The following is a 72,089-nucleotide window of genomic DNA, read 5'->3' on the forward strand; positions in this document are numbered from 1 at the left end:
ATTATGAGCATCCCGTAGCTATTCTTGAAGAAACCGAGCGCAAGACTCTCAACAAGTCAATCAAATTCCTGAAAGTGAAGTGGTCACACCATTCCGACCGAGAAGCCACCTCGGAACGTGAGGATCACCTCCGTTCCGAATATCCGGAGTTCTTTTAGTCCTAGATCTCGGGACGAGATCCTCTTGTAGTGGTGGAGTGTTGTAACACCCCGGATGTAACTTTCCATTATTGTAACTCTAACTCCTGCCATCTCAGGCTATGTGATATGATATTCCCTCCGTGGTTGGTTTTTTCCGTTTTGCATTTTGTTCATTTCATGCATTTCATATCATGTCATCATGTGCACCTCATTTGAATTCATGTTCGTCTCATGCATCTGGTCATTTTCCCCGTTGTCCATTTCGCGACCTGACACTCCCACATGCACCCATTGCACCCCTCAAATCTTGTTTCGTGAGCGAGAGAAAAACGTTCTCGGAATGTGTCGAGATTTGTCGACTGGCCTTGGTAAATCACCGGTAGGCCACCTGTCAAATTTTGTTCCATTTGGAGGTCGTTTGATGCCCCAATGGTTAACCGGGTAACCGCTAAAGCCCCTCTTTTGTTGCAGCCCAACACCCCTCCAAAACAGCCAACTAGCCCATCTAAACCCCCTTCATGCCCTCCGTCGTTGGATCACGGCCATGTGGGCGAAAACCGCACCTCATTTGGAGTCTCCTAGCTCCCCTACCTATATGAAGGCCTTCCCCGTCAAGAATCTTAGATGAAACCCTAGCCTAGCCTTCCTCGCCGCAACCAGACTCGTCCGCCGGTGCCGAACACGTCCACCGCCACCACCCGAACCAATCACAGGCTGCCACATCATCATTGCCACCGCCCGCGTCCAACTGCAAGCCGCCACCTGTCGCCTCCGCGTCACCGCCGCCACCGCACCTCCCGCCAGCCCGCGAGCCTAGGGCAGGCCCGCACGGGCCCGCGCGCGCTGCCCCGCACCACCGCTTTTCCTCGACGCCTCCTCCGCCACCGCACGCCACCTTGTCGGATGCGCCGCCCGATGCCCTCCTCTCCGATCATCGTCGCCCGCCACCTCGCGCCCAGTTTGTTGGTCGCCGCCGCCCCGATCTGCCGCTTTGCCGCCTCCCCCGCTTGCTGCCGGCCGGATCCGGCGAGATCCGGCCAGGAGGAGCCTCGTCGTCGCCGTCGTTTGACTTCTCCGGCGAGCTCGCGTCGTCGCCTCGGTTCTTGTGCATCCGGCGAACCCTAGATTCCGTAGGGTAAAATTCCTCTAGTCCTAAAATTCCTCACATCATGATGCCCGCTTTGACATGCCATATCTCCATGATCGTAACTCTGATTTGTGCATATGATATATCAAAATGATTGTATCGCGTTGCTCTTCGTGTTAGTGTCATTTTCATGCATGTTATTGTCCATATTGATGCCCTAATCCGCGTTGCAAAAGTGCTATATGATGTTGTCTGCTAGAATTTAACAAACTTGATGATTTGTCATTTTCGTTGCATTTTCTGTGTGCATCCTATGAGCATGATGTCTACATGTTTTATGAGTTACATCATGCCATCTTTACAAGGGTGCAAGTCTTGTATTTTTTAATCTATGTGGTGAATAGCACAAGCATGCAAAGTAGGCTTCATAATATTGCCAATTTCATGCACTTAGAATATTTTTGCCAAGTCTTTTCCTGTTACATTTTGATGCTATGTAAACTTGTTGCTACCATGAGATCCATGCACATTTTGAGGCAGTTATGTAAGAGTGTTTTGAAAATGTGATATTGCCCTATCCATTCATGCCTCTGGTTGTAACTATGGAGTACTCTATCTTGCCATTTCCATGCTTTACTTTTGCTAAATATTGTTGCTGGCAGATTGTTAACATGAGATTCAGTTTTGCCATGTGTTTTGCTAGTGATCCATGTATCCTATGAACTTTCTCTTGCCATGCTTAACTTCTCGAATATGTCTACTTCATGTTGGTTACATTGTTATGCCATGAGATGCTTTGTGGTGAGTGGCATGAGCTTGCAAAGTTGCTATCATGAATCTGTTTCTGTCATGTCATGTTTTTCTTCTAAGTCTGAAACTATTCATATAACTTGCCATGTTTGCATGGGTGCCACATCATTTTCCTTGCATCTTTGGGTAAAGTTCAGTAAGGGGGTTTTGTTCTATTCTTTCAGTACTAGAATTCCATGCCTTTGTTTGCCATGATATGTTCCTATAGCATGTTGTTTGCTAGCTCTAAACATTGCTCTATGATGCTGTTTTGACATGTTTAGTATTTTCACAAAGTCTATGAATCTGTTATCATTTGCATTTTTGTCATGCTATTTTGAGCTTGTTCTAATTAGTTCTAGCAGGATCTCAGTGTTCATGATTTGTAGAGCTTCATGTGTAATTCACTTCCATGTGCTTTGTTGCTATGTTGGAGTGATGTAGGATAGTTTCTTGTTTCATTCAAAGTGCTATCCTGTTGTTAATCGTAGATTTGCATTGTTCTTATTTTGCTTGCCATTTGCAAACCGTGCATCCATTTTGGTGATCCTTATATCGATATTGACCAAAATCACCCCATCTTTCCAGCGGCAAGATTGGTTTGCCAAGTTGATCCCTTGATCATTCTTTCCTTACGGAGTACCCATATGCATTGCACATCATACATTGCATTTCATGCCATGTCGTGCATCATGTTGCTTGTGCATTGCACCGTGATTGATTGTTGTTCCATTGCTTGTGTTCTTACTTTGGGTAGAGCCGGGAGACGAGATCGTGAACGAGGAACCAATTGAGTACGCTAATGAGGAGCAAGCTTTCGACAACTCTGAGAACTTTGCATGCAAGATGACCATTACCCTCGATATCACTACTATCTTTGCTTGCTAGTTGTTCATTCTATCGCTATGTCACGCTACCTACCACTTGTTTATCATGCCTCCCATATTTCCATGTCAAGCCTCTAACCCACCTTCCTAGCAAACCGTTGTTTGGCTAAGTTACCGCTTTTGCTCAGCCCTCTTACAGCGTTGCTAGTTGCAGGTGCCTTGCAGTTTGTTCCATGTTAGAACATGGATATGTTGGGATATCATAATATCTATTATTTAATTAATGCATATATATACTTAGCAAAGTGTGGAACGCTTGGCCTTTTGCTCGATGTTTTGTTCCACTCTTGCCGCCTTAGTTTCCGTCATACCGGTGTTATATTCCTTGATTTTGCATTCCTTACGTGGTTGGGGTTATGGGACCCCCCTGACAGTTTGTTTTGAATAAAACTCCTCTAGCAAGGCCCAACCTTGGTTTTACATTTTCCTGACATCCTAGAAATTTCCCTTGGGATTGCAAACCCGAGGGTCATATTTATTTTTAACCCGTCATATTTATTTTTACACCCCCCCCCCCCGGCCAGTGCTCCTCTGAGTGTTGGTCCGAACTGGGCGATGTCCAGCGCCCCATGGGGAACCAGGGTCTCAGCTAACCCGACGTCTTGCCCATCCGGTGTGCCCTGAGAACGAGATACACGCGACTCCTATCAGGATTTGTCGACACATCGGGTGGTCTTGCTGGTCTTGTTTTACCATTACCGAAATGTCTTGTTACCGGGATTCCGAGACTGATTGGGTCTTTCCGGGAGAAGGAGTATCCTTTGTTGACCATGAGAGCTTGTGATGGGATAAGTTGGGACACCCTTGCAAGGTATAAACTTTCGAGAGACGTGCCCACGATTATGTGGCAGATGGGAATTTGTTGATATCAGGTTGTAGAGAACTTAACACTTGACTTAATTAAAATGAATCAACCGCGTGTGTAGCCGTGATGGTCTCTTTTCAGTAGAGTCCGAGAAGTGAACACGGTTTGGGTTATGTTTGAACGTAAGCAGTTTCAGGATCACTTCTTGATCACTTCTAGCTTAACGACTATTGCGTAGCTTCTCATCTTACTCTTATTTGTGTATTTTAGCCACCATATTTGCTTAGCGCTTGCTGCAACTCCACCTCATTACCTTGTCCTACCCATAAGCTTAAATAGTATTGATCTCGCAGGTTTTGAGATTGTTGAGTCCGCGTGACTCACAGATACTACCAAAACAGTTGCAGGTGCTGATGATACCAGTGCAGGTGATGCTACCGAAATCAAGTGGGAGTTCGACGAGGACCTTGGTCGTTACTACGTGTCTTTTCCTGATGATTGGTAGTGGTGCCCAGTTGGGACGGTCGGGGATCTAGCAGTTAGGTTATATTCTTTTCATTTGGTTGTCCGTAGTTAGACAATAGTCGTTACTACGTGTCTTTTCCTGATGATCGGTAGTGGTGCCCAGTTGGGACGATCAGGGATCTAGCAGTTGGGTTATCTTCTTTTCATTTGGTTGTCCGTAGTCGGACTATGAGTGTATTATGATGATGTATGACTTATTTGAATATTGTGTGACGTGGCGAGTGTAAGCCAACTCTATTTATCCCTTTCTATGAGTGTATTATGACGATAACAGCGGAAGGCTTGGAAGAATAAGTGAGTCCATCAACTCCAACGGCATCACTGAGTATAGAACCACGACCTAAAACTCCTCAATCGTCGTCTGAAAAGTCTACAACATTAACGTTGCAGCCCGAAAACGGGTCAGCACATGGAATATGCTGGCAAGATAACACATAGAGAGTAATGGAATGCAACAGCTATACTATATGCATATTTGGCTGGTGGAAAGCTCTATGGTTACAGTTTTTGCGTAAAGCCATTTCTTCCCTACTTCAAAGGAATAAATTTAATTACTATCATGGTGGTTGTGAAACATTGAGAATGGTTGACAGCATCCTCAATCCCAATTAAGTAACATCATTAAAATCCCACAAAATTAATTTAGGGTAACATGTTGAGATTCACATGATAATCCAGGTACTAGATACTCAAGATGTCCATAACCGGGGACACGGCTAACCATGATTAGTTTATACACTCTGCAGAGGTTTGCGCACTTTTCCCCACAAGACTCGATTGCCTCCGTTTGGTTTCTCGCACTACAGGGTGTTTGAGAAACGGATGACCGAGACATAGTCTTTCAGAAGCGCTAGCACCTTACGACGGGTAGACTGTACCACCTACATCCCCTACATCTGCTAGTCTACCACTGTAAGAGTTCACACAACTTAGTCAGCTATGCCAGAGCCCATAATGGCTTGTGGCTGCACACGGAAGTTTCTAGTATGAATAATCTCATGATCCCCTTGGGTCTGGGTGGCGGTCCAAGAAAACAGGCAAGTCCTGGTAACCCCAGGTGCCTCAATCCACCCAGATGTGTGTTAGGTTGCCACCTTAGATAAACCCTTAATTATCAATCTCACATCTGTCATGGATTTCACTCACCCAATCCACGTCTACGAGCATAGCATGGCATAATAAGCAAACGTAGAAGTAACTCCCAAAGGTTTGATAATAAACAGGTAATAGGTACTACCTCATCTACATCCCATCCCACAATTTAATTAGATCCTAATCATGCAATGTGTGAGGATTGATCTAATGCAATAAAACTGGGTTGTAGAAAAGGTATGATCAAAGTGTTACTTGCCTTGCTGATGATCCGCGTAACCTAGAGATTCAAAGTAACAGGCAGCGCACTCCGGGTATTCTATCGCAGACAAACAACAAGCATACAATAAGTACTCATCTAATGCACAGGTAAAACTCAAATAGAAGATCTAACCAGAAGGTTCAACTTAAGAACTCCGGTTGGCAAAAAGAATCAAATCGAACGAAGCAAAAGAAATCAAACGGCGAAAGAAAACAACTTTGTTCTAGTAATCTGGATCTAGGGCAAATTTTACAGTAGCAAAAACTTGTTTAAGTTGATTATTCGGAAAGAGGGTTTCGAGACGAAACTCCAGGCGCTTGAATCGCCTGATTACGATAAACGAGCGAAAAGTTATACTAAAACGAAAATCGGATTAGAAATCGCGATCAGAAAATAATCGTGGAAAATCCGACGAAAAAGAAAAATGACGAACAGAATTTTTTTTTCAAAAAGAACTACACGGAAAACGAGGCGGCGGCGAACCTCGAAAGGCGCGCGCTCCGGCGACGGCGGCGGCGGCGGCGGCGGGGGCGGGGCTGGGGCTAGGGTTAGGGTTTGCTGGCGGCGGCTGTTGGGCTCTTCGGGCCCCGGGGCGGCGGCTTATATAGCCTAGGCCGGCAGAGTCCAGGCCGAATACGGCCCGTAGTCGGTTCGCGTTTTTTTTAAATAATTCCGCTCAGAAGAAAAAAAAATACTAAACGAACTCCAAAAATCACGAAATAAATTTTTCCTGGTTCCTAAAATCAAGCCCGATAAAGTGAACATTTATCTGGGCCCAAACTACAATTTTGAAAAAAACGCGCATTTTCCTAAATTCAAATAAAAAAATACCGAAAAACTCCAAAATAAATCTTATTTGATTTTGTAATAGAAATAATTGATGATAAAATAAATGAAATCAAATGATCCTGTTTACATAATTTGAGAAAACTCAAATATGTAAATAACGAAATCCCCAACTCTCTCCGTGGGTCCTTGAGTTGCTTAGGATTTTCTAGGATCAAAATCAAAAGCAAAATAAAATATGATATGCATGATGACCTAATGTATAACATTCCAAATTGAAAATTTGGGATGTTACATTTCTTTTTACTCCTCTGTCCCTTTGTCGCTCTGGTGAGGCCTCCTAACGTAGATGTTTTGACTTTCCTCTCCTCAAATTTCATGAAAAAAAATTAGGATCACGCGGGTATCTTGGAATTGTTCCGATATTCTTGTGATGAGAACATTTTTCTTGGTGCCTCCTGACATTTAGGGGTTGTGGCAGTGTCCCGGGGAATTGAGCTCCGAGGTGTTGTCGTCACAATTTTATAGTTACAGTTCTGGAATACATGAGTTCGCCGACATTGAAAATCTCTTATGCAGTTGTTAGTGTGATAACCTCGACGCCACCCAGTACTGGGGCGGGAGTTCGGGAGTATTGCCATAACTCGTATAACGGATGCTTTTTGAAGGTTGAGGTACACGATTTCCGGAGTTTTCTTGGTTATGTGTTGACGGATGGATACAGTTAGAGCATAGGGCTTGTTAGTTGTGTGATATATATTGTGCCTCCCTGTATCCCCAACACCAGATTGCATAACCAGAAAGTTTCGGGAGTTTATAGGTGGGACTTCAAGTAGCTCTAGTATTTCTTCCCGCAGATATTTGGTTTGTGATTGGGTAATCCTTACCACTTATTTGTTCTAGTCATGCCTTGTTGTTTCATTCATTAACCTTATCTAAGTGGCTTCTCAACTTAATGGACGTGTGATGTTAACTTTGGAATTCATTCGTTCAATCCTTGTTCGAATGTTCATTGTGAAGACTATATGTTGTAATTTCTATCCATTGATTCAGCTTGTCTGTCTGTCTATCAAGATTCTAACGCATGTCATCCTCTTCAGGATGGCTCCTCCAACGCGTCTGAATCCAGACCGCAATGATGGGGAACAGGCGAACCCTCCACCTCCACCTCTGCCTCCAGAGGCATGGCAAGCTGTCATGACATGCACCAACGCCAACACCCATATGCTTTTGCAACTCTTGCAAGAGCGCAACCAAGGCAAAGACAACCAAGGAAATCAAGGTCATGGGAAATTCAACAATCATCCTTAGTTTGCTACCCTCAACCAGTTCCTTGCAAATCGGCCTAAGTCTTTCAGCAACTGTGTCGAGGCCATAGACGTTGATGATTGGCTCATGGACATCTACAAGCATTTTGAATGTAGCAATGTCAAGCCTGAGTACTTTGTCAAGTTCGCTTCGTTTCAACTCAAGGACCAAGCTACTGATTGGTATCAACAATACAAAGATTATAGAGGAGGTCGAGTGATTACCTGGGATGATTTCTGCCGAGACTTCAAAGCTCATCATATTCCAACAAGTGTTGCTGAGAGCAAGCGTGAGGAGTTCCACAATCTCAAGCAAGGAAGCATGTCCGTGTACCAATACAACATCCAGTTTCAGAAACTTGCTCGCTTCGCAAGGCAGGATGTTCCTGATGAAAAGAGCATGATCTATCACTTCAGAGGTGGCCTCAGAGAGGATCTGCAGTTAGAGCTCGTGCTTCTTGAGCCTACTAAGTTTGATCAATTCTATAACATGGCCCTCAAGCAAGAAGGTGCCCAGCTCAAGTGTGAGGCTTCTAAAAAGAAAATCAGGGATGTAGTTCAGTCTTCTTCTTCCTCATAAGTGGCAGCTAAGCAACGGAAGTTCTGGCTTCCTCCTTCTCTATTTCGTCAGCCCTACCAGCAGAGGAACAAAGGTGGCCATGGATCTTCCCAACCACCCAACCCAGGCTATTAGTACAAGTCTGAGACTCAAGCTCCAAGGTCAAGTGCTCCTTATCATCGTCCGCTCTCAGAGGTCACTTGCAACAAGTTTCAGCAGAAAGGTCACTATGCAAACAAGTGCTTCAACCAAAGGTGCCTTCCGCCTCCTCCTCCTCCTGTGAGATCTTCTAGCAGTGAAGTGGTCAAGCATAATCCCAAGTCTGCAAGGGTGAACATGATGAATGCAGCTCAAGCAGAGGATTCTTCAGAAGTGATCATGGGTAATCTTCCAGTTAATGATATTCCTGCAAAAGTTCTATTTGATACGGGTGCATTTATTTCATTCATATCAAGACATTTTGCATCCATGCACAATTTGCATATTGTTGATCTACCTAAGCCGATAGCAGTTTCCTCTCCGAGTTTGTTCATGAATACCAAAATGATGGCTCTAGATGTTTCTATCAAGATGGGCAACTATAAATTTCTATCGTCGCCAATGGTGCTTGGCGACTCTGATATTGATCTAATTCTCGGGATGGACTGGCTTTCTAAGCACAAGGCTCAATTTGATTGTGCTGCCAGGGAGATTCAATTGACACACTCTTCTGACGATGTGATCATCTATGCCGCTTGGGACGAGACCATTCGATTGTTTTCTCTCAATGAGAAGGGCGAGCTAAACACAATCTCTTAGATTCTAGTCGTTTGTGAGTACCAAGACGTCTTCCCAGAAGAGCTGATAACCCACAAGTATAGGGGATCGCAACAGTTTTCGAGGGTAGAGTATTCAACCCAAATTTATTGATTCGACACAAGGGGAGCCAAAGAATATTCTCAAGTATTTGTAGCTGAGTTGTCAATTCAACCACACCTGGATAACTTAATATCTGCAGCAAAGTGTTTAGTAGCAAAGTAATATGATAGTAGTGGTAACGGTAGCAAAAAGAAATGGTAGCAAAAGTAATATTTTTGGGTTTTATAGTGATGGTAACAGTAGCAATGGAAACGCAGATAAGCGAAGAACAATATATGGAAAGCTCGTAGGCATTGCATCGGTGATGGAGAATTGTGTCGGATGCGATCGATCATGTAATAGTCATAACATAGTGTGATACAGAACTAGCTCCAGTTCATCAATGTAATGTAGGCATGTATTCTGAATATAGTCATACGTGCTTATGGAAAAGAACTTGCATGACATCTTTTGTCCTACCCTCCCGTGGCAGCGGGGTCCTATTGGAAACTAAGGGATAATAAGGCGTTCTTTTAATAGAGTACCGGACCAAAGCATTAACACACAGTGAATACATGAACTCCTCAAACTACGGTCATCACCGGTAATGATCCCGATTATTGTCACTTCAGGGTTAACGGATCATAACACATAATAGGTGACTATAGACTTGCAAGATAGGATCAAGAACTCTCATATATTGATGAAAACATAATAGGTTCAGATCTGAAATCATGGCACTCGGGCCCTAGTGACAAGCATTAAGCATGACAAAGTCATAGCAACATCAATCTCATAACATAGTGGATACTACGGATCAAACCCTAACAAAACTAACTCGATTACATGATAAATCTCATCCAACCCATCACCATCCAGCAAGCCTACGATGGAATTACTCAAGCACGGCGGTGAGCATCATGAAATTGGTGATGGAGGAAGGTTGATGATGACGATGGCGACGGATTCCCCTCTTTGGAGCCCCGAACAGACTCCAGATCAGCCCTCCCGAGAGAGTTTAGGGCTTGGCGGCGGCTTTGTATCGTAAAACGTGATGAATCCTTCTCTCTGATTTTTTTTCTCCATGAACACGAATATATGGAGTTGGAGCTGAGGTCGGTGGAGCGTCAAGGTGCCCACGAGGCAGGGGGCGCGCCCCCACCCTCGTGGACATGGTGTGGACCCCCTGGCGTGGATTCTTCTTCCAGTATTTTTTATATATTCCAAAAATAATCTCCGTTGATTTTCAGGTCATTCCGAGAACTTTTATTTCTGCACAAAAATAACACCATGGCAATTCTGCTGAAAACAGCGCCAGTCCGGGTTAGTTCCATTCAAATCATGCAAGTTAGAGTCCAAAAGAATGGCAAAAGTGTTTGGAAAAGTAGATACGACGGAGACGTATCAACTCCCCCAAGCTTAAACCTTTGCTTGTCCTCAAGCAATTCAATTGATAAACTGAAAGTGATAAAGAAAAACTTTTACAAACTCCGTTTTCTCTTGTTGTTGTCAATATGTAAAGCCAGCAATCAAGTTTTCAGAAAAGATTATGAACTAACCATATTCACAATAACATTTAGGTCTCATGTTTACTCGTATCAATGACATAATCAACTAGCGAGCAATAATAACAAATCTTGGATGACAACACTTTCTCAAAACATTCATGATATGATATAACAAGATGGTATCTCGCTAGCCATTTCTGAGACCGCAAAACATAAATGGAGAGCACCTTTAAAGATCAAGGACTAACTAGACATTGTAATTCATGGTCAAAGAGATCCAGTCAAGTTATACTCAATGTAAACTAACAGTAATGGATGCAAATGATAGCGATGCTCTCCAACTGGTGCTTATTAATAAGAGGATGATGACTCAATATAAAAGTAAATAGATAGGCCCTTCGCTGAGGGAAGCAGAGATTTGTAAAGGTGCCAGAGCTAGGTTCTGAAATAGATATGAATAATATTTTGAGCGGTATACTTTCATTGTCAACATAACAACCGAGAGATCTCGATATCTTCCATGCTACACACATTATAGGCGGTTCCCAAGCAGAATGGTAAAGTTTATTCTCCCCCACCACCACCAAGAATCAATCCATGGCTTGCCGAAACAACAGGTGCCTCCAACTAACAACAATCCTGGGGGAGTTTTGTTTGCAATTATTTTGATTTGATTTGCTTAAAGCATGGGACTGGGCATCCCGGTGACTAGCCATTTTCTCGTGAGTGAGGAGCGGAGTCCACTCCTCTTGAGAATAACCTGCCTTGCATGGAGGAAACAGACAACCCTATTTGATACATGAGCTATTCAAGCATACAAAAAAGAATGTTTATTTGAAGGTTTAGAGTTTGGCACATAAAAATTTACTTCGAACGGCAGGTAGATACCGTATATAGGTAGGTATGGTCGACTCATATGGAATAACGTTGGGGTTTATGGAATTGGATGCACAAGCAGTATTCCCGCTTAGTACAAGTGAAGGCTAGAAAAAGACTTGGAAGCGACCAGCTAGAGAGCAACAACAGTCATGAACATACATTAAAATTAATCAACACTGAATGCAAGCATGAGTAGGATATAATGCACCATGAACATAAATATCGTAGAGGCTATGTTGATTTTGTTTCAACTACATGCATGAACATGCGCCAAGTCAAGCCACTCAAATCCTTCAAAGGAGGATACCACCCCATCATACCACATCACAACCATTTTAATAGCATGTTGGCACGCAAGGTAAACCATTATAAGCTCCTAGCTAATTAAGCATGGCATAAGCAACTACAATCTCTAATTGTCATTGCAAACATGTTTCTTTCATAATAGGCTGAATCAGGAAGGATGGACTAATCATATTTACAAAAACAAGAGAGGTCGAGTTCAAACCAGCTTTTCTCATCTCAACCAGTTCATCATATATCATCATTATTGCCTTTGACTTGCACGACCGAACGGTGTGGATAATAATAATAATAGTGCACATGCATTGGACTAAGCTGGAATCTGCAAATATTCAATTCAAGAGAGAAGACAAGGTAATATGGGCTCTTCGTTAGATCAACAATAATGCATATGAGAGCCACTCAACATTTTCATTATGATCTTCTCCTCTCGACCCCCAAAGAAAAGAAACAAAACTATTTACATGGGAAAGCTCCCAACAAGCAAAAGAAGAACGAGAAATCTTTTGGGGTTTTCTTTTTAATTACTACTACTACAGGCATGGAAAGTAAACTAACTAAAAGCTACAACTAATTTCTTTTGGCTTTTCTTAAGGTTTTTCAAACACACAAGAAGAAAGCTTAAAAAGAAAATAAACTAGCATGGATGATACAATGAAAAAGTATGATCACCGATAACTAGCATGAGTGTGTGAACATGAATGTAATGTCGGTGAGAAATATGTACTCCCCCAAGCCTAGGATTTTGGCCTAAGTTGGTCTATGCCCAAGGATCAAAGTGGCCCTCTCCAGTGTAAGGGGGAGTGTCCTCTGGGTGCCACTGGTTGGCAATCTCCTTCGGATTCCACTGATAAACTGACTGTCGATAAGGGTCTTGGGTTGGTTCCGGCTCAGGCTCTAGAGCTGGTGTCACACTCCAGTATGCATGAACGTCCTCCGGTAAAACAAGGTACTTGCCTGAAAATATGTTAAACAAAGAGGGACCAGGCAAGGTAATAGTCTCAAAGTTATTCTTACCAAAAATCAATCTATAGTTAAGCAACTTCTTCTTATTCTTAACAATAAAATCATGTGCTACCATGCGCTTATAATCTAGAAAAATATTAGGCAGCAACTTTTCCTCTTTCTCATAATGCCTGATGGGTATGTTAAAGTGTGCAGCTAGGCACGAGGCAAAGATGCCTCCAAGGACAGGGCCCTCAGTACGGTTCAGGTTTAACCCTTTAGCAACAATAGCGCTTAAACTAAAATTAGTATCTTGAAACAAAGCATGGCGCAAAATAACAATACCAGGAGCACTAAGGTTCCCACAGTTCCCGCGACCAATTAAGCATCTACTAGCAAATATTGTAAAGTAACATAGAACAGGAAAATGTTTGCTAGTGATTCTTGCATCGGAAAGTTTCCTCGTTTCCCCTACAGCGATCATATCAATAAATCCCTCCACATTATCACGATGTGGTTCCTCTATGCTGCCCTCAAAAGGTATCAAACAAACCCGACAAAAATCACGAAGTGACATCTCCTTATGCTCATCATATAAATAAAATTCCACCGAATGTGGTGAGCTCCTAGCATGGAAATGAAAGTTTTGCACAAAGATATTGGTAGTAAGATAAACTGTTCGCGTTGGTCATAGAGGAAGGCGGTGAGGCATGTATTATCAGCCAAATAATAAAAATCTTCATGAATCCCGGCTTCTCTCAATAAATCATCACAAGGCCATTCACATGGCCGGACCTCCGCAGTACGAGGGAGATTATACTTGGGCTTCTTGTTCTCTTCACTTTGTTTATCCTTCGAGCTTCGGCTCGATGAGCCCCTCAAAAATCTCTTCATCTTTTTCTGAAAATATCTGAAATTTTTAGCAACTTAAAATAAAAGTGAACCAAGCTCAACAAAATCGATAGCAACTACTCCTACAAGTGTCTAGAGGCTATATCATGCATTAAAACTACTTTTGACCACATAAATTTGACATGCAAGCTCAAGAACAGGGTCACCTAAGCAACAAAAATTTGCAATAAATAAAGCACTAGAACAACAACTAATTGGACCATTGGAGGAGTCACATACCAAAGAACAATCCCCCAAAGTAGTTTTGTGAATGGAGGTTTGAGCTAGGAGATCGAAAATGGCGGCAAGATGAGCTAGAACTCGTGCTTGAGCTGGTTTGTGACTTTTTGGGAGGAAGGAGTGTGTGGTGGCTGGGATAAGTGGAGGGAGGCCACCAGGGGCCCATGAGGCATGGGGCGCGCCCAGGGGGGTAGGGCGTGCCCTAGACCCTCGTGGCCAGGTGCTGGCTCCCCCTGATGTGTTCTCAATGCCAGATATTCCCAAATATTCCAGAAAAAATCATATTGAATTTTTAGGGCATTTGGAGAACTTTTATTTTCAAGGTATTTTTTTATTGCACGGATAATTCAGAAAACTGACAGAAATTATAAATTTTGCTTTATTCAATATAAATAACAGGAAGTAAAAAGAGGGTACAGAGAGTTGTGTTTTCTAAATTCACCCATCTCATGTTCTTCAAAAGGAATCCACTAACAAGGTTGATCAAGTCTTGTTAATAAACTCATTCCGAATTACATGAAACCGGAGAATTTTCGAATAACACTAGGTTACCTCAACGGGGATACGCACGCCCCCAACAATAAGAATATTATATTTCTTCTTGGCAGTAGGAAGAGGAAATCCAAAACCTCCAATAGTAATTGTTGCATTTTCCAATAGAATTGATACTGTGGACTTGAGGTTGTTTCCTCGGGAAGTGTACCGTATGCTCATTACCATTAACATGGAAAGTGACATTGCCTTTGGTGCAATCAATAACAGCTCCTGCAGTATTCAAAAAGGGTCTTCCAAGAATAATAGACATACTATCGTCCTCGATAATATCGAGAATAACAAAGTCCATTAAAATAGTAACGTTTGCAACCACAACATGCACATCCTCACAAATACCGACAGGTATAGCAGTTGATTTGTCAGCCATTTGCAAAGATATTTCAGTAGGTGTCAACTTATTCAAATCAAGTCTACGATATAAAGAGAGAGGCATAACACTAACACCGGCTCCAAGATCACAAAAAGCAGTTTTAACATAGTTTCTTTTAATGGAGCATGGTATAGTTGGTACTCTGGGGTCTCCAAGTTTCTTAGGTATTCCACCCTTAAAGGTATAATTCGCAAGCATGGTGGAAATTTCAGCTTCTAGTATCTAGGATTTGTTTTAAGCATGTAAGTTAAACGCATACGCAAAAAGATAGGTCTAATAATTTCAGCAAAGTGCTCAAAATCCTCATCATCCTTTTTCTTGGATGATTTAGGAGGAAAGGGAATGGGTTTCTGAACCCATGTTTCTCTTTCTTTACCGTGCTTCCTAGCAACAAAGTCTCTCTTATCATAACGTTGATTATTTGATTGTGGTCTATCAAGATCAACATCAGGTTCAATCTCTACATCATTATCATTACTAGGTTGATCATCAACATGAACATCATCATTAACATTATCACTAGGTTCATGTTCATTACCAGATTGTGTTTCAGCATCAGAAATAGAAATATCATTGGGATTCTCAGGTGTGTCAATAACAGGTTCACTAGAAGCATGCAAAGTCCTATCATTTTTCTTTTTCTTCCTTTTAGAAGGACTAGGTGCATCTATAGTAGTTCTTTGAGAATCTTGCTCAATTCTCTTAGGGTGGCCCTCAGGATACAAAGGCTCCTGAGTCATTTTACCACCTCTAGTGATAACTCTAAAAACATTATCATTCTTATTGTTTAATTCATTAAGAAAATCATTCTGAGCTTTAAGTACTTGTTCTACTTGAGTGGTAACCATAGAAGCATGTTTACTAAGAAGTTTAAGTTCACCTTTAACACTAGCCATATAATGACTCAAGTGTTCAATCATATAAGCATTATGTCTCAATTGTCTACCAACATAAGCATTGAAGTTTTCTTGTTTAACAATAGAATTATCAAACTCATCTAAGCATTGGCTAGCAAACTTAATAGGCGGGATTTCAGCTTTACCATATCTATAGAGAGAATTTACCTTTACCACCTATGTTGGCTTATCAAGACCATGTATTTCTTCAATAGGTGGTAAATTAAGACCATGTATTTTTTCAATAGGTGGTAAATTCTTAACATACTCAGTTTTAATACCTTTTTCTTTCATAGATTTCTTTGCCTCTTGCATATCTTCAGGACTGAGAAATAGAATACCCCTTTTCTTCGGAGTTGGCTTAGGAGTTGGTTCAGGAAGTCTCCAATTATTTTCATTAGTCAACATATTACTCAATAACAATTCAGCTTGAGCAATAGTTCTTTCCCTGAAAACACAACCAGCACAACTATCCAGGTAATCTCTGGAAGCATCGGTTAGTCCATTATAGAAGATATCAAGTATTTCATTTTTCTTGAGAGGATGATCAAGCAAAGAATTAAGTAATCGGAGAAGCCTCCCCCAAGCTTGTGGGAGACTCTCCTCTTCAATTTGCACAAAATTATATATTTCCCTTAAAGTAGCTTGTTTCTTATGAGCGAGGAAATATTTAACAGAGAAGTAATAAATCATATCCTGGGGACTACACACACAACTATGAGCGAGGAAATATTTAACAGAGAATTAAACTATGTTTTAGCATCACCCTTTTATGAGGATGGAAACAACTTAAGGACAAAGTAATAGCGAGTTTTCTCATCATGAGTAAACAAGGTGGCTATATCATTTAATTTAGTAAGATGTGCCACAACAGTTTTGGATTCATAGCCATAAAAAGGATCAGATTCAACCAAAGTAATTATCTCGGGATCAACAAAGAAAGCATAATCCTTATCAGTAATAAAGATAGGTGAAGTAGCAAAAGCAGGGTCATATTTCATTCTAGCATTCAAAGACTTTTCTTTAAGCTTAGCTAATAATTTCTTAAGATCATATCTATCATTGCAAGCTAAAAAATCTCTAGCAGTTTCTTCATCCATAACATAACCCTCAGGAACAACATGCAATTCATATCTAGGGGGAGAATCTTCATCATCACTTTCATCAATATTATCAGTTTCAATAATTTCATTCTCTCTAGACCTAGCAAGTTGTTCATCAAGAAATTCACCTAGTGGCACAGTAGTATCCAGCATTGAAGTAGTTTCATCATAAATATCATGCAAAGTAGAAGTGGCATCATCAATAACATTTGAGCTATCAGAATCAATAGCATGTGTAGGTGTCACAAGTTTAGTTATAACAGAAGGTGAATCAAGTGCAAAGCTAGATGGCACTTCCTTACCTCCCCTCGTAGTTGAGGGATAGATCTTGGTTCTTTGATTTTTCAGGTTCTTCATAGAGACCAGCAGATATAAATCCCAAGTGACTTAAAGAATAGAGCTCTGCTCCCCGGCAACGACGCCAGCAAATAGTCTAGATAACCCACAAGTATAGGGGATCGCAACAGTTTTCGAGGGTAGAGTATTCAACCCAAATTTATTGATTCGACACAAGGGGAGCCAAAGAATATTCTCAAGTATTTGCAGCTGATTTGTCAATTCAACCACACCTAGATAACTTAATATCTGCAGCAAAATGTTTAGTAGCAAAGTAATATGATAGTAGTGGTAACGGTAGCAAAAGTAATATTTTGGGGTTTTATAGTGATGGTAACAGTAGCAACGGAAAAGTAAATAAGCGAAGAACAATATATGGAAAGCTTGTAGGCATTGGATCGGTGATGGAGAATTATGTCGGATCTGATCGATCATGTAACAGTCATAACATAGGGTGATATAGAACTAGCTCCAGTTCATCAATGTAGGCATGTATTCCGAATATAGTCATACGTGCTTATGGAAAAGTACATGCATGACATCTTTTGTCCTACCCTCCCGTGGTAGCGGGGTCCTATTAGAAACTAAGGGATATTAAGGCCTCCTTTTAATAGAGTACCGGACCAAAGCATTAACACACAATGAATACATGAACTCCTCAAACTACGGTCATCACCGGTAATGATCCCGATTATTGTCACTTCGGGGTTAATGGATCATAACACAATATAGGTGACTATAGACTTTCAAGATAGGATCAAGAACTCTCATATATTGATGAAAACATAATAGGTTCATATCTGAAATCATGGCACTTGGGCCCTAGTGACAAGCATTAAGCATGGCAAAGTCATAGCAACATCAATCTCAGAACATAGTGGATACTAGGGATCAAACCCTAACAAAACTAACTCGATTACATGATAAATCTCATCCAACCATCACCGTCAAACAAGCCTACGATGGAATTACTCACGCACGGTGGTGAGCATCATGAGATTGGTGATGGAGGAAGGTTGATGATGACGATGGTGACGGATTCCCCTCTCCGGAGCCCTGAACGGACTCCAGATCAGCCCTCCCGAGAGAGTTTAGGGCTTGGCGGCGGCTTTGTATCATAAAACGTGATGAATCCTTCTCTCTGATTTTTTTCTCCCCGAACACAAATATATGGAGTTGGAGTTGATGTCGGTGGAGTGTTAGGGGGCCCACGAGGCAGGGGGGCGCGCCCAGGGGGTAGGCGTGCCCCCACCCTCGTGGATAGGGTGTGGGCCCCCTGACACGGATTCTTCTTCCAGTATTTTTTTATATATTCCAAAAATAATCTTTGTTGATTTTCAGGTCATTACAAGAACTTTTATTTCTGCACAACAATAACACCATGGAAATTCTGCTGAAAACAACGTCATTCTGGGTTAGTTCCATTCAAATCATGCAAGTTAGAGTCCAAAACAAGGGCAAAAGTGTTTGGAAAAGTAGATACGACGGAGACGTATCAAGAGCTTCCAGGAATGCCTCCTCACCGGCCAGATGAATTCATTATCGATCTTGAGCGTGGTACTGAACTTGTTTGCAAGTGTCCATACAAGCTTGGACCAAAGGAGCTGAAGGAATGGAAGAAACAGCTCGATGGACAAGAGCATCTGGGTTTGATCAGATCGATTTCATCTTCGTGGGGTTGTGGTGTTCTCTTTGTCCAGAAAAAGGATGGCATGGACCGACTTTGCGTCAATTACCGTCCATTGAACAAGAAGACTATTAAGAACAAGTATCCACTTCCCAACACGAATGAGCTATTCGAGCAACTTACAGGTGCAAAAGTATTCCCCAAGCTTGAGCTCCGTATGGGTTATCATCAGATTCGCATTCGTGAACAAGATATTCCATGACAACATTCAGAACAAGCTTTGGTTCTTATGAATATATTGTCATGTCTTTCGGTCTTATCAATGCTCCTCCAATGTTCTCTTGCATGACGAACTTCATATTCAACCCCTACACAAATGAATTCGTCCTCGTGTATCTCGATGATATCTTGGTCTTCTCCAAGAATAAGAAGGATCATGCCAAGCATTTGTGATTGGTGCTCGAGAAGCTCAGAGAGTGTCAATTCTATGCGAAGTTTTCCAAATGTGAGTTTTGGATTGATGAAGTTCTTCACCTTGGCCATATCATCTCTGCAATTGTGAATTGGGAACCTCCTCAGAATATCAAGCAGCTCCGCAGTTTTCTTGGACTTGCAAGCTATTGCCGAAGATTCGTTTAGAATTTCTCTGCAAAGCCTCTTTCCAACCTCCTCTAGAAGCATGTCAAGTATGTATGGACTCCTGAGTGTGACGTTGCCTTCAACACCCTCAAAGAGAAGCTAGTCTCGGCTCCTGTCTTAACTCCTCCTGATGAATCCAATCCATTCAAAATTTTCTGTGATGCCTCTATGCAAGGTCTCGGTGATGTGTTAATGCAAGAGAAGAAAGTTTTGGCTTATATCTCTCGTCAGTTGAAGCCCAACGAAAGGAACTACCCCACTCACGATATTGAGTTGGCGACAGTTGTCCATGCATTAATAACATGGAGACATCTCTTGTTGGGAAGGCAAGTGGACATTTTCACCGATCACAAGAGCCTCAAGTATATATTCACTCAACCCAACCTTAACCTTAGGCAAACTCGTTGGGTCGAAATGATTCAAGAGTACAACCCAAGTATCGAATATACTCGAGGTAAGGCCAATGTGATTGCAGATGCTTTGAGCAGGAAGGCTTATTGTAACAGCTTAATTCTCAAGCCGTTCCTACCAGATCTTTGTGAAGCTTTCCACAAGCTCAGTATCCATGTTGTTCCTCAAGGTTTTCTTGCCAACCTTCTAGTCACTCAAACTTTGGAAGATCAAATTCGTGAGGCACAACACCTTGATACCATGGTGAAGAAGGTGAAACGCGGTATTGCCAAGGGCTTTCCCAAATACAAGTGCTATCACATTGATGACAAAGACACTTTATACTTTGAGGACCGGATTGTGGTTCCTAAAGGTGATCTAAGGAAGGTCATAATGAACGAAGCGCACAATTCTCTTCTTTCCATTCATCCTGGCAGTTCGAAGATGTACCATGACCTCAAGCAGTCGTATTGGTGGACTATAATGAAGCAAGAGATTGCTCAATTCGTGAATGAGTGTGATGTCTGCCGAAGGGTGAAAGCAGAACACCAATGACCAGCTGGTCTCCTCCAACCTCTTTCTATTCCATAATGGAAGTTTGATCATATGGAAATGGACTTCGTTACTGGATTTCCCAAGTCCAAGTGTGGGAATGATGCTATTTTCGTTGTCATTGACAAGCTTACAAAAGCGGCTCATTTCCTTCCAATCAAAGAATCTATCACGACAGCTTAGTTGGCAGAGCTATACACCTCCAGAATTGTCTCCTTGCACGGTATTCCGTAATTGATATCTTCAGACCGTGGAAGCATTTTCACTTCTAAGCTTTGGGACTCCTTCCAGAAGGCCATGGGCACCAACATTTGCTTCAGCACAACTTTCCATCCTCAAACAAATGGCCAAGTCGAGCGAGTCAATCAAATTCTCGAAGATATGCTCAGGGCTTGTGTCATCTCTTTCGGTATGAAGTGGGAAGATTGTCTTCCATATGCCGAGTTCTCCTACAACAACAGCTTCCAAGCAAGTTCGGGAAAGGCCCCATTCAAAATTCTTTATGGCAGAAAGTGTCGTACTCCTCTCAATTGGTAAGAGACTAGTGAAAGCCAACTTCTTGCCAACGACTTGATTACAGAAGCTGAAGAAATGTGTAAAGTCATCCGTGAAAATCTCAAAGCCGCACAATCGCGCCAGAAGAGTTACTATGATAGCAAGCACCGTGACTTGGCTTTCAAGATCAGAGACCATGTCTACCTCCGCGTCTCTCCAATGAAAGGCACTCGATGCTTCGGTATCAAAGGGAAGCTTGCCCCTAGATACGTGGGTTCTTTCAAGATCATTGGCTAAAGAGGCGACCTTGCCTATCAACTCGAGCTTCCGTCCAACTTCGCAAATGTGCATGATGTGTTTCACGTTTCACAGCTTCGCAAGTGCTTCAAGACCCCTGAGCACACTATCAACTTCGAAGAGATTGATCTCCAAGAAGATTTGTCTTATCATGAGCATCCCGTTGCTATTCTTGAAGAAACCGAGTGCAAGACTCGCAACAAGTCAATCAAATTCCTGAAAGTGAAGTGGTCACACCATTCCGACCGAGAAGCCACCTCAGAACACGAGGATCACCTCCGTTCTGAATATCCAGAGTTCTTTTAGTCCTAGATCTCGGGACGAGATCCTCTTGTAGTGGTGGAGCGTTGTAACACCCCGGATGTAATTTTCCATTATTGTAACTCTAACTCTTGCCATCTCCGGCTATGTGATATGATATTCCCTCCGTGGTTGGTTTTTTTCGTTTTGCATTTTGTTCATGTCATGCATTTCATATCATGTCATCATGTGCATCTCATTTGCATTCGTGTTCGTCTCATGCATTTGGTCATTTTCCCCGTTGTCTGTTTCGCGATCCGACACTCCCACATGGACCCGTTGCACCCCTCAAATCTTGTTTCGTGAGCGGGAGAAAAATGTTCTCGGAATGTGTCGAGATTTGTCGAGTGGCCTTGGTACGTCACCTGTAGGCCAGCTATCAAATTTCGTTCAATTTGGAGGTCGTTTGATACCCCAATGGTTAACCGGGTAACCGCTAAAGCCCCTCTTTTGTTGCAGCCCAACAACCCTCCAAAACATCCAACTAGCCCATCTGAACTCCCTCCATGCTCTCCGTCGTTGGATCACGGCCATGTGGGCGAAAACCGCACCTCATTTGGACTCTCCTAGCTCCCCTACCTATATGAAGGCCTTCCCTGTCCAAAATCTTAGATGAAACCCTAGCCTAGCCTTCCTCGCCGCCACCGGACACGTCCGCCGGCGCCGAACACGTCCACCGCCACCACCCGAACCAATCACAGGCTGCCACATCATCAACACCGCCGCCTGTGTCCAACTGCAAGCCGCCACCTGTCGCCTCCGCGTCACCGCTGCCACCGCACCTCCCGCCAGCTCGCGAGCCCAGGGCAGGCCCGCTCGGGGCCGCGCGCACCGCCCCGCACCACCGCTCGTCCTCGCCGCCTCCTCCGCCGGGCGACCGCGCGCGCCGCCTCCGCCACCGCACGCCACCTTGCCGGACGCGCCGCCCGACGCCCTCCTCTCTGATCGTCGTTGCCCACCACCTCTTGCTGCTAGAGCCGCCTCGCGCCCGGGTCGTTGGTCGCCGCCGCCCCGATCCGCCGCTCCGCCGCCTCCCCCGCTCGCCGCCGACCGGATCCAGCAAGATCCGGCCAGGAGGAGCCTCGCCGCCGCCACCGTTCGACTTCTCCGGCGAGCTCGCGCCTTCGCCTCGGTTCTCATGCATCCGGACGAACCCTAGATTCCGTATGGTAAAATTCCTCTAGTCCTAAAATTTCTCACATCATGATGCCCGCTTTGACATGCCATATCTCCATGACTGTAACTCCGATATGTGCATATGATATATCAAAACGATTGTATCGTGTTGCTCTTCATGTTAGTGTCATTTGCATGCATGTTACTGTCCATACTGACGCCCTAATCCTCGTTGCAAAAGTGCTATATGATGTTGTCTACTAGAATTTAACAGAACTTGATGATTTGTCATTTTCGTTGCATTTTCTGTGTGCATCCTATGAGCATGATGTCTACATGTTTTATGAGTTACATCATGCCATCTTTACAGGGGTGCAAGTCTTGGATTTCTTAATCTATGTGCTGAATAGCACAAGCATGCAAAGTAGGCTTCATATTGCTGATTTCATACACTTAGAATATTTTTGCCAAGTCTTTTCCTGTTACATTTTGATGCTATGTAAACTTGTCGCTACCATGAGATCCATGCACATTTTGAGGGAGTTCTGTAAGAGTGTTTTGAAAATGTGATATTGCCCTATCCATTCATGCCTCTGGTTGTAACTATGGAGTACTCTATCTTGCCATTTCCATGCTTTACTTTTGCTAAATATTGTTGCTGGCAGATTGTTAACATGAGATTCAGTTTTGCCATGTGTTTTGCTAGTGATCCATGTACCCTATGAACTTTCTCTTGCCATGCTTAACTTCTCGAATATGTCTACTTCATGTTGGTTACATTGTTATGCGATGAGATGCTTTGTGGTGAGTGGCATGAGCTTGCAAAGTTTCTATCATGAATCTGTTTCTGTCATGTCATGTTTTTCTTCTAAGTCTGAAACTATTCATATAACTTGTAATGTTTGCATGGGTACCACATCATTTTCCTTGCATCTTTGGGTAAAGTTCAGTAAGGGGGTTTTGTTCTATGCTTTCAGTACTAGAATTCCATGCCTTTGTTTGCCATGATATGTTCCTATAGCATATTGTTTTCTAGCTCTAAACATTGCTCTATGATGCTGTTTTGACATGTTCAGTATTTTCACAAAGTCTGTGAATCTGTTATCATTTGCATTTTTGTCATGCTATTTTGAGCTTGTTCTAATGAGTTCTAGCAGGATCTCAGTGTTCATGATTTGTAGAGCTTCATGTGTAATTCACTTCCATGTGCTTTGTTGCTATGTTGGAGTGTTGTAGGATAGTTTCTTGTTGCATTCAAAGTGCTATCTTGTTGTTAATCGCAGATTTGCATTGTTCTTGTTTTGCTTGCCATTTGCAAACCGTGCATCCGTTTCGGGTGATCCTTATATCAATTTCGACCGAAATCACCCCATCTTTCCAGCGGCAAGCTTGGTTTGCCAAGTTGATTCCTTGATCATTCTTTCCTTATGGAGTACCCATATGCATTGCACATCATATGTTGCATTTCATGCCATGTCGTGCATCATGTTGCTTGTGCATTGCACCGTGATTGATTGTTGTTCCATTGCTTGTGTTCTTACTTTGGGTAGAGCCGGAGACGAGTTCGTGAACGAGGAACCAATTGAGTACGCTAACGAGGAGCTTCGACAAATCTGAGAACTTTGCAGGCAAGATGACCATTACCCTCGATATCACTACTATCTTTGCTTGCTAGTTGTTCGTTCTATCGCTATGTCGCGCTACCTACCACTTGTTTATCATGCCTCCCATATTTCCATGTCAAGCCTCTAACCCACCTTCCTAGCAAACCATTGTTTGGATAAGTTACCGCTTTTGCTTAGCCCTCTTATAGCGTTGCTAGTTGCAGGTGCCTTGCAGTTTGTTCCATGTTAGAACATGGATATGTTGGGATATCATAATATCTATTATTTAATTAATGCATCTATATACTTGGCAAAGTGTGGAATGCTTGGCCTTTTGCTCGGTGTTTTGTTCCACTCATGCCGCCTTAGTTTCCGTCATACCGGTGTTATGTTCCTTGATTTTGCGTTCCATACGCGGTTGGGGTTATGGGACCCCCTTGACAGTTCGCTTTGAATAAAACTCCTCTAGCAAGGCCCAACCTTGGTTTTACATTTTCCTGACATCTTATAACTTTCCCTTGGGATTGCAAACCCGAGGGTCATCTTTATTTTTAACCCCCCCGGGCCAGTGCTCCTCTAAGTGTTGGTCCGAACTGGGTGATGTCCGGCGCCCCATGGGCAACCAGGGTCTCAGCTAACCCGACGTCTTGCCCTTCCGGTATGCCCTGAGAACGAGATACGCGTGACTCCTATCGGGATTTGTCGGCACATCAGGTGGTCTTGCTGGTCTTGTTTTACCATTGCCGAAATGTCTTGTAACCGGGATTCCGAGACTGGTCGGGCCTTTCTGGGAGAAGGAGTATCCGTCGTTAACCGTGAGAGCTTGTGATGGGCTAAGTTGGGACACCCTTGCAAGGTATAAACTTTCGAGAGCCGTGCCCACGGTTATGTGGCAGATGGGAATTTGTTGATATCAGGTTGTAGAGAACTTAACACTTGACTTAATTAAAATTAATCAACCGCGTGTGTAGCCGTGATGGTCTCTTTTTGATAGAGTTCGAGAAGTGAACACGGTTTGGGTTATGTTTGAACGTAAGCAGTTTCAAGATCACTTCTTGATCACTTCTAGCTTAACGACCATTGCATAGCTTCTCATCTTACTCTTATTTGCGTATTTTAGCCACCATATTTGCTTAGCGCTTGCTGCAACTCCACCTCATTAACTTGTATTACCCATAAGCTTAAATAGTCTTGATCTCATGGGTTTTGAGATTGCTGAGTCCGCATGACACACAGATACTACCAAAATAGTTGCAGGTGCCGATGATACCAGTGCAGGTGATGCTACCGAACTCAAGTGGGAGTTCGAGAAGGACCTTGGTCATTACTACGTGTCTTTTCTTGATGATTGGTAGTGGTCCCTAGTTGGGACGATCGGGGATCTAGCAGTTGGGTTATCTTTTTTCATTTGGTTGTCCATAGTCAGACTATGGTCGTTACTACGTGTCTTTTACTGATGATAGGTAGTGGTGCCCAGTTGGGATGATCAGGGCTCTAGCAGTTTGGCTATCTTCTTTTCATTTGGTTGTCCATAGTCGGACTATGAGTGTATTCTGATGATGTATGACTTATTTGAATATTGTGTGACGTGGCGAGTGTAAGCCAACTCAATTTATCCCTTTCTTGTTCATTACATGGGATGTTGTGAAGATCAATGCAGTTATGCCTCTAAGTCGTGCATCGACACGTGGGAGATATAGCTGCATCGTGGGCGTTACAGTGCCCTCCATACCAACACTTTCCAACGAATTTATTATTTGACAACATAAAGTAAATTCATTTTTGTTTTTGCATTTCGGGACTGGGCATCCCTAATACCTTTGCCTTACTCTCGTGTAATTACAAGTGAATAAACACTCATCTTGAGAATAACACATCTAGCATGGAAAATATTAGCCACCCGTTACCGTTCCGCGAGCGAAACAAACACACAAAAGAGAAGTTTATTTTGAAAATTAGAGATGGCACATGCAAATTTTCTTAGAACGGCAAAAGAATACCGCATATAGGTAGATATAGTTGAGTCATGTGGCAAAACTAGTTTAACGGATTTTGGGTGCACAAGTAGAGGTCATACTTAGTGGAAAATGAAGGCTAGCAAAAAGATTGGGAAGCGACCAACCAAGAAATGAATAATCTCATAAGCAAGCATTAAGCATAATTAACACCGAATAATGCACCGCAAGTATGATATAATTTTCATTGCATGATTATAGACTTTCGTACTTGCATAGGAAATCACAAACCTTAACACTAATATTCTTACTAGAGCATAGTTACTCATCAACATAACTCACATATCACATCATCATATCTCGAAACTATTACTAAGAATCAAGTTTATTTTTTCCAATGATCTTCATGACATTTTATTTTACTTTAACCTTCTTGGATATCTATCTCTTTGGGACTAATTTTCATGAGTTGCTTTTCATAAGCTCGAACAAATATAAGTGAAGATCATGAGCATAACAAATTTTCTTTCTCTTAAAATAATTTAAGTGAAACAAGAGAGAATTTCTTAAAATTTTTAATAACTCTCAAACAAATCTAAGTGAAGCAAGAGAGCATTTCTTCAAAAATATATAAGTGAAGCACTAGAGCAAGTCCTAGCTCATAAAAGATTTAAGTGAAGCATAGAGAGCAATTCTAACAAGTCATGACATAATTTTGGCTGTCTCAAATAGGTGTGTCCAGCAAGGATTGATAACTTAAAACACAAAATAAAACAATCAAAGACACATATCATACAAGACGCTCCAAACAAAACAAATATCATGTGATGAATAAAAATGTAGTCTCGAGTAAAATACTGATAGTTGTTGGAAGAAAGCGGGGATGCCACTCGGGGGAATCACCAAGCTTAGTTGGTTGATCATTCTTGCATAATAGCTTGGGATGTCGGGGCATCCCTGAGCTTAGGCTCTTACATTCTTCCTTCATCCATCGTAAGATAACCCAAAACTTGAAAACTTCAATCACACAAAACTCAACAATGCCTTCGTGAGATCCGTTAGTATAAGAATAATAAATCATTACTATAAGTGTTGTATCAAACCAATTAATATTTTGTTTTTGTATTATATCTATTGTATTCCAACTTTTATATGGCAAAAACTCATCAAAGAATCCATAGAGCCATCAAAATAAGCACACAACACAAAGAAAACAGAATCTGTCAAAACAGAATAGTCTGTAGAAATCTGACTATTTCGAATACTTATGTAACTCAAAAAACTCTAAAAAAATAGGACTGCCTGAGAAATTTGTATATTGATCTACTGCAATTCGAATGGGTATTTTATCGTCTCTGGTAAAAAATTAAAATTAATTTCGTGAGCGCAAACTTTCTGTTTTTTCAGCAAGATCAAACAACTATTGCCCAAGAAGATCCTAAAGGATTTACTTGGCACAAACACTAATTAAAACATAAAAAACACAATCATAATAGTAGAATAATTGTGTAAACACACAAGAACAGGAAGCAAAAAACAAAAATAATTTTTATTCATTGGGTTGCCTCCCAACAAGCGCTATAGTTTTACGCCCTTAGCTAGGCATAAAGCAAGGATCTAAGTTTTATCATCTTTGGTTCGAGATCCATAAGATGCCCTCATGATTGATTCATAACGCGGCTTAATTATAGTTCTAGGAAAGTGTTCCATACCTTTCCTCAAAGAAATTAGAACTTAATATTGCCTTCTTTCATATCAATCACGGCACCGATAGTGCATAAAAATGGTCTACCAAGAATAATGGGACAAGACGGATTGCAATCAATATCAAGAAGAATAAAATCTATGGGCACATAATTCCTATTTGCAAGAATAAGAACATCATTGATCCTTTCCATAGGCTTTTTAATAGTGGAATCCTCCAAGTGCAAATTCAAGGAACATTCTTCAAGATTGGTAGGACCAAGCACATCACATGAAGATTTCGGAATTGTAGAATGACTAGCACCCAAGTCACACAAAGCAAAACATTCATAATTTTTAATCTTGACTTTGATAGTAGGTTCCCACTCATCATAAAATTTTCCAGGAATTGAAACTTCTAATTCCAATTTTTCTTCAAGAGCTTTCATCATAGCATCAACAATATGTTCAGTAAAATCTTTATTTTGTTCATAAGCATGGGGTGAATTTATCATGGATTGCAACAAAGAAATACAATCAATCAAAGAGAAACTATCATAATTAAAGTCTTTGTAATCCAAAATAGTGGTGCATCACTAGCTAAAGTTTTGACCTCTCCAAACCCACTTTCATCAATTTTCTCAACAAGATTTTCACCCTTCGAAATATTGGGATGCCTTCTACCTAAAGTTGACTCTTCTCCAGTCCCTTTTTTATCATTCTTAACTTTACTAAACAAGAAATCAATATAAGAAAGACCAATCATTTGAAGATCTTCATCACTTTTGTCTTCTAACGAGATTGGTTTAGCAACCATTTGATTTACTAAAGTAGCTTGTGCATCGGATGTTTTTCCTAGCAAACTTTCAGCAAAAGCATACTTAGATTGGAGGTCACAAACTTCTCTACTAATATCATCAAGTTGTTTTGTGATAGCATCTAGCACAATAGAGTGCTCCTTAAGTTCTTCAGTAAAATACTTGTTATGCTCAAATTGTGTAGTCATATACTCCTTAGTACTTTTCTAAATTTCAAGTAAAATATTGGGGTAAGGAACATCATAATATTTTCTTTGAGTCATCATGACTACGCAAACAAGCAAGCACACAAAAACAGATCCAGTAAGAAAACGGCAAACGGAAAAAGAGAGGCGAATAAAACGACAAATTTTGTGAAGTGGGGGAGAGAGAAACGAGAGGTAAATGGTGAATAATGTAGATTGCGACGAGATGAGATTTGTGATTAGGAACCTGGTTATGTTGAAGATCCTCCCCGGCAACGGTGCTAGAAATTCTCCTTGATGGCAGCTGGAACTACGTCGGTATTTCCCCGGGGTGGGAGGCATGATGCAGCATAGCGGCGGTAGGTATTTCTCTTGGTTATGAAACCAAGGTTATCGAACCAGTAGGAGAACCAAACAACAATGTAAACAACCCCTGCACACAAATAACAACACCTCGCAACCCGACGTGTTAAAAGCATTGTCAATCCCTTTCGGGAAATGGCGCTAGAAATTGGGTGCGTGACGGTAAAAAGGTTGTAATATAGATTGATTAAATAGATCGCAAATAAAACAAAGTGCAGCAAAGTATTTTTGGTTTAATAGATCTGAAAATAAAAGCAAGGAAAAACTAGATTGCAAAGGCAAATATATGAGAAATAAGACCCCGGGGCCGTAGGTTTCGCTCGTGGCTTCTCTCAAGAAAAATAGCAAATGGTGGGTAAACAAATTACTGTTGGGCAATTGAATAACTTCAAATAATTATGATGATATCCAAGAAATGATCATTACATAGGCATCACGTCCAAGATTAGTAGACCGACTCCTGCCTGCATCTACTACTATTACTCCACACATCGACCGCTATCCAGCATGCATCTAGTGTATTAAGAACGATGACATGATGTAGACACGATCCGTTTATCTATAAGGCGGTAGATATAGATCTCGTCTTTTTATCCTTAGTTGCAACGATACATATGTGTCGGTTCCCTTTCTGTCACTGGGATCAAGCACCGTAAGATCGAAGCTACTACCGGGCACCACTTCCCATTGCAAGATAAATAGAACGAGTTGGCCAGACAAAACCCAAATATCAGAGAAGAAATACGAGGCTATAAGAGATCATGCATAAAAGAGATCAAAGAAACTCAAATACTTTCATGGATATAAAAAACATAGATCTGTTCATAAACTCGAAGTTCATCGATCCCAACAAACACACCGCAAAAGAGTTACTTTATATGGATCTCCAAGAGACCATTGTATTGAGGATCAAGAGAGAGAGAGAGAGATGAAGCCATCTAGCTACTAACTACGGACCTGAAGGTCTACAAAGAACTACTCATGCATCACCGGAGAGGCGCCAATGGAAGTGGTGAACCCCTCTGTGATGGTGTCTAGATTGGATCTGGTGTTTCTGGACTCTGCGGCGGCTGTATGAATATTTTGTCGAATCCCCTAGGGTTATCGTATTTTTGGGGTATTTATAGAGCAAAGAGGCGGTCTGTGTGTGTGTGGGGGGGGGGGTACCCGAGGTGGGCACAACCCACCAGGGCGTGTTAGGGCCTCCTGTGGCACCCTGGTGGGTTGTCCCCTCCTGGGGACTCCCCCCAGGTGCAACAAGGGCCCATCTGCTTCCTTTCGGCCCATAAAAATCATCGTAAAGTTTTGTGCCATTTGGACTCCGTTTGATATTGATTTCCTGTGATGTAAAAAACATGGAAAAAACAGGAACTGGCACTGGGCACTATGTCAATAGGTTAGTACCAAAAATGATATAAAATGACTATAAAATGATTATAAAACATCCAAGATTGATAATAAAACAACATGGAACAATAAAAAATTATTGATACGTTGGAGACGTATCAATAACCAAAGCAGAAAAATCAATTTTTTCAGGAATTTGACTGTCATGGCTGCATCACAATTGCTGATCGGCTCTGCTTCAACCCACTTGGTCAATTTATCGACATCAACGAAAATGTGGGTCTGATTATCCTTGGATCATTTGAACAGACCAACCATATCAAACCCCAGACTGCAAATGGCCAAATGATGGGAATAATCCAGAGTTCTTGAGGCGGCACATGAGCCTGACGTGCAAACTTCTGACATCCATCACGCTTGCACACGATATCCTCAACATCTGGATATGAGCCGTGAGCCAATTAAAAACATGTCGAAAAGCCTTTGCCACCAGGGATCTTGAGCCAGCATGATGACCACTGAGGGAGTCCTCGATTAGGGGGTGTTCGGGTAGCCGGACTATACCTTCAGCCAGACTCCAGGACTATGAAGATACAAGATTGAAGACTTCGTCCCGTGTCCGGATGGGACTTTCCTTGGCGTGGAAGGCAAGTTTGGCGATGCGGATACTCAAGATCTCCTATCATTGTAACCGACTCTATGTAACCCTAACCCTATCCGCTGTCTATATAAACTGGAGGGTTGTAGTCCGTAGGTAATCAACTCCATATACAACAATCATACCATAGGCTAGCTTCTAGGGTTTAGCCTCCTTGATCTCGTGGTAGATCTACTCTTGTACTACCCATATCATCAATATTAATCAAGCGGGACGTAGGGTTTTACCTCCATCGAGAGGGCCCGAACCTGGGTAAAACATCGTGTTCCCTGCCTCCTGTTACCATTCGGCCTAGATGCATAGTTCGGGACCCACTACCCGAGATCCGCCGGTTTTGACACCGACATTGGTGCTTTCATTGAGAGTTCCTCTATGCCGTCGCAATCAGGAAGGATGCCTCCTCCCGTCTTTAAAGACGGCACCGTTGCTAAGGGAGCCTTGGCTGTCGGCCAAAATCTCCGGCTAGGTGGTTTCCTCATGACCGCCTGTTCGGCTGTTGTGCCGACGGTGACCTCTCGGGTCATCAAAAGCAACCTACACATCGGCTCGGAGCTCGTCGAGCAGCTAGATCCAATGGAGCTCTCTTCCGTAAATGAGCTCTTGGATCGCATCGCCGCCCTGGGGGTCGCTACGGATTACGACCAGGTTGGGCTTAAACCCGATCTAAGGGAAATTAACTCTCCCCAAGTCATCCACCACGTTGCCGTGGTAGAGGCATAGTGCGGCGACCCTTCATCTATTTTAAGTACTAGCTACGTCCGAATTCCCGACTCCTCCAAGCTGGATACCCGCGGAGAGGAGGATGTAACTCAAGACCTGAGCTTAGGATCAGGCAACGGGCTAGATTCGTTGGACAACATCCAAGAATCCGAACTTCAGAGTTCGAAAACTCTTCGGCCTCCGAATCTTGGATTGGGTGAGGTTTCAGATTCAACGACACCTGCCCACCCGAACATAAGCGATCTCTCCCAAATTAGGCAGAGGCCCGAGGAAACAGTACATCATTACTGGGCCAGATTCCTCCTGGTTATGAACAGGATAAAGGATTGCCGCGAGGGAGACGCAATCTCAATTTTCTGCAGTAATTGCACGGACGAGGGAATCCTTAATGCCGTAAGTCGTCGTGATATTACACGCTTCGCTGACTTGGCATCCATAGTACAATAATACTGCGCGATGGAAAGCGCCTGGAAAACCGAAATAAAATTTTGGGATAATCCGGCCTTGAATAGTAATCCCGTCCGAACTAAGAGGGTGCATCATCATAGGACACCCGGGATAAACACCAAAAAGCCAAAACCCTCTACAGGGCATGGAACCGTACTGGAAAGGTGGCTTGATGGACCCTGTAGAATCCACAGTACAGAGGACGCCACACCAACTCACAGCCTTAGAGCATGTTGGATACTCCGGCAGGTGGCCAAAATTGGCGAGGACCTCTTAATTGTGGAGGCCACAGAAAGCCAGCCCGAGGACACCAGTACCATTCTCACAGTCTTCGAGACTTTCGCATCAAACAGTATGCGAAAAAGAACACTCCGCAGCCTCGCCGAAGTCCATCAAGTTGCAACAATAAATCCATGGAGCGACACTGCTATTACCTTCAACGCAGGTGATGAACCTAGATTCCGAACAGCCCGAGCACCAGCCGCATTGGTCCTCAGTCCCATAGTGGATGGCTTTCGCCTCACCAAGGTGCTCATGGATGGAGGCAGCGGACTGAACCTCATTTATGAGGAAACCCTTCAAAAAATGGAAATAGACTGGAACCACATCGAGCGAAGCAGCACAACCTTTAGAGGAATAATCCCCAGTCGGGAAGCGCGCTGCACAGGAAAAATCACACTAGATGTGGTGTTCGGCATGCCGGATAATTACAGGTCTGAAGAAGTCACGTTTCAGGTGGCCCCGTTCAAAAGCGGATATCACGCTTTACTGGGACAGGAAGCATTTCAATCTTCCAAGCAATACCCCATTACGGGTACATGAAGCTTAAGATGCCCGGGCCGGACGGAATTATCACTCTAGCTAGTGATCCGGACGTAGCACTCCGCGCCGAAAACAAGACGGCCGCATTAGCCCTTGAGGCACTATCTGAAGCCTTAGCGGCCGAGGAACTGACTGCGCTGCGCTCCACGGTTAACAGGGATGATGTGATACTCGATAAGAGATCCAAATCCACATCCTTCAAGCCAGCTGACGAAATAGTCAAATTCTAGGTCCATCCAACGGACCCCAATAAAACAGCTTCCATCGGGGCACGACTGAACCCTGATGTAGACGCTGCACTGCGAGAGTTCCTACGAGAGAACTGGGACATTTTCGCCTGGCACCGTTCAGACATGCTAGGGATCCCACGCAGGCTGGCCGAACACAGCTTAAATATCCTAAAAGGATTCAAACCTGTCAAACAAGCCCTTCGGCGTTTTTCCGAACCCAAGAGACATGCTATGGGAGAGGAGCTAGCCAAGCTATTGGAGGCCGGATTCATTAGAGACATAAAACATCCGGACTGGCTAGCAAACTTGGTGATGGTACCAAAGAAGGACAAATCCTGGTGCCTGTGTGTCGATTTTAAGGACCTCAACAAGGCTTGCCCAAAGGATCCCTTCCCCCTCCCCCGTATCGATCAAATTATCGATGCCACCGCAGAACACGACTCGTTGTGTTTCCTCGATGCATACTCCGGATACCATCAAATCAAGATGGAAGAATCAGACCAAGCCGCAACAGCATTCATCACACCATACGGCCCATTCTGTTTCAACACAATGCCCTACGGGCTGAAAAACGCCGGCGCAGCATATCAGCGCATGATCCAGACATGTCTGGCAAATCAGATCGGCAAAACAGTGGAGGCGTATGTTGATGACGTGGTCGTCAAATCAAGACATGTCGAATCTCTAGTAGACGACTTGAGGCTTACATTCGATAACCTCCGAAAATATGACATCAAGCTCAACCCGGAAAAATGCGTCTTCGGCGTTCCAACCGGAAAGCTCTTGGGCTTCATTGTATCCGGTAGAGGAATTGAAGCAAATCCATCCAAGATCTGAGCTTTGTCACAATTGGATATCCCAAAGGACCTCAAACAAATACAAAAATTAACCGGATGCATCGCAGCTTTAAGCCGCTTCATCTCCCGCTTGGGAGAAAAGGCACTACCCCTCTATCGCCTCCTTCGGTGCACCGAACACTTCGAGTGGACGGAGGCCGCCACGACCGGACTTGATGAAATAAAATCCATATTGGCAACAAACCCAGTCCTGGCCGCGCCGAACACCGGCGAACCAATGTTATTGTACATTACAGCAACACATCAAGTTGTCAGCGCAGTGCTCGTTGTCGAGCGGGAAACGGATGGACACAAATTCCCCCTTCGAAGGCCGGTCTACTACGTATCCACTATCCTCACTCCATGCAAATACGGTACCTGCATTATCAAAATATTGCATACGCAGTATTCATGGCATCCCGGAAGCTACGACACTACTTTCAAGAGTGTTCCATAACAGTAGCCTCAGAAGTACCACTCAACGATATTATCAACAACCGCGACGCAACGGGCCGGATTGCAAAATGGGCCATCGAGCTTCTCCCGTTCGATATAACCTATAAGCCACAGCGAGCTATTAAATCGCAAGTTTTGGCCGACTTCGTCGCAGAATGGACGGAGGCCGAGCTCCCTAAAGAGTACGTCACATATTCAAACTGGATTATGCATTTTGACGGCTCCAAAATGTTGGCCAGACTGGGGGCTGGCATCGTCCTGACGTCCCCGCAGGAGACACAGTCCAATATGTGCTCCAAATCATGTACATGGATTCCAACAATGCAGCCGAATATGAGGCCCTCCTACATGGTCTCCGGATAGCAGTATCCATGGGTATCCAGCGCCTAGAGGTACGCGGGGATTCAAACCTCACGATATCCCAAATAAATGGAGACTTCGACGCCAAGGACCCAAAAATGGCAGCTTACCGCAACGCCGTCCTAAAAATGTCAGCTCGGTTCGAAGGGCTGGAGTTTCACCATATAGCCCGAGAAAACAATCAAGCAGCGGACGTCCTGGCATGCATCGGAGCCAAACATGATGCAGTCCCCCCCCCCCAACATCTTTTTGGAAAGATTGTTCAAGCCATCCGTAGCATGGGAGGGGAACCCGCAAATAACAGCCCGGACCCAGCCGCACCACTCGACGCCGAACAATCTGACACAATTGGAGGCTCTACCAATGAAATTACACCTTTAGCCCACGTAATAATGGCGGTCATCGCCCCATGGACAGAACCATTCCTAGCCTACCTTACTAGGCAGGAACTCCCGGAGGACCAAAACGAGGCCCGCTGCATAGTGCGGCGATCTAAAGCCTATAGAGTCCATGAGGGAGAGCTTTATAAGAAAAGCACTACCAGAGTCCTTCAAAGGTGCATCTCCGAAGAGGAAGGGCGGAACCTTCTGGCTGAAATTCATGCCGGACTCGGTGGTCACCATGCCTCTGCTCGGTCCCTTGTTAGCAAGGCTTTCCGTACTGGCTTTTATTGGCCGACGGCCCGGGCAGACGCTCAGGACCTAGTCCAACGATGCGCTGGTTGCCAACTTTTTGCCAACCAAATCCATATGCCACCCACCGCACTCCAAACTATACCCATCACCTGGCCTTTTGCGGTCTGGGGGCTTGACATGGTCGGAACCCTTAAAGGTGGGACCGATAGTAAAAAATACTTACTGGTCATGGTGGATAAATTCACCAAATGGATAGAAGCCAAGCCTGTTAAAACGGCCAAATTCAGACCTGTGATAGACTTCATATCCAGGGTTGTACACCGTTATGGCGTCCCCCACAGCATCATAACCGATAACGGTACAAACTTTACCGCCGACGAGGTAAAACTCTGGTGCAAAAACATGGGCATCAAGCTCGATTATGCTTCCGTCTATCACCCACAAACCAACGGCCAGGTCAAACGTGCAAATGGTCTTATCAGGAGCGGCATTAAACCCAGACTGGTGCGGTCCCTCAAGGAATCTAACACGCACTGGGTAGAGGAGCTCGACTCCGTGCTATGGGGGCTGCGGACCACGCCAAATCGCACCACCGGATACACACCATTTTTTATGGTGTACGGCGCAGAGGCAGTTCTGCCCTGCGACATAATTCATGACTCACCTAGAGTGCGCATGTATGAAGAAAGAGAAGCCAAGCTCGATCGGCAGGACAACTTGGACGCCCTGGAGGAGGAGCGTGACGTGGCAAAAGCCCGTTCCGCATTTTATCAACAACAGGCCCGAAGATATCAAAGCAGAGAAGTACGGGCCAAAAATTACAATGTTGGCGAACTAGTTCTATGCCTGCCGGATAAGAAAAAGGACAAACTCAAGCCCAAGTGGGAAGGTCCATTCATAATCGACCAAGTCCTGACTGGCGGGGCGTACCGCCTGCGAGATGCATCGGATAACCGACTCGAGCCGAACCCGTGGAAGGCCACCCGTCTCCGAAGATTCTATGCCTAGCGCCGGACTCTGTGTTCGTCTCCTTCCTCTGTCCATTTTTTTGCATTTTTCTGTCTTACATTTCTCTCCTTCCCCTCTTTTCTTTTATAGCCCTTAAAGGCTCATCTAGTGACGCGCCACTCGCGCTCATTAAACCTGGGGACTTCTTTAACAGAAGCTTATTTATACGGGCTTCACATCCAACACATGCGTCAAACTTCCACATGTACCTTTTTCTTCACCATTATATGCATCGATATGACTTAAGTTTTGGCCAAGCTGGGTTGCCTGGCTCCTGTGCTTAACCCTACGTTCCCGATTGTTTGGCTAGGCGGTAAAGGGAGCACCTCTGCGATTGTTACTGCCGGGTCAGCCGGATGTGTACCTCAGACTGGGTGAAGCCGAAAGCTAGCGTTCTTAAGGGAATATTTGGTCGGTGAGATAAAAGATGATCTTTTTACTCATTTTATGCGCCCCCAGATGCTTTTTTCTGCGTCTTTTTCGCAGTCCGGACATGCACTTTAGGGCATGCCTCCCAGCGAAAGGAACCCCTAACGGAACTATTCTCTCTGGAAGATGTTTCTTACTAACCATGTAATATAACATAACTAGTTGGGCACTTGTCTGATAAAGCACTAATGACCCCTACGCCTAGTCTCCGCACATATCACGGTTCTTATATAACCGCTATGGTATTTGAACACACTCCGGACCATCAGGTCCCGAGGTTGAAGCGAAAAGGTCGGCAACGACAAACGATCTACAATCCGGCTAGAAGGCATTACACATGTCAATTCAAAATTACATAGTCATTCTGACTGATTGTATTCCTGTTCTATACCATCTAATAGGCTATCTAATTTACAGTCCTGCTGGGAATACTTCGCGGCCAACTCTACTTGGCCGTATAGTAAGCTCACAGGGATCTCCTTCCCGTCAGGCCCCACTGGTCCGACCTCAGCCATGTGGTTTGGATCAAACTTCGTAAAACGGGTCTTCACCATGGCCCAGGCTTCCCTAGCGCCTTGTCGGCAGGCTGATATCTTCCACAACCAGAAGTGCCACCGAGCTCCCTTCAGCTTCTCCGCAAGCTCTCCAAGGCCCTCGAGCATGGAGTGGGCAGGCCATAAGGCTTGGGAAACACCTCGCATCGCCTGCCGAATTCGCTCGTGCAGTTGCATGAGTTAGGGAAGAAGGTCACCCGTAGAACCGGGCATCTCCTCTGCAGGACGACCTGTGAGCATACCTACAGACATTACTCTGTTAGTCGACTTCCTCGTCGAACTCTTTTTTCGAAGTTCGTTCAAGCACTTACTAAAAATGCCGCGTCGAAGCCGCTGATTCTCCTTCGTGGAGTTTGATAGCTGGCCACGAACATCTTTAAGTTTGACATCCAGCTTGGTGTTGGCATCCTGAAGATCATTCTTCTCTCGCCTCACCTTTGTCAACATACTCTCACCGGCCTTTAGCCGGCGTAAGAGTTGTTGCTTGTCCGGATCGAGTCCGGCGCCATCTGCAATATGGTTTGTCAGATTTGCACCCACATCGCACAATACTAATCTTTCAAAGTGTATCTTACCTGAGGGGGTCTCTTTGGGCTCCCCTGCTGCGGCTAGTGCGGCCTCTAGTTGGGCCTTACACTTTTCCAGCTCCTGGGACAGTACGGTATTCTTCTCTGTAAGAAGCTGCATATTAAATGATCCTTAAATCAGTTGCTCTAACTGCTTCAAGTCTCGGGGGCTACTGGCATATATATATATTTAACCAAAATTTTCTTACCCGTATGTCTTTTACATACTGCTCCGTGGATCTGGCTAAACCATTTTGAGCGGCACGGAGGTATGCATCTCCCGAATTAAAGGCATCTAAAGCCTCTTGAGAGAAACAAGCGTCGCGTAGAATTGTCCGGTGACGCCTGTGGTTCATGGCACTCTCCACTTCAGAATTTGTGGCAGACAGCCTGTCCGCATCCTCTGTCGGAGGAGCGTCCGGTGCGCGCCTTGTGCTCGCCTCCGCTTCCTGACCAGACGTTGGAGCCTGGCTGGCGGAGGCGCGATTGGAAACCTCTCTAGATGTAGTCCGGCGAGGTCTCTTCGTTCTGAAGATAGCATGAGCGTTAATATGCCCTGACAGAATAACTCCAGGAAAACAGAGGGTGCACTATACCTTTGCGCCGGCATCTTAGTCCGGTCTTCATTCCTTTTTGCCCCATGGGGCCCTGCGGCCCCTCGTTGGCTAGCCGCCGCAGGTTCGGCCTCCTGCCTCGGAAATCTCCCCTGCAAAACATGTCTGTCGTCAGAAACACCGGGCTACATGAGGGTGGAATCTCTTTCAAGGGAATAAGACCCCAGTTTTTGTCACCTGGGAGGCCGGGATTAACCCTGGGTAATCCGCTGTATGAAGAAAGAGAAGCCAAGCTCGATCGGCAGGACAACTTGGACGCCCTGGAGGAGGAGCGTGACGTGGCAAAAGCCCGTTCCGCATTTTATCAACAACAGGCCCGAAGATATCAAAGCAGAGAAGTACGGGCCAAAAATTACAATGTTGGCGAACTAGTTCTATGCCTGCCGGATAAGAAAAAGGACAAACTCAAGCCCAAGTGGGAAGGTCCATTCATAATCGACCAAGTCCTGACTGGCGGGGTGTACCGCCTGCGAGATGCGTCGGATAACCGACTCGAGCCGAACCCGTGGAACGCCACCCGTCTCCGAAGATTCTATGCCTAGCGCCGGACTCTGTGTTCGTCTCCTTCCTCTGTCCATTTTTTTGCATTTTTCTGTCTTACATTTCTCTCCTTCCCCTCTTTTCTTTTATAGCCCTTAAAGGCTCATCTAGTGACGCGCCACTCGCGCTCATTAAACCTGGGGACTTCTTTAACAGAAGCTTATTTATACGGGCTTCACACCCAACACATGCGTCAAACTTCCACATGTACCTTTTTCTTCACCATTATATGCATCGATATGACTTAAGTTTTAGCCAAGCTGGGTTGCCTGGCTCCTGTGCTTACCCCTACGTTCCCGATTGTTTGGCTAGGCGGTAAAGGGAGCACCTCTGCGATTGTTACTGCCGGGTCAGCCGGATGTGTACCTCAGACTGGGTGAAGCCGAAAGCTAGCGTTCTTAAGGGAATATTCGGTCGGTGAGATAAAAGATGATCTTTTTACTCATTTTATGCGCCCCCAGATGCTTTTTCTGCGTCTTTTTTCGCAGTCCGGACATGCACTTTAGGGCATGCCTCCCAGCGAAAGGAACCCCTAACGGAACTATTCTCTCTGGAAGATGTTTCTTACTAACCATGTAATATAACATAACTAGTTGGGCACTTGTCTGATAAAGCACTAATGACCCCTACGCCTAGTCTCCACGCATAGCACGGTTCTTATATAACCACTATGGTATTCGGACACACTCCGGACCGTCAGGTCCCGAGGTTGAAGCGAAAAGGTCGGCAACGACAAACGATCTACAATCCGGCTAGAAGGCATTACACATGTCAATTCAAAATTACATAGTCATTCTGACTGATTGTATTCCTGTTCTATACCATCTAATAGGCTATCTAATTTACAGTCCTGCTGGGAATACTTCGCGGCCAACTCTACTTGGCCGTATAGTAAGCTCACAGGGATCTCCTTCCCGTCAGGCCCCACTGGTCCGACCTCAGCCATGTGGTTTGGATCAAACTTCGTAAAACGGGTCTTCACCATGGCCCAGGCTTCCCTAGCGCCTTGTCGGCAGGCTGATATCTTCCACAACCAGAAGTGCCACCGAGCTCCCTTCAGCTTCTCCGCAAGCTCTCCAAGGCCCTCGAGCATGGAGTGGGCAGGCCATAAGGCTTGGGAAACACCTCGCATCGCCTGCCGAATTCGCTCGTGCAGTTGCATGAGTTAGGGAAGAAGGTCACCCGTAGAACCGGGCATCTCCTCTGCAGGACGACCTGTGAGCATACCTACAGACATTACTCTGTTAGTCGACTTCCTCGTCGAACTCTTTTTTCGAAGTTCGTTCAAGCACTTACTAAAAATGCCGCGTCGAAGCCGCTGATTCTCCTTCGTGGAGTCTGATAGCTGGCCACGAACATCTTTAAGTTCGACATCCAGCTTGGTGTTGGCATCCTGAAGATCATTCTTCTCTCGCCTCACCTTTGTCAACATACTCTCACCGGCCTTTAGCCGGCGTAAGAGTTGTTGCTTGTCCGGATCGAGTCCGGCGCCATCTGCAATATGATTTGTCAGATTTGCACCCACACCACACAATACTAATCTTTCGAAGTGTATCTTACTTGAGGGGGTCTCTTTGGGCTCCCCTGCTGCGGCTAGTGCGGCCTCTAGTTGGGCCTTGCACTTTCCAGCTCCTGGGACAGTACGGTATTCTTCTCTGTAAGAAGCTGCATATTAAATGATCCTTAAATCAGTTGCTCTAACTGCTTCAAGTCTCGGGGGCTACTGGCATATATATATGTTTAACCAAAATTTCTTACCCGTATGTCTTTTACATACTGCTCCGTGGATCTGGCTAAACCATTTTGAGCGGCACGGAGGTACGCATCTCCCGAATTAAAGGCATCTAAAGCCTCTTGGGAGAAACAAGCGTCGCGTAGAACTGTCCGGTGACGCCTGTGGTTCATGGCACTCTCCACTTCAGAATTTGTGGCAGACAGCCTGTCCGCATCCTCTGTCGGAGGAGCGTCCGGTGCGCGCCTTGTGCTCGCCTCCGCTTCCTGACCAGACGTTGGAGCCTGGGTGGTGGAGGCGCGATTGGAAACCTCTCTAGATGTAGTCCGGCGAGGTCTCTTCGTTCTGAAGATAGCATGAGCGTTAATATGCCCTGACAGAATAACTCCAGGAAAACAGAGGGTGCACTATACCTTTGCGCCGGCATCTTAGTCCGGTCTTCATTCCTTTTTGCCCCATGGGGCCCTGCGGCCCCTCGTTGGCTAGCCGCCGCAGGTTCGGCCTCCTGCCTCGGAAATCTCCCCTGCAAAACATGTCTGTCGTCAGAAACACCGGGCTACATGAGGGTGGAATCTCTTTCAAGGGAATAAGACCCCAGTTTTTGTCACCTGGGAGGCCGGGATTAACCCTGGGTAATCCGCTGTAATGGCTACCAAGGTATTGTCCTTGCTTAGCTGATGGAACACCCCGTCGATAAGCTCCACCGATATGTCCGGATCCTCTTCGGAGTCCAGATTGAGGGACCGTTCTGGATCCTCGGGCTGTGGAGGGCGGCTTCTTATATCCTTTACCTCCTGTCGCATTTCCTGCATTGAAGTCATTAGACTACCTATCTAACCATGGGAGTACAAAACAAACAGGCAAGCGCAATTGTTCACTTACCCAACTTGGAGGATCGTACATACTGAATCCGGCCCGCGGGTTGACGCGGAGGAATTCCTCCTTTTCTCTGTTCTACAAAGAGGATAAGATCTTTACTAAGGCGGCGGCTGAGGCCGGCCCCTTACGACCGTAACGTGTGGCGTCATCCTCCCCGTTGAAATCCCACATGGGGTGGCCTCTATATTGAAGCGGCTACACCCCCCGCATAATGCATGCGGCCATAACTCCAATCATGGTTAGTCCGGAATGAGCCAACAGTCTTATCCGGCCCATCAGGTAAAGGACGTCTCTGTCACTTTCTCTCTGAGAGCTCCGCGGACGCCAGCTCAAGCGTTTCTTCAATGGAGCACTGTTGAACTCAGGGAGACCGACCCGGATAGGGTCCGGTAGCGGGACGTCATCTATATAAAACCATTCCGATGGCCAGTCCTCAGACGCCTTCTTTGGGGTTCCGGATAGGTATCCGGTCCCGGCGATGCGCCATACTTCGGCTCCGCCCACTTGGTATATAGACCCCTCTCGAGAATGGGGCACCAGGCAGAATAACCTCTTCCACAGTGCGAAATGAGCCTCAACGCCTAAAAATAGCTCGCAAAGGGCGACGAAACCCGCAATATGCAATACGGAGGTGGGCGTGAGATTGTGCAGCTGGAGGCCGTAGAACTCCAGAAGCCCGCGAAGAAATGGATGAATTGAAAATCCTAGTCCCCTTATTAGATAGGGGATGAGGCACACCCGCTCTCCTTTAGAAGGATTGGGGGTGCTCTCCGCTTGTTTTCTGCCATTGTAGGTGGCGAGACCGGCTCGGACCGGGACCATGTATGCTTGAGGGAGAAATCCCTTGGCCTGAAGCGACACTAACTCGCTATGCGGGATGGTGCAACTCTCCCAGTCCCTGGGTTTGGGACCGGAGGGGCGAGGGGAGGAGCTGCGACGGCTGGTCATGTTGGAATGGACCTTTGCTGGAAGCGCTCTGATGATAACTCGCTGAAAGGAGAAGATGTGGTTTGGACCTAAATCCCCATCCCGTTAAATACGCGGCTCGTTTATATGGCTAGGGGTGTGGATGTAAAAACGCCCCGGCTTTTCGCATTCGTTTGACACGTGGAAGATGGCCATTATTGGGCATGGAAGCCGAGGAGCACTACATTACAAAAATCGGACATTTTTCCTACAGGTACACAAGATTTGGAGAAGAACCCGCCTTGCAATGCCGAACAATCTGCGCGTCGGACTCGTCGTCATTGAAGCCTGGTTCGGGGGCTACTGAGGGAGTCCTGGATTAGGGGGTGTTCGGGTAGCCGGACTATACCTTCAGCCGGACTCCAGGACTATGAAGATACAAGATTGAAGACTTCGTCCCATGTCCGGATGGGACATTCCTTGGCGTGGAAGGCAAATTTGGCGATGCGGATACTCAAGATCTCCTATCATTGTAACCGACTCTATGTAACCCTAACCCTATCCGGTGTCTATATAAACCGGAGGGTTGTAGTCCGTAGGCAATCAACTCCATATACAACAATCATACCATAGGCTAGCTTCTAGGGTTTAGCCTCCTTGATCTCGTGGTAGATCTACTCTTGTACTACCCATATCATCAATATTAATCAAGCGGGACGTAGGGTTTTACCTCCATCGAGAGGGCCCGAACCTGGGTAAAACATCGTGTTCCCTGCCTCCTGTTACCATCCGGCCTAGACGCACAGTTCGGGACCCACTACCCGAGATCCGCCGGTTTTGACACCGACAACCACAGTCACCAGAGTGAATCTTGATTTCTCGTCCTTTGTTAGGGGAAACACATCATTAAAAAACACCGGTGATGCTTCTTCTATGCAACTCGCCATGGACAATAGTCGTAGAATTGGAGCATCGGATGACCTGACGAGCAATGATTTCATCCTCGGGGAGCTCACCTCGAGTCAAATAAGCCAGATAATGAACCATCCAATCTGGGATAGCACGAAGAGCTGCCACCAACTATGCCTCCAGATCAGGTATAGAGAGATCCTCCTCTGACGGAAATTTGACAGAAGGATTATGGAGTACATCAAGGAACACATTGGGAGGGATCGTCTTACGCTAAGAGTCGAGACGTGACAAAGTATCAGCCTCCTCATTAAACCGCCGATCTATGTGGTTCACCTAATACCCTTTGAGATGTCCTGGGATGTTAGTCACTACTTGCCGATAAGCCACCATGAGGGAATATTTTGGATCCCATGTTCCAAAGACTTGCTGAGTGGCCAGATCAGAGTTGCCCAGGCATTTGACCTGGCTAAGGTTCATCTCCTTGGCCATACGGAGACCATGAAGGAGGGCTTCATACTCAGCTGCATTGTTAGTACAGGGAAACACGATCCTCAAAACATAGCAAAATTCATCACCTCATGGGGAAGAGAGGATCACTCCATTCCCCGAGCCTTCTAGTTGCCTGGAACCATCTGATACGTCTCCAACGTATCTATAATCTTTGATTGTTCCATGCTATGCTATTATCTGTTTTGGATGCCAATGGGCTTATTTATACACTTTTATATTATTTTTGGGACTAACCTACTAACCCAAGCCCTAGTGCAAATTGCTGTTTTTTGCCTATTTCAGTGTTTCACAGAAAAGGAATATCAAACGGAATCCAAACAAAATAAAACCTTCAGGAGAGTTATTTTTGGAACAAACGTGATCCAGGGGACTTGGAGTGGACGTCAAGCAACCAACAAGGAGGCCACGAGGCAGGGGGCGCGCCTACCCCCTAGGCGCGTCCTCCCCCCTTGTGATCCCCTCATGGCTCCACCGACCTACTTCTTCCTCCTATATATATTCATATACCCCGAAACATCCAGGAGCACCACGAAACCCTATTTCCACCGCCGCAACCTTCTGTACCCAAGAGATCCCATCTTGGGGCCTTTTCCGGAGCTCCGCCTGTAACGCCCAAAAACCAATGCGCTAGATGTCTTCCAGTTATTCGATGTTGTTGCCTTGTCTTTTGCTTGCGTGTTGCTTCTTGCCATGTCATCATGTGCATTGCATCATCATGTTTTCAAAACTTGCATCCGTCCGGGTTCCCCCAGTTCCTTCCGTTGTCCGTTCTAAGCCCAACCACACTTGCACGCGCCCGCGACACGTCCGAAATGTTATTTTATAAGTGACCGGAAAATATTCTCGGGATGAGATGAAAATTGGCAAGCGGTGTTGTTATGTTGTCAGTAGACCGCCTGCCAAATTTCATTGCATTCGGAGTCCGTTTAAAGCCCCAACGAATTACTATAGCGGCACTATAGTCGGTCAAAACGTCGTACGTTTCCAGTCTCCAAAAACTATTGTCGGGCTTTCCCTCTCTTTCCTCCCTAGACCATCTACACAGCCCACTACCAACCGCTAGGCCCCGAAACCCCTCCTTGCACAGTGCATCGACCACCCTCGAGTGCGCGTCCGAAAGTTGTCCCGAACCCAACCTGGACAGTCATCATCATTGGATCCGGTTCATCCCCAAACATCCCCGAAATATCATCATTTTATTTTTTGGACTCCCTAGCATTTTCATTCTCGTGCGTTGGATTTCGATCGAAAGATCCAAACTTCCCTCCTTTTCCATATATATAGACCACCCCTAACCAAACCTATCTAAACCAAACCCTAGCCTAGCTCCTAGCCCCTCCTGCGCCGCCACCCTCCTCGGATCCAGCAATGAGCCAACCAGCCTTCCTACCTCGTTTTCCAGATCAACCCAACCACATCCATCCATCCCACTGTTCGTCTAGACCGTCAGATCCAGATCGAACAGCCCTTAGCCTCCCAGTTCATCCTCTCACCTACCGCAATCAACAGAGAGCCCCACGCTCCAGCGCTCGATCTCCTCGAGCGACCTCCTGCCTCGTTCCCTCCATCCTCGCCCGTCCTCATGCGCGGCAAGCCGCAACACCAACGGAGCTCCCTCCGCCGACGATCTCCATCAACAGATGAGCCCTGCGCCGCTCTTCCTCCCTTCCCCTCACTCTTCTCTCTCCCTCACATCGCGATCCCTCTCGATTCAGGACGAACATGAAGCCACTATGGACGCCAAGCCACCAAGCCACCCGAGCACCTCCTCCAGTTCATCGCCTACATCGCCGCCTACATCGCCGCCTTGCCAAGCTCCGCAGCCACCGGAGATCCCCGTCGCTGCTCCGTCCCCGTCGAAGTTCCTACCAGCCGCTGCTCCCCTTCCTCGTTAGCCTCCAGCGCTCGTCTGCCTCCATGCTCATTTTGGTTTGGGAGAGCAGCTCCCGACCGTGTCTCCCGTGTTGACCGCCTGCTAGCCGGGACCTCTCCGCCGGCGACCACCTCCTGTAGGCTCCGCCGCCTCCTTCCTCCATGCAGGAGCCAGGGCCGTCGCCTCCTTCGATTTTTCTAGCTGGCCGTCAAGTTCACGCCCGAGCCCCATGGCCACCGTAGCACCGGATTAGCTCGAGCTCACCTTGCATGCGCCTCCACCGCCCGGATTCACGCCGCTCCGACGCCTCGTCTCCGGCCCCTGCCCGCCGGAGCCGCGTCTCCCTGTGCCCACAGCCGCACCGCGCCTCTGCTTTGTTCGAGCAGAGGAGCTCGTTTGACCCCGCTCCCATTTGTCTCCGTTGACCCGGGTCCAGCCGATCGCCAGATCTACTCCGCGCGTGGGCCAGCCGACCCGGCCGCTCCCCTGTGCCACGCAAGGCTCAGCGCCGCTGGCCTCCTCTGCCAACTGGCCAAGGCCCAGGGTGAGAACCACCCTTCCATTGTTGGGCCAGCCAGTTTTGGCCCAGATCTGTTTTTTTCTCTCTGCAATTTTAGAATTTTCCAGAGACTATGGTTTTTATAGAAAAACCCCTCATGTTCATGCATATCCTAACTCACAAACCGTGCATCGGTTTAAAATGTTTTATATATGAAAAATGCTTAGAATTTTATGAAGATTAATAATTTGCCACTTTCATCCATGTTTAAAATGTTTAAACTTGTTGTTTGTTCATTTTGCTCCTATGCCATGTGAAAATGCTTTATTTCATAACTTAATAACCGTAGCCCCAAACTTAACAAACTTTATATGTAAATGGGGTAGAAAATGCCTAGTTTAACATGGTGGCATCATCTTGTATGTTTATCAACTCTAAAATAGGGTTTAGGGTAGAACAATACCAAATTCATAATATGCATATGGGGATTTTTCGGAATTGTTGTTTGTTATTTCCGGCCTCATTTAAATTTGACTAGATAGTTACTTTACTTATGCTTCACCTCTTGCCATGCTAACCAACATTTAATATTGTTGAGTACATAAACGGGAGAGAACTAAATAAGTCATGTGGTGTTTCATCAATATGCAACTCGTCGCATATTGAGCTCCACTTAACATGTGCACTTTGCCATGCCATGCCTCATTAAACCGGACATGCGTCATACTTGGTTGTGCATCATGCCATGCTTATGTGATGGTTGTTTACTATGTTGTTTGCTTCTTTCCGGTGTTGCTTCTTCGGGTTAGTTCCATTAACGTCGCGTTTCTGAGGATCCGTTCAACTACGTTCGTTTGTCTTCTTCATGGACTCATTCTTCTTCCTTGTGGGATTTCAGGCAAGATGGCCATACCCTCGAACTCACTTCTATCTTTGCTTGCTAGTTGTTCGTTCTACCGCTATGTCACGCTACCTACCACTTGCTATATCATGCCTCCCATATCGCCATGTCAAGCCTCTAACCATTCTTTCCTAGCAAACCGTTGTTTGGCTATGTTACCGCTTTGCTCAGCCCCTCTTATAGCGTTGCTAGTTGCAGGTGAAGATGAAGTTTGTTCCATGTTGGAACATGGATATTGTTGGGATATCATTATTATATCTTATTTACTTTAATGATTCTATATACTTGGTAAAGGGTGGAAGGCTCGGTCTTATGCCTGGTGTTTTGTTCCACTCTTGCCGCCCTAGTTTCCGTCATACCGGTGTTATGTTCCTTGATTTTGCATTCCTTACACGGTTGGGTGTTATGGGAACCCCTTGACTGTTTGCTTTGAATAAAACTCCTCCAGCAAGGCCCAACCTTGGTTTTACCATTTGCCTCACCACCACCTACTTTTCCCTTGGGAGTCACGCTCCCGAGGGTCATCTTTATTTTAACCCCCCCGGGCCAGTGGTTGTCTAAGTGTTGGTCCAAACCGGGCAGCCCGCGGGGCCACCTCGGGATGACTTGAGGGATGGTTTTACTCATAGCTTGACCTATCCAGTGTTTCCCTGAGAATGAGATATGTGCAGCTCATATCGGGATTGTCGGCACATCGGGCAGCTTTGCTGGTCTTGTTTTACCACTATCGAAATGTCTTGTAACCGGGATTCAGAGTATGGTCGGGTTTTCCCGGGAGAAGGAATATCCTTCGTTGACCGTGAGAGCTTGTGATGGGCTAAGTTGGGACACCCCTGCAGGGTTTGAACTTTTGAAACCCGTGCCCGCGGTTATGTGGCCGATGGAATTTTTTAATATCCGGTTGTAGAGAACTTGACACTTAACTTAATTAAAATGAATCAACCGTGTGTGTAGCCGTGATGGTCTCTTCTCGGCGGAGTCCGGGAAGTGAACACGGTTCTTGTGTTATGCTTGAATGTAAGTAGTTTCAGGATCACTTCTTCATAACTTCTAATTCACGACCGTAGCATTGCTTCTCTTCTCGCTCTTATTTGCATAAGTTAGCCACCATATATGCTTAGTGCTTTGCTGCAGCTCCACCTCACTACCCTTTCCTACCCTTAAGCTTAAATAGCCTTGATCTCACGGGTGTGAGATTGCTGAGTCCCCGTGACTCACAGATGCTTCCAAACAGATGTAGGTGTCGATGATGCCAATGCAGATGACACAACCGAGCTCAAGTGGGAGCTCGATGAAGATCTTGTTCATTGTGTTGTTTCATTTCCTGTTGATCAGTAGTGGAGCCCAGTTGGGACAATCGGGGATCTAGCAGTTGGGGTTGTCTTCTTTTATTTTGGTTCTGTAGTCGGACCTTGTTTGTAATTTGGATGATGTATGTTTAACTTGTATTTGTGTGAAGTGGTGATTGTAAGCTAACTCTTTATCCCTTTCTTATTCAGTACATGCGATGTGTAAAGATTACCCCTCTTGCGACAAGCCTACCATGCGGCTATGCCTCTAAGTCGTGCCCCGACACGTGGGAGATATAGCCGCATTGTGGGTGTTACAAGATGGTATCAGAGCCATCCCCGACTTAGGATCCCCCTGCTTGATCGAATCGCTGATGTTGTTGAGTCTAGAACGAAATGTTTTGAGTCATAGGATTATATATATCGGAGAGTAGGATTATTTTTACTCCTCAGTTCCTTAGTCGCTTTGGTGAGGCCTCCTAACATAGAGTTTTGACTCTTCTCTCCTCAAATTTCACTAAAAAAATTTAGGATCACGCGGGTATCTTGGAATTGTTTCGATAGTCTTGTGACGAGAACATTGTTCTTGGTGCCTCCTGACATTTAGGGGCTGTGACAATGTCCCGGGAGTTGAGCTCCGAGGTGTTGTCGTCACAATTTTATTGTTGCAGTTCTGGAATACCTGAGTTCGCCGACATCAGAAATCTCTTTTATGCATTTGTTGGTGAGATAACCTCGACGCCACCCAGTACTGGGGCGGGAGTTCGGGAGTATTGCCATAACTCGTATAACGGATGCTTTTCGAAGGTTGAGGTACATGATTTCTGAAGGTTTCTTGGTTATGTGTTGAAGGATGGATACAGGTGGATGTAGGATTTGGTAGTTTTGGGTGAGATATTATGCTTCCCCTATATCCCCAACACCTGATTGCATAACCAGAAAGTTTCGAGAGTTTATAAGTGGGAATTCAAGTAGCTCCTAGAATATCTTTCCAACAGACACATGATACGATATGGGATCTATCATATGTTTGTTTCCGGCTTATTCTGCAAGCCAATCCTTTGTTTTGTTTGAGTTGTGGTATTCGAGTTGCTTCGAAGTCAAGTGTTGAATCCATACCTTTTCCTAAGCGGTGTTCTCACATTTCTATGTGAATACTAATCCTTCATGATAATCGAGATTGTCACGTCAATCATTTTTCATCTGGCGTGTTTCTCTTCAAATGGATCCGATCATTTTCAACATCTGCAAGAACAACTCAAAGTCTTTTCAACATTATTTGTTTCACCCGTCCCCAGTTGCCTTTGTTTTCCCACCCTCCCACCCTTTTTCTTCGAGGACTCAGATTACTTAATCAAGTATCATTTTATTGATGTGAAGTTTCTTCATTCTTTTCCTTCGAAGTTCTTACCCGGTGATTCTCATGAAGATGCTAAGGAAGCTTCAAGCTCATTATTCTTCATTCTTTTCTTCTCCGGTGGGTTCAATTCAAGCTTTGTCGATCATATCCTTTTCCTCGTTTCAAATGTTTTCTCATGCCAGTGCACATCTTAATCATCCACTTCTCGCTATTCAATTTTTCCGGAGTGCTGAAGATATCTCAGAAGATTTGTGTCTCCATTATCAATCCATTCAAGATATCTCGAGGTTGTTATCTCTTTGAGCCATTTAATTCAACCGGTGATATCTCTCTTGTAAATCATTTCAACGGTGCTTTTTTGAGTGGGCCCTAACCCACAGGTCTTTTCCCAGGATCTTACCCGACTCTTCCATTTTGCCAGTGTAACTCTCAAAGTCTTTTCCAAGTTTGACGTAAGAATGAATTATCATCAGTCAAATGTCTTTCACCAAGATCTTTCAAATTCTTTTCATCGTTGGTTCAAACTTTCTAATTTTCATTCTGGAGTGCCTCAACAATTCATGGTGGTGTATATCATCATCACTCTCAACATTTGAAGACCGAAGAAGAGTTTCTCTCAAATCTTGGTCCGTTCTCTCAGAGATGCGTGGTTCTAGCTTGATGCCATCCTCTCATAATTGTTTTCGATTGTGAGAATTCTTTTCACCCATCTGGAGCATTTCATGAGTTGTTTCCATTTATTTCCCCAGAAGGCCATCTTTTCAAATATTACTCATTCCCAGCTTTCAGCTCTCGTTCTCCAAATCATACTGGTGCAGCGCTCAAACATTCTCTAATCGGCTCGTGATCTCTTCGTTCTCTTGTATCAAATTCTCTCAAGCATCTTCGTTCATTTTCTAATTCTTCCTGGTGTTTCTTTATCTTTTCTTCGTTCATTTTCAATTCTTACGGTGGTTCGTTCAAGAGTTCTCTTCCTTCGTTATCATATCAATTCATTTGTTCTTTTCAAGTCCTACCGGTGGTTCATTGAAGACCTTCCCAAGTTTGTGCAATATCTATCTTAAATCCTTTCTACGAGAATAAGTAGTATGCCAAATCCGTTGTTTGTCATCAATTTAAATTGGTGAAGGATACGCATAACATAATTTTTATTCTTGTTTCATCCAAGTGATTAATTCCTTATTTCGGAGGTTCATCAAAATTCTTGATTTCATTTGTTCATCTTTCTTTTCGGAGTTCCAAGATCTCTCAATTATATCATCACGAAGCTCCATCTAAATCATTACAAGGCTTCACCTTGTGTTTTCAACTTCTCTTTCTTTTTATCATCATTTTGTTACCAGAGTTCTTCATGGAGGCTTTACATGGTGGTTCATCAAGAATTCCTTTCATTCTTCAATTGTTCGTCAAGATTTCTCTCGAAGCGATGATCCGCCATGCTATACTTCAAGTATTCTTCATCTTGCATTTCGAAGTGCAATTCTTTCTACCTTATCTTTTGAGGTGGTGTTATGTCATTCTTGACAATTTCTTTTGTGTTTCATGATTCGCAAGTTGTCAAGAATGAGATAGTTAAACCCATCAATTTCTTCGAGCGTGAGCTCTTCTCAATCCATCAGTCTCTTCATTGGAGTATCTTGGTTTAGATTTCACCGAAAGCCTTCCATTGGGAAAGTTGCTACTGTGATGCTTATCAATGATCCAATCTTCTCCTTCCTATCCCGGTGAAATAAGCTTCTCGTCTCCTTGTTGATATAAATCCAATCTATTGTTTTCATAGTGGTAGAATTTTGCCTCAATTTTGAGAAGTTTTCCATAAGCCCACTACAAGCTTATTCGTATCGTTGTTGGCTTTCCAACAGCTCCGTTATAACCTTCTTGGAAGGGTGTTTTCCAAGCTCATTTGTGGCAGAAGTTGTCATTTTCTTCTCCATTCTTTCATTCCAATGATCGATCCTCTATTCTTTCTCCCGGAGGCTTTGTGATGTTGCTCTTTTCACTCATCATCTCGAATTGTGAGGATCGTGTTCTTTTCGTGCTTATCCTTTTAACCGGAGTGTCGTGTCCTCTTTTCAAGTATCTTCTCATCTTGTCAATATCATGTTCAATTCCTTCCATTTACAGTCGGAGTGTTGTCCAAATTATATCATTCTTATTCCTTCTCTACCTTGTTTTAACCGGAGTGTTGTGGCTATCATTCCTCTTCTAACCAGAGTCTCATTCAAGTGATTCCATTTGGCCAAGTTCATATTATTCCCTTCCATTTCCGACCGAAGTGTTGTCGTAATTGATCCTTATCATTCCTTGTACATCTCGTTTCATCCGGAGTGCTTGCATGTACTTCTTGCCCATTGCAACCCTTTTCTCATTTCTTTCAACCACAGGGTTCTCGTGTTGTTCCTTGTTCCTCTTTTCTAACGGAGTGTTTTCAACTTCGATCATCTCGGTTGTATTCTTTTCTCGAAATTGTTTAACCTCTCAAGGTTCTTTGGTTTCACTCGTTTGTCAAAGAAGCAACTTAGTTTTACCACTTCCGCTTCCTCTTCCGTTTCCCTCCGGTGCCATCCTTAGATCTCGGGACTAGATCCTCTCATAGTGGTGGAGTGTTGTAACGCCCCGAGACCGATGCGCCAGGTGTCTTCCAGTTATTCGCTATTGTTGCCTTGTCTTTTGCTTGCGTGTTGCTTCATGCCATGTCATCATGTGCATTGCATCATCATGTTTTCAAAACTTGCATCCGTTCGGGTTCTCCCAGTTCCGTCCGTTGTTCGTTCTGAGCCCAACCACACTTGCATGCGCCCGCGGCACGTCTGAAATATTATTTTATAAGTGGCCGGAAAATGTTCTCGGAATGGGATGAAAGTTTGCATGCGGTGTTGTTATGTTTTCACTAGACCGCCTACCAAATTTCATTGCATTCGAGTCCGTTTGACGCCCCAACGAATTACTATAGTGGCACTATAGTCGGTCAAAACGTCGGACGTTTTCGGTCTCCGAAAACTGTTGCTGGGCACTCCCTCTCTTTCCTCCCTAGACCATCTACACAGTCCACTACCAACCGCCAAGCCCCGAAACCCCTCCTTGCACAGTGCATCGACCACCCTCGAGTGCGCGTCCGAAAGTTGTCCCGAACCCAACCCGGACAGTCGTCAGCGTTGGGTCCGGATCATCCCTAAACATCCCCAAATATCATCGTTTTATTTTTTGGACTCCCTAGCATTTTTGCTCTCGTGCGTCGGATTTCGATCGAAAGATCCAAACTTTCCTCCTTTCCATATATATAGACCACCCCTAACCAAACCTAACTAAACCAAACCCTAGCCTAGCTCCTAGCCCCTCCTGCGCCGCCACCCTCCTCAGATCCAGCAACGAACCAACCAGCCTTCCTACCTCGTTTTCCAGATCCACCCAACTACATCCATCCATCCCACTGTTTGTTTGGACAGTCAGATCCAGATCGAACAGCCCCTAGCCTCCCAGGTCATCCTCTCACCTACCGCAATCAACAGAGAGCCCCACGCTCCAGCGCTCGATCTCCTTGAGCGACCTCCTGCCTCGTTCCCTCCATCCTCGCTCGTCCTTCATGCGCGGCAAGCCGCGGCACCACCGGAGCTCCCTACGCCGCTCTTCCTCCCTTCCCCTCACTGTTCTCCCTCCCTCACATCGCGATCCCTCTCGCTTTAGGACGAACAGGAAGCCACTATGGACACCAAGCCGCCAAGCCACCAGAGCACCTCCTCCAGTTCGTCGCCTACGTCGCCGCTTTGCCAAGCTCCGCCGCCACCAGAGATCCCCGTCACTGCTCCGTCCCTGTCGAAGTTCCTGCCAGCCACTGCTCCCCTTCCTCGTTAGCCTCCAGTGCTCGCCCGCCTCCATGCTCGTTTTGGTTCGTGAGAGCAGCTCCCGACCGTGTCTCCCACGTTGACCGCCTGCTCGTCGGGACCTCGCCGCCGGCGACCACCTCCCACAGGCTCCGCCGCCTCCTTGCTCCCTGCAGGAGCCAGGGCCGTCGCCTCCTTTGATTCTTCTAGCTGGCTGTCAAGTTCATGCCCGAGCCCCATGGCCACCGCAACGCCGGATCAGCTCGACCTCACCTTGCCTGCACCTCCACCGCGCGCCCGGATTCACGCCGCTCCGACGCCCCGTCTCCGGCCCCTGCCACCGGAGCCACGTCTCCCTGTGCCTGCAGCCGCACCGCGCCTCTGCTTCGTTTGAGTAGAGGAGCTCGTTTGACCCCGCTCCCATTTGTCTTCGTTGACCCGAGTCCAGCCGGCCCAGCCGCTCCCCTGTGCCGCGCAAGGCTCATCGCCGCTGGCCTCCTCTGCCAACCGGGCCAAGGCCCAGGGTGAGCCCACCCTTCCATTGTTGGGCCATCCAGTTTTGGCCCAGATCTGTTTTTTTCCTCTGCGATTTTAGAATTTTCCAGAGACTGCGGTTTTTACAGAAAAGCCCCTCACGTTCATGCATATCCTAACTCACAAACCGTGCATCGGTTTAAAATGTTTTATATATGAAAAGTGCTTAGAATTTTATGTAGATTAATAATTTGCCACTTTCATCCATGTTTAAAATGTTTAAACTTGTTGTTTGTTCATTTTGCTCCTATGCCATGTTAAAATGCGTTATTTCATAACTTAATAACCGTAGCTCCAAACTTAACAAACTTTATATGTAAATGGGGTAGAAAAATGCCTAGTTTAACATGGTGGCATCATCTTGTATGTTTAACAACTCTAAAATAGGGTTTAGGGAAGAACAGTACCAAATTCATAATATGCATATGGGGATTTTCCGGAATTGTTGTTTGTTATTTCAGGCCTCATTTAAATTTGACTAGATTGTTAGTTTACTCATGCTTCACCTCTTGCCATGCTAACCAACATTTAATATTGTTGAGTACATAAACGGGAGAGAGCTAAATAAGTCATGTGGTGTTCCATCAATATGCAACTCGTTGCATATTGAGCTCCACTTAACTTGTAGTTTTGCGTGTGCACTTTGCCATGCCATGCCTCATTAACCGGACATGCATCATACTTGGTTGTGCATCATGCCATGCTTCTGTGATGGTTGTTTACTATGTTATTTGCTTCTTTCTAGTGTTGCTTCTTCAGGTTAGTTCCGTTAATGTCGCGTTTGTGAGGATTCATTCAACTACGTTCGTTTGTCTTCTTCATGGACTCGTTCTTCTTCCTTGCGGGATGTCGGGCAAGATGACCATACCCTCGAAATCACTTCTATCTTTGCTTGCTAGTTGTTCGTTCTATCGCTATGTTGCGCTACCTACCACTTGCTATAACATGCCTCCCATATCGCCATGTCAAGCCTCTAACCCTCCTTTCCTAGCAAACCGTTGTTTGGCTATGTTACCGCTTTGCTCAGCCCCTCTTATAGCGTTGCTAGTTGCAGGTAAAGATGAAGTTTGTTCCATGTTGGAACATGGATATTGTTGGGATATCATTATTATATCTTATTTACTTTAATGCATTTATATACTTGGTAAAGGGTGGAAGGCTCGGCCTTATGCCTAGTGTTTTGTTCCACTCTTGCCGCCCTAGTTTCCGTCATACCGGTGTTATGTTCCTTGATTTTGCGTTCCTTACACAGTTGTGTGTTATGGGAACCCCTTGATAGTTCGCTTTGAATAAAACTCCTCCAGCAAGGCCCAACCTTGGTTTTACCATTTGCCTCACCACCACGTACTTTTCCCTTGGGAGTCATGCTCCCGAGGGTCATATTTATTTTAACCTCCCCAGGCCAGTGCTTCTCTAAGTATTGGTTCGAACCGGGAAGCCTGCGGGGCCACCTCGGGGCAACTCGAGGGCTAGTTTTACTCATAGCTTGACCTATCCTGTGTTGCCCTAGGAACGAGATATGTGCAGCTCCTATCGGGATTATCGGCACATCAGGAGGCTTTGTTGGTCTTGTTTTACCATTGCCGAAATGTCTTGTAACCGGTGTCGGTGTCAAAACCGATAGATCTCGGGTAGGGGGTCCCAAACTGTGCGTCTAGGCCGGATGGTAACAAGAGGCAGGGGACACGATGTTTTACCCAGGTTCGGGCCCTCTTGATGGAGGTAAAACCCTACGTCCTGCTTGATTAATATTGATGATATGGGTAGTACAAGAGTAGATCTACCACGAGATCGGAGAGGCTAAACCCTAGAAGCTAGCCTATGGTATGATTGTATGTTATGGTTGTTGTCCTACGGACTAAAACCCTTCGGTTTATATGGACACCGGAGAGGGTTAGGGTTACACAAGGTCGGTTACAAAGGAGGAGATATCCATATCCGTATTGCCTAGCTTGCCTTCCACGCCAAGTAGAGTCCCATCCGGACACGAGACGAAGTCTTCAATCTTGTATCTTCATAGTCTAACAGTCCGGCCAATGGAGATAGTTTGGCTATCCGGAGACCCCCTAATCCAGGACTCCCTCAGTAGCAACTGAACCGGACTTCGATGACGATGAGTCCGACGCGCAGTATTGTCTTCGGCATTGCAAGGCGAGTTCCTTCTCCGAATACATCACAGAAGAGTTTGAATACGAGGATAGTGTCGGACCCTGCAAAATAAGTTCCACATTCCACCGTAGAGAGAATAATATTTTTGCAGACCTAGTTTGCTGGCTTGTTTTGGCAGCATGACGTTATGTCATGGCCCGGTGATTATTCGAACCATTTCCTTTAACCAGCCCTGCACATAACGCGAGGCAGTTTTTCGACACGTCTCGTTAAAGCAGAGATCGTGTCCCCTTATTACGGGATTCTCATCAATACGGGCGTGGGTAACCCAACCGCGCCATCAATTATGGCCCTTGGGGGTTAAGCGAGTTTTATCTGTCAAGTGGGGACGCTTAGTTTCGTCCGCCCATATCAAGGGATAAGGATTCACCTTTCTATCCACACCTTCTTCCTCCCTTGCTCATCCGTTTTCGCACACTCGAGCTCTAGCGCCCAAGTCCACACTTCCCACCTCAACCTTGTCCAACCATGTCCGGAGTGGGAGGCAGGTGGATGGTCTCCTCCGTCACGGAGGGAGACATCAAGAATCTGCGCGGAGCCGGATACTTAGCCGCAAACATCGTGCATCGGCTGCCCGTTGCGGGGCAGATCGTCCCTACCCCGGAACCTCATGAGAGGGTAGTTTTCCTCCACCACTTCCTCCGCGGACTAGGGTTTCCCCTCCATCCATTTGTCCATGGTCTCATGTTCTACTACGGGCTGGACTTTCATGATCTGGCCCCGAACTTCATCCTCAACATTTTGGCGTTCATCGTCGTGTGCGAGGTTTTCCTACGCATCCGGCCCCACTTCGGCCTGTGGTTAAAGACCTTCAATATCAAACCGAAGGTGGTACGAGGCCAACAAGCAGAATGCGGCGGAGCCATGGTGGGCAAGATGCCCAATGTCATATGACTCGAGGGCTCCTTCGTGGAGACAATAAAGGGATGTCAATCAGCGTGGTTCTACATCACCGAGGCGCGCGACGCCAAATGGGGCGCAGCCCCCGAGTTTCGATCCGTATTCCCTACACGGCTCACTTCTTGGAAAGAGAAGGGCTTGTCGTGGGGTTCGTCGGTGGAGCTGGATGGAATCCAGAAATGTATCCGGAGTATGGCGAGCAAAAAGCTCAAGCTTGTCAACATAGTCCAAGTTATGCTCATCCGCCGGATCCTCCCGTGTCAACAACGGGATTTTACCTTGTGGGAGTTCGACCCGGCCCGACACCAGACTCTGAGCGAGCTCTTTGTTACGACGCACAAGGACATCTGGAAGCTGTTGTTCAAGGGCGCCAAGGTCCGTCCTTCTCTCGCCGAGGACCGCAGACTAAGCACAAAGCGCCTAGCACGTTCGGTGAGTTCAATACGTCCCGTAAGACATTTGTTTTCCCTAGCTTAATTATGTGCGGGGTCTAATCTCCATGCCTTTGACAGGAGTGGGTGGAGATGTCAGGGCAGATCGACTGTCCGGCCCCTTTGCCCGAAGATACTGCGGGCGCTCTCCTGACGGAGATGCTGACTCCGGCTCCTTACAAGGTGCCGGAGAAGACCAAGAAGGCCAAGGGAACCCGAAAGAATTCCCGGCGCCAGGTGTGATCGGACTCATCGTCCGATAACTCTGCGGCACACTCCTCCCCCAAAGACGAGGAGGAAGAAGAAGATGCTCCCCCTCCAGGCGGTGGAGACAAGAAAAGGAAGGCCGCCCCAACTGGGAGGCCAAAGGGTCCAATAAGGGAAGGACTCTCCTTCCAGACAATTCCACCGCCGCCAACGAAGGCGAAGACGAGTGGTTGCCCAGGGCCAAGCCCCCGGGGAGATCATAAATATTCGGGTACCAGAGTAACTCATAGGATTCCTTTGTCACACTTCTTTCCCTAACGCCGAACATAATTATGCAGGCCGCCACGAGCCAATATCGAGGTATCATCGGACGGCTCCCTGGGCTCGTCGTACATGGACAGCGATCCAGTCCCGACCGCCACCTCCCCTCATCGTGCCGACGATGCCGAGGTGTTATCTCAAGAGGCACCGGATCAAGGGGAGACAGTCCCGGAGGCGCCTCAAGGTGACCTTCCGGACTCCGGGAGCCGAGGGGACAGGGCCCCTGAGAGCTCAGAGTTCGGCTCTCAGTCGAACACCGCACCGAAACCTCCAACGGTTCCAGGCTCGGGCAGGCGGCCTCCTTCTAAGAGGGGCAAGACGCCTGTGCCGGTGACCTTTGTCCATCCAGAGGCGCCGGACAATCTGCTGGAAGCGCTTCACAGCGCTTCCATCAACGAGGAGCACCGCACTATCATGAGTGCGGTGATCCAGAAGGTTTAGTCCGCCAAGAGCGGATTGACTGAAGCCTGTGCCAGCCTTCTAACAGGCTTCGAGGTAAGTGTTTTAGAATGTAGTAGAAATATTACCGCATACACAGTAGCCCCTGATGCTTTGTTCGGTGTTCACAAAGAAAAGCTGAACAGACGATCAAATAATATCGCAGGAGTCTAATATAAGTATGTCAATATGCATATGCAGGCTTCACTGCTGGCGTTCGCCGCACTGACTGCGGAGGTCACCGTTCTAAAGCAGGACCTCAAGGGGTCCAGGAAAGAGCTCGGCCTCGCCAAGAGGCAGCTCGAGGATAACAAGGGTAAGTAATACCCCGTCTATAGATATGTATATATAAAAGAAGACATGATTGCAAAATGACAGGGTCATCGTATATTTGCCAGGGGCCACAACCGAGGTGGCGAACCTAAAGCAAGCGCTGACCAAGGCCGAAGATAAAGCAGCTAAGGAGCGCACCGAGCGAGAGAAACACGAGGCTTGGGTGGGCGAGGTGCAGCAAGAGCTCCAGGCTCTCGTGGCGAAGCACGAGGCGTTGGAGCTTGACTCAAAGACGCGGGAGTCTGAGCTTGCCGCGGCCCTCAAGAGTGTAAAAAGTGCCAAGGCCGAAGCCCAAAAGGCCCTCCAAGAGATCGACATGATGTAGAAGATAGCGGCGGGTAAGGCTTTCTATATGCAAAGCAAGCATGTAAAAGTAAATTACCGATTACTTACCCGGATCCAGAGCTCTTCAAAAGCATTCACAGATTTGCCCCGTAGTGTGTCCGATGCCGCACAATTTTACCAGGCCGAGGATGGAAGCTCAACGGAGAAGTTGTTCTGGTCTCAGTATGCTGAGGCCGAACACCCGGTGCCAATGAGCGACCAGCTGAAGCAGATGGTCGAGCTACATAAGGCGGCCGATCAGGCCATGAAGAGCTTTATAGTCCGGCTGTGGCCTGGCGACGCCCTTCCGAATAGCTTCTTCGGCCTGGTGAGGTGGCTTGTGGTTGTTTGCCCGTGGCTGGAGGTCGTCAAGCGATCTGTCTGCATTGAAGGTGCACGCCGGGCTTTCGCCCATGTGAAATTGCAGTGGGGCAAGCTAGATGTCGTGAAGCTGATCAAGGAGGGGCCGCCAGAGGGCAAGGAGCACCGCCACCCGAGATGTACTACGAGGGTGTTTTGCCGGGTGCCCGTCTCATCGCGGACGAGTGTTCAAAAGATGTAATATTTGAATGAGACTTGCTCGTTTTATCCTGTATGTATAAAAACTTGTTTCATATGCGCTATGCAACGCTTGTTGGAATTTAAAATATTACCTTCTGTTTGGCTGTTTATCCAATCTGAGAGATGGCTAGTCCTCGGCTTCTGCCCCCATGCCATGAGTGCTGGGGTGTTCGGGATAAACCTGAGCACTCTTGTTCCCATGTTTGGGTCCTTCGAGGGAGGTGCTCAGCACAGCGAACAAGGCAACCGGACTAATAATGCTTTATCACTCTCACTTAGCCATAGAATTCTATAATTTTAAATTTCGGCGAAGCCCCTGGTATTCGGAAGACCGAATTCGGGGCGCGATACACGCCTTTAAGCCGGACAGGGCCGGCCCCTCGCTATAAGCGGCATAAGTCTTTAGGGACTCGAAAACCTCGCCGAACAGCGACCAGTCTCTCGCCTTATCATGACAGTCAGTTTTAGCTTTCTCTACTCAGGTGCTGAACCCAGCAGAACCGGGGCACAGTCGCAGTAGTTCTCCTAGCGCTACCTTATCCGATAGAGCGGAACGTAAGGTACCAAAACATAGGAGCCGGGCAAACCCAACATTTGACCAAAGACATGATTCGGAGCTGATGCATATAATGCTATAAGTTTGGGGTGCCGCACTTGTGAAAGTGTTCGGACTTTTCACATCGCATTGTGGGGTACGTAAGCCCCTGGTGTATTGGCCATACCATAATGTACAGTTGCAAGGCATCATTAATGAACACACACACACACACACACATATATATATATATATATATATATACAACAAGAATGCAATAATAGTCGTAATATCATGCATTGTTTATTAAAAAATTGCGTTAAAGCAGAGTGATACAGATAGTGCGATAAGCAAAGAGTAGGACTATGTCCCTTCCAAGGGCAAGCTGAGGAATGATATTAAATTGAATATTTCACTCGTTACTGTAATCAACCTGGGAATTCCGTGGTATAACGTAGCTGTCTGCCTCCTTGGTTGCTGCATCATGTGTTCGGCAATAGTGCTATCGGACAGTGTTTCCAGAGATTAAGGTCCTGAAAGAAAAAGAAAAATAACCAAACGGGAAGCCCCTAGTGCGGTTTAGGCCGCGTCTTGGGGCGTGCCGCAGTTGTGCCCCCTCCCCACCTGTGCCCATGGTATTTTTAATGCGTAATTATGTACGCGCAGCACGAGTTTCACCGCTGGGCTGGGATTGGGGTGGCCACGGTATTGCTACACGAGCTCAGATCGCGCCAGGCGGTCTATTTGCCGATTGCCCCGAGCGCGCTTGAAGGTGTCCGGGCTATGAAGCGTCGAACTTTTTTATTGCCTTGAGAGGCTGCTTTGCGTTTCTGCTGCGAGGGTTGCGGTGTGCTCCTCTGTTCGGAGAGAGTGCTCTGTGTTTCCATTGACTGTAATAACTCCGCGAGGTCCTGGCATCTTGAGCTTGAGGTATGCATAATGCAGTACTGCATTGAATCTAGCAAATGCGATTCGCCCGAGCAGCGCGTGATAACCACTGCGGAACGGGACTATATCAAAGATTAACTCTTTGCTTCGGAAGTTATCTGGGGATCCAAAGACCACTTCCAGTGTAATTGAGCCTGTGCAATGGGCCTCTACACCTGGAATGACGCCCTTAAAGGTCGTTTTTGTGGGTTTGATCCTTGAGGGGTCTATACCCATTTTGCGCACTGTGTCCTAATAAAGCAGGTTCAGGCTGCTGCCGCCATCCATAGGGACTCGAGTGAGGTGAAATCTATCAATGATTGGGTCTAGGACCAGTGCGGTGAATCCGCCATGACGGATACTAGTGGGGTGGTCCCTGCGATCGAAGGTGATCGGACAGGAGGACCAAGGGTTGAACTTTGGGGCGACTGGCTCCAACGCATATATGTCCCTGAGTGCACGCTTCCGCTCCCTCTTGGGGATGTGGGTTGCGTATATCATGTTCACCGTCCGCACTTGCGGGGGAAACCTCTTCTGTCCTCCAGTGTGCGGCTGCTGGGGCTCCTCCTCGTCATCGCTATGCGGCCCCTTGTCCTTGTTTTCGGCAATTAACTTGCCGACCTGCTTGAACACCCAACAATCCCTGTTGGTGTGATTGGCTGGCTTGTCTGGGGTGCTGTGTATTTGACACGAGCGATCGAGTATACGATCCAAGATGGACGGATCCGGTGTACTTGTTTGAATGGCTTTTTCCGCTGACCGGGTTTAGAGCCTTTGAATCCGGCATTGACTGCCGTATCTTCAGTATTTTCACTGTTAATGCGGCGCTTATGTTTGTTGCGATGTGACCTGCTATTGCCATCCTTGGTATCTGAGGTACCATGGTTCTTTGATATGTTATTACTATGAGCCAGCCAGTTGTCTTCTCCCACACAAAAGCGGGTCATGAGCATCGTGAGAGCTGCCATAGATTTCGGCTTTTCCTGACCAAGGTGCCGGCCTAGCCACTCGTCTCGGATGTTGTGCTTGAAAGCCGCTAAGGCCTCCGCATCCGGATAGTCGATGATTTGATTTTTCTTTGTAAGGAACCGAGTCCAGAATTGCCTGGCCGACTCTTCTGGCTGCTGAGTTATGTGGCTCAAATCATCGGCGTCTGGTGGTCGCACATAAGTGCCCTGAAAGTTGTCGAGGAATGCGGCTTCTAGATCTTCCCAACAGCTAATGGAGTCCGCTGGCAAGCTGTTAAGCCAATGCCGCGCTGGTCCTTTGAGCTTTAGTGGGAGGTATTTGATGGCGTGTAAGTTATCACCGCGGGCCATGTGGATGTGGAAGAGGAAATCCTCAATCCATACTGCGGGATCTGTTGTGCCGTGTATGATTCAATATTTACAGGTTTGAAACCTTCTGGGAATTGATGTTACATTACTTCATCTGTGAAGCATAAGGGGTGTGCGGCGCCTCTGTATTGGGCTATGTCATGACGCAGCTCAAATGGGTCTTGCCCGCTGTGTTCGGCCCGGCCGGATTTGCTTTTACTGTATCCGGCGTGATGTTTATCGTCTCACAGAGTAGTGTGCCCTCGTGATCCATAGATCGATCTTCTATGCTTTGCTTTGTCCTCCAATATGCCTCGCAAGTCTGGCGTATCTCCCCAAGCCTTTTTATTTGAATGGCGTTGGGGTGGAGACTGAGCTTTTGGCTGGAATGCCTCTCTATCACAGCCAAGAGGTGGCCGATCAGCTGTATCATACGCTTCTTCCTCTAGTCGGGGTAGTAACCTGCACTTTGGGTAATTCTTGGAGGGGCGCTCGAGTTTATATTCCTCGGCCGTGAGGATTTCAGTCCATCTGTCAGCTAGCAGATCTTGATCAGCTTGAAGCTGCTGCTGCTTTTTCTTCAGGCTATTTGCCGTGGCCATAAGCCGGCGCTTGAAGCGCTCTTGTTTGACGAGATCCTCTGGTACGACGAATTCATCATCCCGAGGCTTGCCTCGTCTTCGGAGGGGGGCATGTATGTCACATCCCTAGTTCTGGCCTGACCTATGCTTGCTTCCATCTGTGCATCATGTTTAAATTTAAATGAAATTTGAATTGGGGGATTTCCAAAGCCTCAGAAACTTTCTAAAAATGATCAACATTTAAATCTTCTCAAATGAGTCCAAGAAAATGTTCCTGTTATCCCATAGAAATGTTGGTAAGAGGTAAAATTCAAACCAATATTTTTGGAGTCACAGAAATATTTATTTTGGCCATTTGAATTAATCAAATAACTATTTGCTTTGGATTTATATTTAATATATATTAAATATGACTCCAATAATTCTGGAAGTTTGTGAGTGGCTTTGTATATATTTTAGCAAGCCACATAAAAACCTACAGAATTTATTAAATGATTTAGTGTCTAAAACTAAATCAAAACAAACTACAGAAAATAGAAAACAGAAATAGGAAAAGCAGAGAGGAGAGAAACCTTACCTGGCGCTCACCCGATAGCCCAGCCGGACAAGCTCCAGCGGCCCAGCCCACCGCCGCTTCTCCCCCTGTCGTCTTCCTCCCCCCTCGCCCCGAAGCTGCTCGGTGGCGCGCGCGGCCACGCCCCCGGCCACCTCCTCCCTCCCAGCCTGCCTGGCTCCCCCTCGACGCCCCGGTGACGCCACGCGCCTCCCCGACCCCCCTCTCACTTCTCCCTCGCTCTCTGGACCTCCCTCCCCCTCGCTCCTCTGCTTCCCCCCCCCCATGACCAAGAGCCGCCACCGACGTCGCTCGCAACCACCATGGCCACCGGCCACCCCTCGCCCTATCGATAAGCCCAGAAGAACCGTCGTCGTCTCCTGCATCGTCTACGCCAGCCCGTTCGACTGCGGGAGCCCTGCATCGCCGCCCATGCCGTCTCCCTCATCTCCAGTGCCCGGAGATCGCCGTCGTAAATTCGCCGTCGCAGAAGCTTCCCCGAGCTCGCCGACCCCTCCGTTCGATCCACTGTGAGCCCCTCTTCCTCTTCCCCTTTCTCTCAAGCTCGCGCTCATCCCCTAGCTTCTTTCTCCACCGCGGCCGAGGGCTTCTCGCCGCCGGCCATGGCATGGCCGTGGCCACAGCCACCGCAGCTCGTTTCTGAGCCCACCGTCGTGCTCACCGCGATCTCAGGAGTCCGTAGCACGCCCCAGCTCCTCCTGCCGTGCTCCCTAACACCGACCCCGAGCTCGCCCGAGCTCCGGCCGCCGCCTCGGGCTCCACTCCGGCGAACCCCGGCCACCCCCGCACCTCCCCTTGGTCTCCCTAGATGCACGCGGTCATGGGCTACCTCCTGGTGCTCTTCGCGCGTCCAACCGCAGCCCATAGCGCAACTCCGACGAGCCTCCGCCGCGAGATGTGGTCGCCGGCGCCTAATCCGGCGATGCTGACGTGGCGTTGCCATTAGCGGCTAATCCCCTCAATTAGCACACTAACAGACACTGACAGCGGGCCCCGTAGCGGGTCAAAGCCCGAGTCAACGCGGGATTAGTTCCTGTGTCACTGACGTGTGGACCCCGCACGTCAGGTTTGACCTGGACCTGGCCGTTGACTCGCTGACGTCATGCTGGCGTCAGGCTGACGCAGTTAAATCATTTTCTGGATTTATTTTAATTCAGGAAATTTCAGAAAATTGTATAAACTTCTAAAAATCATAGATATTTAACCGTAACTCCAAATGAAATAATTTATATATGAAAAATTATCAGAAAAATTCAAGGAATCCATCTGTACCATTTTCATGCATGTTAGAACAACTTATAGCTGCTGTTTAGCACAAATCATTTAAATGGCATTTAAATAATCACATATGGAGTTTGAATTTGAATCTTGTATTCAAACCAACTTCATTTAACCTGTTGCTAGTTGCATTAGCTCAAAACACATCCATATTGCCATGTCATGAGCATGCATCATATTGTGCATTGCATTGATTGTATTTCTTCTTTGTTGCCGGTATCTGTTCCCTCCCGGTAGACGATGTACCGACGATGTGATCGTTGACACTGATGAAGACTCAATGTTATCTTCATAAGTGCCAGGCAAGCAAAACCCCCTTGTTCATTCCGATAAAATCCCACTCTCTCGCTCCTGCTCTCTTTTACTGCATTAGGACAACAACGACATATTTGTTACTTGCTGCGGTAGCTGAACCCCTTTATCCTTTGCATGACCTGTCATTGCCACAGTAAATAGATGAAACCCACTAGCATGAGTAGGAGTTGTTTGAGCCCTATTGTGCCTACTCATTCATGCTTGTTTGTCATGCCTGCTACTGCTTAGAGTTGAGTCAGGTCTGATTCATCGGGGATGAATCAGAGGTGTGTGAACATGTCCTACTGTGTGTGAGCTAAGTGTGTGAACACGATTTGGTAAAGGTAGCGGTGAGAGGCCATGTAGGAGTACATGGTGGGTTGTCTCATTGAAGCCGTCCTTAGGAACTGAGCTCTGTGTTTGTGATCCATGATTCAGCTACTACCATACATTGGGCCCTGAAATATGACCCCGCTCGACTTCTTATCCACCCAAGTCCTCTGTCCAGGAGTTGCAAGTAGTTTCTGGTGTTTGTAGTATGCTGGAGGCCGTGCACAGCGCTGACCGGAGGGGTGGGCTGTGATGCGGTAGGCACGTGGCCGGGTATACCGGGCGCCCGTTTGGTGTCACGGAACCCTGTTCACATCGTTTGGGGCTGTGAGCGAAACTCCGGCCGGATCTCCTCATGGATGGAACCCGAATAGGCGATAAACCTGGACTAGAGACTTGAGTGTTTAGGTAGGTCGTGGTCTACACCCACGTCGGCTTTCGCTTGAAGTCTGCCGAGCACATGTCGTGTGCAGACGCTAAGTGGTGGAAACATGTATGAAGAAGTACACCCCTGCAGGGTTAACATCATCTATTCGAATAGCCGTGTCCGCGGTAAAGGACTTCTGGGTTGCTTATATCAGTTCATAGACAAGTGAAAGTGGATACTCTAAAATACGCAAGATAAGCGTGAGTGCTATGGATGGCGTTCTCGTAGGGAGACGGGAGCGGATCCATAGTGGTGTATTGATATGGTGAATATGTGGACTCATGTGCGCCACCTCAAAAGAGTTACTTGCAGTCGTAGTTTAGGATAGCTACCGAGTCAAAGCTGGCTTGCTGCCGTTAAACCCCACCATCCCCTTTGTTGATAATGATGCATATGTAGTTAGTTCTGATGTAAGTCTTGCTGGGTACATTTGTACTCACGTTGCTTAATTTATGTTTTTGCAGAGAGACTTCAGTATCACTAGTAGTTCCACGTGGACTTCGACGTTTAGCTTGTTACCTCAGCTACGATCTTGTGCCCTCGGCAGAATCTGGTAGATAGTCAGGCTTCTCAGCCTTTTTCATCTGTAGATGTCTGTACCCAGACATGTTAAGCTTCCGCTTGTGCTTTGACTTGTATGCTCTGAGTGTAGGGTCATGAGACCCCTGTTTGTAATATCTCGCTCCTCAGAGCCTATTGAATAAATACTTGAGTCGTAGAGTCATGTTGTGGCATCCATGTTGTGTTTGCACATATCGAGCATATTGTGTGTATGTTATTGAAATGCTTGGTATGTGTGGGATCTGACTATCTAGTTGTTTATCTTTAGTAGCCTCTCTTACCGGGAAATGTCTCCTAGTGCTTCCACTGAGCCATGGTAGCTTGCTACTGCTCCGGAACATTTAGGCTGGCCGGCATGTGTCCTTCTTCGTTCCTGTGTCTGTCCCTTCGGGGAAATGTCACGCGATGAATACCGGAGTCCTGTTAGCCCGCTACAGCCCGGTTCACCGGAGTCCTGCTAGCCCAGTGCTACAGCCTGGATTCACTCGCTGATGACCGACACGTTCGATGCTGGGTCATGGATGCCTATCCCTGTAAGTCTGTGCCACTTTGGGTTTACGACTAGCCATGTCAGCCCGGGCTCCTTATCATATGGATGCTAGCGACACTATCATATACGTGTGCCAAAAGGCGCAAACGGTCCCGGGCAAAGGTAAGGCAACACCCGTGGGAATACCGTGCGTGAGGCCGCAAAGTGATATGAGGTGTTACATGCTAGATCGATGTGGCATTGAGTTGGGATCCTGACAGCGTTGGTATCAGAGCTTGACTGCCTGTAGGATTACCAAGCCAAACTGGTCGAAGTTGAGTCTAGAAATTCTTTAGTTATATAAGGGAATTGATTGTGGGATGGAATGTAAGGCTCTTTTTACTCCTTATACCTTATGTCTTCTGATCTGAGTCATCTTATCTTTCCTGCAGGGATTAAGAACTAGACTTTCTCTTCTTTCTATCAGGATCACATGTTACTAGTCCGTAGACTTATAGAACTGTTGGACTTAAGCCTCGTTTCAGTTCCTATTACTTCTGTATGTTAACTGATGATCTCGAAACCTTGATATTGTGCTTCTGAGTGGTTATGCCACCATTTTTGTGAATGTCTCAAATCTTTTCTGAGCATTTACAGCCGTTATGCTGTCCGAGTCATCCCAAGTTTCTAAATAGTCTGATGCATTTGCAAAATCCTTTCCCTCTGGTTTCGATGTTCCTTTATGCCAGCTCAATCACACTAATTGTTGAGTTGAGGTAATCTATTGCCTTGACATTTATGTTGGAATTATTATTATGACCCTAGGTGTCTCAGGGGATCATCTAGTGGTCTAGCCATGATTTGTGTCCTAGTGTGATGATTCTGGCCTTCATTCTCGAAAGCATTTCGTGATGCTACTTAGTAGTAGGTATTCTATTCCTGGGTTTTGAACCCGAGATTCACTCTACTTACATCATGTTGATAGTGTTGCTAGTTCCTTTAGTATATTAGTAACCTTTGCGATAGTCCTCGAGGTCCGTGGTATATCGTTCTTCCAAATACCATGAACCATTATGGTAGAAGTTGTTGGATCAAAAGATCACAACAGGCCCTCTATGAGTTCTCCATTCTATATTGCAACTCTGCTAGTTCTACTTCTCTGCATGGGTTATCCGGAAAAAACATGTTGAACTTGGTTCGACATACTAATCTATGCATCCACAACTCAGAAAATTATATGTTCCTTTGAGTTGTTCTCTTTAGTTGCATTCTGACCCTCGTCTATCAACTGATAGTCAAGAGTATGCGTGCGTTCGTTTATCGATGCCTATTACTCTTGTGGTCCGTCAAGCTATTCTATCGCGGAATGATAGGAGAAACAAAGTCCAGTACCTCATCCATATCTAGGATTGGGTCAAAGCAGTTGTATTCCGCAGATCAAATGCCAATCCAGCTTTTGGTTCTGTTCTACCTTGGAGTATTACCCCCTTTATGTCAGAATTGTCATGAGAACTGCACCAACTCTCATGAATTTTGACGTAGTGATACTTCTCACCATCATTAGTCATTCCTCGGTCTTCGTGTTGATGCAACCGGAATACCGACAGAAGAATTGTGATGTGTGAAATCAATACTCCTAGCAACCTCGTTGCTTGGTAGTTAAAGGACAATAATTTCATTCTTAGCGTGTTGGTTTTTGAATCACCATTCTAAGATAGATTGTGCTACCTAGTCCTTATTTCTTGGTGCACTCTTTGATTGATGAGTTAGGATTTTGTCAAGTCCTCGCTCATTTGATCATATCATCTTGCCCTCAAAAGCGAGATTGTTTTTTTGAGCTTAGTAACATACCGGTGGTTCGTGATTTTCCGAATATCTTCTCGAAAGTATCACCAGGTTGTCACCTGACTGTTATGTTGAGCTCGTGATCAAGTTGGTTTTCCAATAAACCACTTTTTCTCCAAGAATCTGTGTTAGATACCCCTGAGCTAGTTGGTTAAGCTAGACAACAACTTGGAGAGTTGGAAGATAAAAGCTTGTCTGACTTAGTTCGTTCCAAAGGGATATTCTTGTGTAGTGTGTGTTGAAGAGAGATGATATCTTCATCGATTGGTCCCTGTGATCAGTTGCTGGACCTATTGTCTTATCAATCCTTTGATTTGAGTGTGGGCTATCGTCAAATCAAATCAGTACCAACAATGCTCGTAATGTTGTCTTATTCGTGGTTGATTCCTCGAGCATACACCATTACATCTTTGGTCTAACCAATGCTATCACCGTGTTCACTTAACTATGGAATTCCTTTTAAAGGGAAACCCGGAAGAATTGTTGTTGAGCCCATTGGCAACATCCTTATCTCCTCCATGATGTTGTTGAACATTAAGCTAGTGTTGGAAACTTTTGAAAGCATTTTCTTCATGCTAGCTCATGAAGTATTTGTTTGATGAAAGGAGTGACTTCCTCTTATACACGTGCATTTGGTGAAAGTTGCCGCCGTGAATTTGAGAAAGATTGTTTTGTTTCCTTTGGAATCATCCCAAATCAGTCATGCACACGTGCAAAGTATTCTGTAGTCTGGAGACTTGCAACCTTCATTCTATATGTGTCCCTAGCACACTAAGCCACTGATTGACTTGTTCAAGGAAAAGAAGTCTATGCTTGGGATCTAATCCATGGACTTGCGTAAAGACTTCGATATCCTCGATTATGGTTCCCCATCTGAACTCGGTAGTGTTTAATTATAAGACTACTACGTGGCCATGCTTGTTTGGGACAACGTGATCACATGTTAGTAGCAGAACCAGCTCATGTTTGGAGCTTGCTATCGTAGTTCATTCCCGAGAATCTCGCAACGTCATCTCGTCGATTTGTGTTGCAAACTTTCGTTTTTCTTCCTAGACTCGATGAGTCTGGAATATCCTGACACCAACCAGATCTGAATCTCAGGCAGATATGATGGTTGGAACATTTCCCCAAGAACTATAATATTGGTCCCTCGATAACTGGTAAAGTGGATGTCGTGGCCAGCACCACCCAGCCGAAAGACCTATTATTGTAGTATCTTGATTGAAGAAGTTGGCCACCTCCCCATAAGGATTTCGTAGGATTTACTCCCTAGTTGTGCCTTATGATTTCTGTGTTTCGAAGTCCGACCTTTTACTTGATGTTCTAGATACCAGACCATTTCAAGGAATGGGATACGCTAGTACATCAAGGAGAACATTAGAAGCGGAGTGCTAAATGTCTCTCGGTCGATCATCCAGATTTCGTCCCCTTGGCCTCGCCAAGGTGAAATCTGAGAAGGTGTTATCTTCCTTTGCATCTGCATCCTCCATCACCATTCATCATGGTAGCAAGTTGTGTTGCCAGGATCCTTGACACGGATGTTGGTAAAACCTTGATGACTATGGAAATGCTCAAGTTTTTGAGAGCACGCGCAAGTGCTAGGTTTGATCGTCGGCATTAACTATATAGTGCTCTCAGTTTTCCTCGGCAATGCTATGACCTTTTCAAACAGTGAATTCACTCTCTATTGTTGGGTTCTTCCCCAGTTACCAGAATCATTCCCAGCATTTGCATTTTGTTCCTAGCTTGCACCGCCAATGTGCCATTCTACCATGGGTCCCTTCCATTTCTGGTGGTAAGCAAATTCATCCATTATGTTGTCTTCAACAAGGTAATCCACATCATCCAAGTTCGAGTATGCCATTCTACCGAACCCCTCTATATGATCGATTATGATTTGCCTTAAGCTGGTATAAAGAGTTTCAATGATCCTTGAATCAAAGGTAATTCTTTTTGCCCCTTAAGGGGATATTTCTACGAGTCACCTTCCCCAAGGTGCATCGTTATGGTATCATGGTAATTCAATTCCTCGCTACGTTGACAACCGATCACCACATTCTTAAGTCTGGAATTGTGGTCTACCTAGTGAACCCTCGTCATCTGTCTCACTCCATTTCCTCAGATGTATGCTTCGTGTCTCAGCTCGAGAGATGTGACAATGTCTCATCCCATGAGTTGATCCTGAGTTGTTCGGTCTTCGAGGAGATCGATCCTTCTAGAGTTCTCCTTTCCTCTTCTTGTCATGATTAGCTAGAGTTCTCAGAGCAAGACGTCAAGACAATGATGGTGATCGAATCAATGTTCTTATGAAGGGCAACCTGGATCGTGAAGATTGTGTTAGGTCGCGTTCCCCATCGTCTTACCCTACACTTCAATCTCGGGTCGAGATTCTTGTTTAGTGGGGGTGAGTTGTCACATCCCTAGTTCTGGCCTGACCTATGCTTGCTTCCATCTGTGCACCATGTTTAAATTTAAATGAAATTTGAATTGGGGGATTTCCAAAGCCTCAGAAACTTTCTAAAAATGATCAACATTTAGATCTTCTCAAATGAGTCCAAGAAAATGTTCCTGTTATCCCATAGAAATGTTGGTAAGAGGTAAAATTCAAACCAATATTTTTCGAGTCACAGAAATATTTATTTTGGCCATTTGAATTAATCCAATAACTATTTGCTTTGGATTTATATTTAATATATATTAAATA

This window comes from Triticum aestivum, chromosome 7A (genome assembly GCF_018294505.1).
Source record: "Triticum aestivum cultivar Chinese Spring chromosome 7A, IWGSC CS RefSeq v2.1, whole genome shotgun sequence".
In the NCBI taxonomy this organism is placed as follows: domain Eukaryota; kingdom Viridiplantae; phylum Streptophyta; class Magnoliopsida; order Poales; family Poaceae; genus Triticum; species Triticum aestivum.